We start from the raw sequence: 71,543 nt of genomic DNA on the forward strand, positions 1-71,543 counted from the left end.
TAGTCTTTTCTTATTCCTTCCTAGCAAAAGCTGCCAAAAATTAGGACGGAGGAACTTGCAATGCCCCTTACAAGAGCAATGCAGTGCAGCATATTACAAACATTATTCAAATTATTGGGGAGTGGGTCTTCCACAGTATTTGCTTATGCCTTCCAAGCAAAAACTGCCAAGAATTAGGAGGAAATGCAATGCCTGTTCGAAGATGCGTGGAGATTACAGTTAATTAAAAACCACATTTCAATGCCCCTTGGAAGAGCTGTGGAGTTCAGAGTGCATTAACAAGACGCTTTTAATGCCCCTCAGAAGAGACGTGGAGGTCCCAGTAGCTTAACAGCAGGGTTTTAATGCCCCTTGGATAAGTGGTGGAGGTCGCAGTAGCTTAACAAGATGATTTGAATGCCCCTTGGAAGAGACGTGGAGGTCCCAGTACCTTAACAAGACGGTTTTAATGCCCCTCGGAAAAGTGGAGGAGGTCCCAGGAGCTTAAAAAGACGGTTTTAATGCCCCTTTGAAAAGTGGTGGAGGTCGCAGTAGCTTAACAAGGTGGTTTGAATGCCCCTTGGAAGAGACGTGGAGGTCCCAGTAGCTTAAGAAGATGGTTTTAATGCCCCTCAGAAAAGTGGTGGAGGTACCAGTAGCTTAACAAGACGGTTTTAATGCCCTTTGAAAAAGTGGTTGAGGTTGCAGTAGCTTAACAACACGGTTTGAATGCCCCTTGGAAGAGACGTGGAGGTCCCAGTAGCTTAACAAGACGGTTTTAATGCCCCTCAGAAAAGTGGTGGAGGTCGCAGAAGCTTAACAAGACGCTTTTAATGCCCCTCTGAACAGACGTGGACGTCCCAGTAGCTTAACAAGACGCTTTTAATGCCCCTGCAAAAAGTGGTGGAGGTCACAGTAGCTTAACAAGATGCTTTTAATGCCCCACAGAAGAGACGTGGAGGTCCCAGTAGCTTAACAAGATGGTTTTAATGCCCCTTGGAAAAGTGGTGGAGGTCACAGTAGCTTAACAAGACGCTTTTAATGACCCTCAGAAGAGACGTGGAGGTCCCAGTAGCTTAAAAAGACGGTTTTAATGCCCCTTGGAAAAGAGGTGGAGGTCGCAGTAGGTTAACAAGACGGATTGAATGCCCCTTGGAAAAGACGGGGAGGTCCCAGTAGCTTAACAAGACGGTTTAATGCCCCTCGGAAAAGTGGTGAAGGTCACAGTAGCATAACAAGACGCTTTTAATGACCCTCAGAAGAGACGTGTAGGTCACAGTAGCATAAAAAGACGGTTTTTCTACCCCTTGGAAAAGTGGGGGAGGTAACAGTAACTTAACAAGATGATTTTAATGTCCCTCAGAAGAGACGTGGAGGTCCCAGTAGCTTAAAAAGACGGTTTTAATGCCCCTTGGAAAAGAGGTGGAGGTCGCAGTAGGTTAACAAGACGGATTGAATGCCCCTTGGAAAAGACGGGGAGGTCCCAGTATCTTAACAAGACGGTTTTAATGCCCCTCGGAAAAGTGGTGAAGGTCACAGTAGCTTAACAAGACGCCTTTAATGCCCCTCAGAAGAGACGTGGAGGTCCCAGTAGCTTAACAAGACGGTTTTAACGCCCCTCGGAAAAGTGGTGGAGGTCGCAGAAGCTTAACAAGACGGTTTTAATGGCCCTTACAAGAGCCATGCAGTACAACAATTTAAAAGCATTATTCCATTTTTGGAGGTCCCAGTAGCTTAAAAAGACGGTTTTAATGCCCCTTGGAAAAGAGGTGGATGTCGCAGTAGGTTAACAAGACGGATTGAATGCCACTTGGAAAAGACGGGGACGTCCCAGTATCTTAACAAGACGGTTTTAATGCCCCTCGGAAAAGTGGTGAAGGTCACAGTAGCTTAAGAAGACGCTTTTAATGCCCCTCAGAAGAGACGTGGAGGTCCCAGTAGCTTAACAAGACGGTTTTAATGCCCCTCGGAAAAGTGGTGGAGGTCGCAGTAGCTTAACAAGACGGTTTTAATGGCCCTTACAAGAGCCTTGCAGTACAACAATTTAAAAGCATTATTCCATTTTTGGGAATGTGTCTCCCATAGTCTTTGCTTATGCCTTCCAAGCAAAAGCTGTCAAAAATTAGAACGGAGGAACTTGCAATGCCCCTTACAAGAGCAATGCAGTGCAGCATATTACAAACATTATTCCCATTATTGGGGAGTGTGTCTCCCATAGTCTCTGCTCATGCCTTCCAAGAAAAAGCTGCCAAAAATTAGAACGTAGGAACTTGCAATGCCCCTTACAAGAGCCATGCAGTACAGCATATTACAAACATTATTCCCATTATTGGGGAGTGTGTCTCCCACAGTCTTTGCTTATACCTTCCAAGCAAAAGCTGCCAAAAATTAGGACAGAGGAAGATGCAATGCCCCTTACAAGAGCCATGCAGTACAGCATATTACAAACATTATTCCCATTATTAGGGAGTGGGTCTCCCATAGCCTTTGCTTATGCCTTCCAAGCAAAAGCTGCCAAAAATTAGGAGGAAATGCAATGCCTGTTCGAAGAGTCGTGGAGATTAGAGTTAATTAAAAACAACATTTCAATGCCCCTTGGAAGAGCTGTGGAGTTCAGAGTGGATTAACAAGACGCTTTTAATGCCGCTCAGAAGAGACGTGGAGGTCCCAGTAGCTTAACAACATGGTTTTAATGCCCCTTGGAAATGTGGTGGAGGTCGCAGTAGCTTAACAAGAGGGTTCAAATGCCCCTTGGGAGAGACATGGAGGTCCCAGTACCTTAACAAGACGGTTTTAATGCCCCTCGGAAAAGTGGAGGAGGTCCCAGGAGCTTAACAAGACGGTTTTAATGCCCCTTTTAAAAGAGGTGGAGGTCGCAGTAGCTTAACAAGGTGGTTTGAATGCCCCATGGAAGAGACGAGGAGGTCCCAGTAGCTTAACAAGATGGTTTTAATGCCCCTCGGAAAAGTGGTTGAAGTCCCAGTAGCTTAACAAGACGGTTTTAATGCCCCTCAGAAGAGACGTGGAGGTCCCAGTAGCTTAACAAGACGGTTTTAATGCCCCTGCAAAAAATGGTGGAGGTCACAGTAGCTTAACAAGATGCTTTTAATGCCGCACAGAAGAGACGTGGAGGTCCCAGTAACTTAACAAGACGGTTTTAATGCCCCTTGGAAAAGTGGTGGAGGTCACAGTAGCTTAACAAGACGCTTTTAATGTCCCTCAGAAGAGACGTGTAGGTCCCAGTAGCTTAAAAAGACGGATTTAATACCCCTTGGAAAAGTGGGGGAGCTCACAGTAGCTTAACAAGATGCTTTTAATGCCCCTCTGAAGACACGTGGAGGTCCCAGTAGCTTAACAAGACGGTTTTAATGCCCCTTGGAAAAGTGGTGGAGGTCGCAGTCGGTTAACAAGACGGTTTGAATTCCCCTTGGAAAACACGTGGAGGACCCAGTAGCTTAACAAAACTGTTTTAATGCCCCTCAGAAAAGAGGTGTAGGTCCCAGTAGCATAACAAGACTCTTTATATGCCCCTCAGAAGAGACGTGGAGGTCCCAGTAGCTTAACAAGACGGTTTTAATGCCCCTTGGAAAAGTGGGGGAGGTCGCAGTAGCTTAACAAGATGGTTTGAATGCCCCTTGGAAGAGACGTGGAGGACCCAGTACCTTAACAAGACGGTTTTTATGCCCCTCGGAAAAGTGGAGGAGGTTCCAGGAGCTTAACAAGATGGTTTTAATGCCCTTTGGAAAAGTGGTTGAGGTCGCAGTAGCTTAATAAGACGGTTTGAATGCCCCTTGGAAGAGACGTGGAGGTCCCAGTAACTTAACAATACGGTTTTAATGCCCCCCGGAAAAGTGGTGGAGGTCGCAATAGCTTAACAAGGCGCTTTTAATGCCCCTCAGAAGAGATGTGGAGGTCCCAGTAGCTTAGCAAGACGGTTTTAATGCCCCTACGAAAAGTGGTGGAGGTCACAGTAGCTTAACAAGACGTTTTTAATGCCCCACAGTAGAGACGTGGAGGTCCCAGTAGCTTAACAAGACGGTTTTAATGCCCCTTGGAAAATTGGTGGAGGTCACATTAGCTTAACAAGACGCTTTTAATGCCCCTCAGAAGAGACATGGAGGTCCCAGTAGCTTAACAAGATGGTTTTAGTGCACCTGCGAAGAGTGGTGGAGGTCACAGCAGCTTAACAAGACGTTTTTAATGCCCCACAGAAGAGACGTGGAGGTCCCAGTAGCTTAACAAGACGGTTTTAATGTCCCTTGGAAAAGTGGTGGAGGTCACAGTAGCTTAACAAGACGCTTTTAATGCAACTCAGAAGAGACGTGTAGGTCCCAGTAGCTAAACAAGACGGTTTTAATGCCCCTTGGAAAAGTGGTGGAGGACGCAGTAGGTTAACAAGACGGTTTGAATGCCCCTTGGAAAAGACGTGGAGGTCCCAGTAGCTTAACCACACGGTTTTAATGCCCCTCGGAAAAGTGGTGGAGGTCACAGTAGCTTAACAAGATGCTTTTACTGCCCCTCAGAAGAGACGTGGAGGTCCCAGGAGCTTAACAAGACGGTTTTAATGCCCCTTGGAAAAGTGGGGGAGGTCGCAGTAGCTTAACAAGATGCTTTTAATGCCCCTCAGAAGAGATGTGGAAGTACCAGTAGCTTAACAAGACGGTTTTAATGCCCCTTGGAAAAGTGGGGGTGGTCGCAGTAGCTTAACAAGACGGTTTGAATGTCCCTTGGAAGAGACGTGGAGGTCCCAGTAGCTTAACAAGATGGTTTTAATGCCCCTCGGAAAAGTGGTGGAGGTCGCAGTAGCTTAACAAGACGCTTTTAATGCCAATCAGAAGAGACGTGGAGGTCCCAGTAGCTTATCAAGATGCTTTTAATGCCCCTGCGAAAAATGGTGGAGGTCACAGTAGCTTAACAAGACGTTTTTAATGCCCCACAGAATAGACGTGGAGGTCCCAGTAGCTTAACAAGACGATTTTAATGCCCCTTGGAAATGTGGTGGAGGTCACATTAGCTTAACAAGACGCTTTTAATGCCCCTCAAAAGAGACGTAGAGGTCCCAGTAGCTTTACAAGATGGATTTAATGCACCTGCGAAAAGTGGTGGAGGTCCCAGAAGCTTAACAAGACGGTTTTAATGCCCTTTGGAAAAGTGGTTAAGGTCGCAGTAGCTTAACAAGACGGTTTGAATGCCCCTTGGAAGAGGCGTGGAGGTCCCAGTAGCTTAACAAGACGGTTTTAATGCCCCTCGGAAAAGTGGTGGAGGTCGCAGTAGCTTAACAAGCCGCTTTTAATGCCCTTCAGAAGAGACATGGAGATCCCAGTAGCATAACAAGACGATTTTAATGCCCCTGCAAAAAATGGTGGAGGTCACAGTAGCTTAACAAGATGCTTTTAATGCCCCACAGAAGAGACGTGGAGGTCCCAGTAGCTTAACAAGACGGTTTTAATGCCCCTTGGAAAAGTGGTGGAGGTCACAGTAGCTTAACAAGATGCTTTTAAAGTCCCTCAGAAGAGACGTGTAGGTCCCAGTAGCTTAAAAAGACGGTTTTAATGCCTCTTGGAAAAGTGGTGGAGATCGCAGTAGGTTAACAAGACGGTTTGAATGCCCCTTGGAAAAGACGTGGAGGTCCCAGTAGCTTAACAAGACGGTTTTAATGCCCCTCGGAAAAGAGGTGGAGGTCACAGTAGCTTAACAAGACGCTTTTAATGCCCCTCAGAAGAGACGTGGAGGTCCCAGTAGCTAAAAAAGACGGTTTTAATGCCCCTTGGAAAAGTGGGGGAAGTCGCAGTAGCTTTACAGGCCGGTTTGAATGCCCCTTGGAAGAGAAGTGGAGGTCCCAGTACCTTAACAAGACGGTTTTAATGCCCCTTGGAAAAGAGGAGGAGGTCCCAGGAGCTTAACAAGATGGTTTTAATGCCCATTGGAAAAGTGGTGGAAGTCTCAGTAGCTTAACAAGGTGGTTTGAATGTCCCTTGGAAGAGACGTGGAGGTCTCAGTAGCTTAACAAGATGGTTTTAATGCCCCTCGGAAAAGTGGTTGAGGTCGCAGTAGCTTAACAAGACGGTTTGAATGCCCCTTGGAAGAGATGTGGAGGTCCCAGTAGCTTAACAAGACAGTTTTAATGCCCCTCGGAAAAGTGGTGGAGGTCGCAGCAGCTTAACAAGACTCTTTTAATGCCCCTCAGAAGAGACGTGGAGGTCCCAGTAGCTTAACAAGACGGTTTTAATGCCCTTGCGAAAAGTGGTGGAGGTCACAGTAGCTTAACAAGACGTTTTTAATGCCCCACAGAAGAGATGTGGAGGTCCCAGTAACTTAACAAGACGGTTTTAATGCCCCTTGGAAAATTGGTGGAGGTCACATTAGCTTAACAAGACGCTTTTAATGCCCCTCAGAAGAGACGTGGAGGTCACAGTAGCTTAACAAGATGGTTTTAATGCACCTGCGAAGAGTGGTCTAGGTCACAGTAGCTTAGCAAGACTTTTTTAATGCCCCACAGAAGAGACGTGAAGGTCCCAGTAGCTTAATAAGACGGTTTAAATGCCCCATGGAAAAGTGGTGGAGGTCACAGTAGCTTAACAAGATGCTTTTAAGGCTCCTCAGAAGAGACGTGTAGGTCCCAGTAGCTTAACAAGACAGTTTTAATGCCCCTTGGAAAAGTGGTGGAGGTCGCAGTAGCTTAACAAACGCTTTTAAAGCCCCTCGGCAAAATTGGTGGAGGTCACAGTAGCTTAACAAGACGCTTTTAATGCCCCTCAGAAGAGACGTGGAGGTCCCAGTAGCTTAAAAAGATGGTTTTAATGCCGCTTGGAAAAGTGGTGGAGGTCGCAGTAGCTTAGCAAGACGGTTTGAATGCCCCTTGGAAGAGACGTGGAGGTCCCAGTACCTTAACAAGACAGTTTTAATGCCCCTCGGAAAAGTGGTGGAGGTCACAGTAGCTTAACAAGACGCTTTTAATGCCCCTCAGAAGAGACGTGGAGGTCCCAGTAGCTTATCAAGACTGTTTTGATGCCGCTTGGAAAAGTGGTGGAGGTCGCAGTAGCTTAACAAGACGGTTTGAATGCCCCTTGGAAGAGACTTGAAGGTCCCAGTACCTTAACAAGACAGTTTTAATGCCCCTCGGAAAAGTGGAGGAGGTCCCAGGAGCTTAGCAAGACGGTTTTAATGCCCCTTGGAAAAGTGGTGGAGGTCGCAGTGGCTTAAAAAGGTGGTTTGAATGCCCCTTGGATGAGACGTGGATGTCCCAGTAGCTTAACAAGACCGTTTTAATGCCCCTCGGAAAAGTGGTGGAGGTCGCAGTAGCTTAACAAAACGGTTTTAATGCCCCTTACAAGAGCCATGCAGTACAGCAATTTAAAAACGTTATTCTATTTTTGGGAATGTGTCTCCCATAGTCTTTGATAATGCATTCCAAGCAAAAGCTGTCAAAAATTAGGACAGAGGAACTTGCAATGCCCTTTACAAGAGCCATGCAGTACAGCATATTACAAACATTATTCCCATTATTAGGGAGTGTGTCTCCCATAGTCTTTGCTCATGCCTTTCAAGCAAAAGCTGCCAAAAATTAGGACTGAGGAACTTGCAATGCCCCTTACAAGAGCCATGCAGTACAGCATATTACAAACATTATTCCCATTATTGGGGAGTGTGTCTCCCATAGTCTTTGCTTAAACCTTCCAAGCAAAAGTTGTCAAAAAATTAGGACGGAGGCCCTTGCAATGCCCCATACAAGAGCCATGCAGTACAGCAATTTACAAACATTATTCCCATTAGTGGGGAGTGGGTCTTACATAGTATTTGCTTATGCCTTCCAAGCAAAAGCTGCCAAAAATTAGGAGGAAATGCAATGCCTGTTTGAAGAGTTGTGGAGATTACAGTTAATTAAAAACAACATTTCAATGCCCCTTGGAAGAGTTGTGGAGTTCAGAGTGTATTAACAAGACGCTTTTAATGCCCCTCAGAAGAGACGTGGAGGTCCCAGTAGCTTAACAACACGGTTTTAATGCCCCTTGGAAAAGTGGTGGAGGTCTCAGTAGCTTAACAAGGTGGTTTGAATGCCCCTTGGAAGAGACGTGGAGGTCCCAGTAGCTTAACAAGACGGTTTTAATGACCCTCGGAAAAGTGGTGGAGGTCCCAGTAGCTTAACAAGACGGTTTTAATGCCCTTTGGAAAAGTGGTGGAAGTCGCAGTAGCTTAACAAGACGCTTTTAATGCCCCTCAAAAGAGACGTGGAGGTCCCAGTAGCTAACAAGACGGTTTTAATGCCCCTGCGAAAAGTGGTGAAGGTCGCAGTAGCTTATCAAGACATTTTTAATGCCCCACAGAAGAGACGTGGAGGTCCCAGTAGCTTAAAAAGACGGTTTTAATACCCCTTGGAAAAGTGGGGGTGGTCACAGTAGCTTAACAAGATGCTTTTAATGCCCCTCAGAAGAGACGTTGAGGTCCCAGTAGTTAAACAAGACAGTTTTAATGCCCCTTGGAAAAGTGGTGGAGGTCGCAGTAGGTTAACAAGACGGTTTGAATGCCGCTTGGAAAAGACGTGGAGGTCCCAGTAGCTTAACAAGACGGTTTTAATGCCCCTCGGAAAAGTGGTGGAGGTCACAGTAGCTTAACAAGACGCTTTTAATGCACCTCAGAAGAGACGTGGAGGTCCAAGTACCTTAACAAGACGGTTTTAATGCCCCTCAGAAAAGTGGAGGAGGTCCCAGGAGCTTAACAAGATGGTTTTAATGCCCCTTGGAAAAGTGGTGGAGGTCGCAGTTGCTTAACAAGGTTGCTTGAATGCCCCTTGGAAGAGACGTGGAGGTCCCAGTAGCTTAACAGGATGGTTTTAATGTCCCTCGGAAAAGTGGTGGAGGTCGCAGTAGGTTAACAAGACTGTTTGAATGCCCCTTGGAAAAGACGTGGAGGTCCCAGTAGCTTAACAAGACGGTTTTAATGCCCCTTGGAAAAGAGGTGGAGGTCGCAGTAGGTTAACAAGACGGTTTGAATGCCCCTTGGAAAAGAGTTGGAGGTCCCAGTAGCATAACAAGACGGTTTTAATGCCCCTCTGAAAAGTGGTGAAGGTCACAGTAGCTTAACCAGACGCTTTAAATGCCCCTCAGAAGAGACGTGGAGGTCCCAGTAGCTTAACAAGACGGTTTGAATGCCCCTTGGAAGAGACGTGGAGGTCCCAGTACCTTAACAAGACGGTTTTAATGCCCCTAGGAAGAGTGGAGGAGGTCCCAGGAGATTAATAAGACGGTTTTAATGCCCCTTGGAAAAGTGGTGGAGGTCGCAGTAGCTTAACAAGTTGGTTTGATTGCCCCTTGAAAGAGACGTAGAGGTCCCTGTAGCTTAACAAGACGGTTTTAATGCCCCTCGGAAAAGTGGTGGAGGTCGCAGTAGCTTAGCAAGACGGTTTTAATGCCCCTTACAAGAGCCATGCAGTACAGCAATTTAAAAACAATATTCCATTTTTGGGAATGTGTCTCCCATAGTCTTTGCTTATGCCTTCCAAGCAAAAGCTGTCAAAAATTAGGACGGAGGAACTTGCAATGCCCCTTACAAGAGCCATGCAGTACAGCATATTACAAACATTATTTCCATTATTGGGGAGTGTGTCTCCCACAGTCTTTGCTTATGACTTCCAAGCAAAATCTGCCAAAAATTAAGAGGAAATGCAATGCCTGTTCGAAGAGTTGTGGAGATTAGAGTTAATTAAAAACAACATTTCAATGCCCCTTGGAAGAGCTCTGGAGTTCAGAGTGGATGAACAAGACGCTTTTAATGCCCCTCAGAAGAGACGTGGTGGTCCCAGTAGCTTAACAACAAGGTTTTAATGCCCCTTGAAAAAAAAGGTGGAGGTCGCAGTTGCTTAACAAGACGGTTTTAATGCCCCTCGGAAAAGTGGAGGAGGTCCCAGGAGCTTAACAAGACGGTTTTAATGCCCCTTGGAAATGTGGTGGAGGTCGCAGTAGCTTAACAAGGTGGTTTTAATGCCCCTTGGATGAGACGTGGAGGTACCAGTAGCTTAACAAGACGGTTTTAATGCCCCTCGGAAAAGTGGTGGAGGTCCCAGTAGCTTAACAAGACCGGTTTAATGCCCTTTGGAAAAGTGGTTGAGGTCGCAGTGGCTTAACAAGACAGTTTGAATGCCCCTTGGAAGAGACGTGGAGGTCCCAGTAGCTTAACAAGACGGTTTTAATGCCCCTCGGAAAAGTGGTGGAGGTCGCAGTAGCTTAACAAGACGCTTTTAATGCCCCTCAGAAGAGACGTGGAGGTCCCAGTAGCTTAACAAAACGGTTTTAATGCACCTGCGAAAAATGGTGGAGGTCACAGTAGCTTAACAAGATGCTTTTAATGCCCCTCAGAAGAGACTTGTAGGTCCCAGTAGCTTAAAGAGACGGTTTTAATACCCCTTGGAAAAGTGGGGGAGGTCACAGTAGCTTAACAAGATGCTTTTAATGCCCCTCTGAAGAGACGTGAAGGTCCCAGTAGCTTAACAAGACGGTTTTAATGCCCCTTGGAAAAGTGGTGGAGGTCGCATTAGGTTAACAAGACGGTATGAATGCCCCTCGGAAAAGTGGTGGAGGTCACAGTAGCTTAACATGACGCTTTTAATGCCCCTCAGAAGAGACGTGTAGGTCCCAGTAGCTTAACAAGACGGTTTTAATGCCCCTTGGAAAAGTGGTGGAGGTCGCAGTAGCTTAACAATGTGGTTTGAATGCCCCGTGGAATAGATGTGGAGTTCCCAGCAGCTTAACAAGATGGTTTTAATGCCCCTCGGAAAAGTGGTGGAGGTCCCAGTAGCTTAACAAGATGGTTATAATGCCCTTTGGAAAAGTGGTTGAGGTCGCAGTAGCTTAACGGTTTGAATGCCCATTGGAAGAGACGTGGAGGTCCCAGTAGCTTAACAAGACGGTTTTAATGCCCCTCGGAAAAGTGGTGGAGGTCGCAGTAGCTTAACAAGATGCTTTTAATGCCCCTCAGAAGAGAGGTGGAGGTCTCAGTAGCTTAACAAGACCGTTTGAATGCCCCTCAGAAGAGACGTGGAGGTCCCAGTAGCTTAACAAGATGCTTTTAATGCCCCACAGAAGAGACGTGGAGGTCCCAGTAGCTTAACAAGACGGTTTTAATGCCCCTCGGAAAAGTGGTGGAGGTCGCAGTAGCTTAACAAGACGCTTTTAATGCCCCTCAGAAGAGACGTGGAGGTCCCAGTAGCTTAACAAGACGGTTTTAATGCCCCTCTGAAAATTGGTGGAGGTCGCAGTAGCTTAACAAGACGCTTTTAATGCCCCTGCGAAAAATGGTGGCGGTCACAGTAGCTTAACAAGATGCTTTTAATGCCCCACAGAAGAGACGTGGAGGTCCCAGTAGCTTAACAAGACGGTTTTAATGCCCCTTGGAAAAGTGGTGGAGGTCACAGTAGCTTAACAAGACGCTTTTAATGTCCCTCAGAGGAGACTTGTAGGTACCAGTAGCTTAAAGAGACGGTTTTAATACCCCTTGGAAAAGTGGGGGAGGTCACAGTAGCTTAACAAGATGCTTTTAATGCCCCTCTGAAGAGACGTGAAGGTCCCAGTAGCTTAACAAGACGGTTTTAATGCCCCTTGGAAAGGTGGTGGAGGTCGCAGTAGGTTAACAAGACGGTATGAATGCCCCTTGGAAAAGACGTGGAGGTCCCAGTAGCTTAACAAGACGGTTTTAATGCCCCTCGGAAAAGTGGTGGAGGTCACAGTAGCTTAACAAGACGCTTTTAATGCCCCTCAGAAGAGACGTGTAGGTCCCAGTAGCTTAACAAGACGGTTGTAATGCCCCTTGGAAAAGTGGTGGAGGTCGCAGTAGGTTAACAAGACGGTTTGAATGTCCCTTGGAAAAGAAGTGGAGGTCCCAGTAGCTTAACAAGACGGTTTTAATGCCCCTCGGAAAAGTGGAGGAGGTCCCAGGAACTTAACAAGACGGTTTTAATGCCCCTTGGAAAAGTGGTGGAGGTCGCAGTATCTTAACAATGTGGTTTGAATGCCCCGTGGAAGAGACGTGGAGGTCCCAGTAGCTTAACAAGACGGTTTTAATGCCCCTCGGAAAAGTGGTGGAGGTCCCAGTAGCTTAACAAGTAGAGATGAGCGTTGTTCTACTCGAACTGTTCGCCAATCTCAAATTCGAGCTGTTTTGGGCGGTGTTCGAGCCGGTCGGCGAACACGAACAATTTGAGAAAAATTCGGCTGTTCGAGGTTATGTTCGATAACTGTTCGTGCACCAAAATCATAACTGGATTTTTTCTCAGTAATGATGAAAATGAATGTTAATACGCAGTTTGAGTGTACAGCGGGGCGGGGGGAGGGGCAGGGGATGGATCTCTGCAGGAACAATGAAGATCTCCATTTTTTTTTCTCTTTCCCGCATTTGCAGTGGGGAGGTGCAATCTGTCAGCCTATCAGCAGCGCACACACGGAGCGAAGTGCTTTTTTTCACACAAGCAAGGGCATGTGTGATTGGCAGTGTATGTCACATGTCCTTGCCCTATAAGACCAAGCCATTTTCCCCGTCGCCACCATTTTCTCACTGCTGCAGCTGCGTGTTAGACGGCACCGCTGTTGCTGTGTGCGCTATACCTTGTTAATTTCAAGCCAATTTTCGCACAAATATACAGATAGCTTGGGAGTAGGGAATAGTTGTGATTGCAGTCCTTTTAAGGACTAGGTTACAGCATTTCTTACGACTTTTATCAGGCAGGTCTGTGCTCTTAAATAGATAGATTGTGGGAGTAAAGACTAATTGTAATTGGAGTCCTTTTCAGGACTAGGTTACATCAGTTCCTATCAGTTTTTGCCAGGCAGGTCTGTGCCAGTGCTGTGCAAGTTTTTTTCACAGCATTTGGCTGAATCTAGCAAAGCTAATCCTTTTTGGCCTATTGCAGAGTGTGTTAGTCAGTGGAGTAGCCTATCTGTGTTGCAAGATATACCACCTGTGTATAGAATACCAATTTTTTTACTGCACCTAGTGAAGTAAAATCTTTTGGGCATAGCATCATTCTATTAGTCCATCTATACTTACCTCCATCAGGTTGCAAACTGAATATAATTTTTTTCTGCATCTAGCTCTGAAAAAATATTTGGGCTTCTAGCAGTGTGTGGGACTTGGTCTATTAGTCCATCTATACTGACCTCCATCAGGTTGCAAATTAAAAATAATTTTTTTCTTCATTTAGCTCTGAAAAAATATTTGGGCTTCTAGCAGTGTGTGGGACTTGTTCTATTAGTCCTTCTATACTGACCTCCAGCAGGTTGCAAATTGAATATAATTTTTTTCTGCATCTAGCTCTGAAAAAATATTTGGGCTTCTAGCGGTGTGTGGGACTTGGTCTATTAGTCCATCTATACTGACCTCCATCAGGTTGCAAATTAAAAATAATTTTTTTCTGCGTCTAGCTCTGAAAAAATATTTGGGCTTCTAGCAGTGTGTGGGACTTGGTCTATTAGTCCATCTATACTGACCTCCATCAGGTTGCAAATTAAAAATAATTTTTTTCTTCATTTAGCTCTGAAAAAATATTTGGGCTTCTAGCAGTGTGTGGGACTTGTTCTATTAGTCCTTCTATACTGACCTCCAGCAGGTTGCAAATTGAATATAATTTTTTTCTGCATCTAGCTCTGAAAAAATATTTGGGCTTCTAGCGGTGTGTGGGACTTGGTCTATTAGTCCATCTATACTGACCTCCATCAGGTTGCAAATTAAAAATAATTTTTTTCTGCATCTAGCTCTGAAAAAATATTTGGGCTTCTAGCAGTGTGTGGGACTTGGTCTATTAGTCCATCTATACTGACCTCCATCAGGTTGCAAATTAAAAATAATTTTTTTCTTCATTTATCTCTGAAAAAATATTTGGGCTTCTAGCAGCGTGTGGGACTTCTTCTATTAGTCCATCTATACTGACCTCCATCAGGTTGCAAATTGAATATAATTTTTTTCTGCATCTAGCTCTGAAAAAATATTTGGGCTTCTAGCGGTGTGTGGGACTTGGTCTATTAGTCCATCTATACTGGCCTCCATCAGGTTGCAAATTAAAAATAATTTTTTTCTGCATCTAGCTCTGAAAAAATATTTGGGCTTCTAGCAGTGTGTGGGACTTGGTCTATTAGTCCATCTATACTGACCTCCATCAGGTTGCAAATTAAAAATATTTTTTTTCTGCATCTAGCTCTGAAAAAATATTTGGGCTTCTAGCAGTGTGTGGGACTTGGTCTATTAGTCTATCTATACTGACCTCCATCAGGTTGCAAATTAAAAATAATTTTTTTCTTCATTTAGCTCTGAAAAAATATTTGGGCTTCTAGCAGTGTGTGGGACTTGTTCTATTAGTCCTTCTATACTGACCTCCAGCAGGTTGCAAATTGAATATAATTTTTTTCCTGCATCTAGCTCTGAAAAAATATTTGGGCTTCTAGCGGTGTGTGGGACTTGGTCTATTAGTCCATCTATACTGACCTCCATCAGGTTGCAAATTAAAAATAATTTTTTTCTGCATCTAGCTCTGAAAAAATATTTGGGCTTCTAGCGGTGTGTGGGACTTGGTCTATTAGTCCATCTATACTGACCTCCATCAGGTTGCAAATTAAAAATAATTTTTTTCTGCGTCTAGCTCTGAAAAAATATTTGGGCTTCTAGCAGTGTGTGGGACTTGGTCTATTAGTCCATCTATACTGACCTCCATCAGGTTGCAAATTGAATAAAATAAATTTCTGCATCTAGCTCTGAAAAAATATTTGGGCTTCTAGCGGTGTGTGGGACTTGGTCTATTAGTCCATCTATACTGACCTCCATCAGGTTGCAAATTAAAAATAATTTTTTTCTGCATCTAACCCAGCCAATAGTTTTGGCCTAATACCACAGTTTGGCCACTCAGCTCTGCTCGGTTACCATCCATTGTTTTTTTGTGCAAACAACTCCAGAGTTGTGAATTAGTTAACCACCAAAATGAGTGGAAAAAGGCCTGCTGCTGGTGGAAAGGGGAATAGGCGTGTTGGGAAGGGGAAAAAAGGTTGTGTCCGTGGGGTAGGTGCAGAAGAAAGACCATCTTCCAGCCAAACTAAAATGTCTACTTCTTTTAGCGGACAATGTGATAAGATCCCTTTCTTACGGCCACGCCAATCGCTACAAATTCCAGATGAGGCACAAAAACAGCAGGTGCTTCAACGGATATCAAGTGCTCCTTTAAGTGGGCTCTCCTCCACATCAACTTCAACATCACAAATACTCCAGTCCTCAAAGGTGTCACCCAAATCGCACTTGCTTCCTCACAGCTCCCAAATCTCCAGCTGCCCGTCTGAGTATGAGGTAGAACAGATGGTTGAGTCTGCAGAGCTGTTTACTCATACTATAGCCTGGGAATCAGAGGTCGACTCCAGCGCTTCTGTGAATCCAGACGAGGAAATGATCTGCACTGATGCCCAGAATCTTTATGAGTCGGATCCAGGACCAGACGCAGAAGGTTCTGACCATAATGTAGACCCTCATTCCCAAACTGTAACTCCTGTTGGTGGAGACAATGAGGAAGACGATGATAAGACTCAAATACCTGATTGGAGCGACAACTTTAGTTTTTTGTCAGGGCAGGAACAGGTTGGCTCTGAGGACGACGGGTGTGATAACGCACAGGGTGATGATGATGAGGTCGGAGATCCCACTTACTATCAACCCACAGTCAGCCAAGAGATGAGGTCAGCAGAGGAGGTGGAGGAAGATGCTAGTGACGACGAGGTCAGGTTGCGCCTTCCTGGACAGAGACGTAGTACTGGAAGCACGTCAACAACTGCATCCTCAAACACAACTCTGCCTCTCACCACAAGTCGTGGTGGCTCTTCAGGTCGCATGGGTGCTAAGCCTTGCATAGCCTGGGCATTTTTTCAGATCGATAAAGATGACCCAACTCGTGTTATCTGTAACATTTGTCAGCAAAAGCTAAGTAGAGGCCAAAAAATACATAGTTTGAGTACTTCATGCATGAACCGGCACATGGACATGAAGCATAAGTTGCAGTGGGAAGCTCAGTGTGCTACAATGCGGTCTAGCCGGCCGGGCCAACCACCGTCTGCCATATCTTGTGCATCCGCGGCCTCTTCATCCTCTGTGACTGGGGGGACAGCAGTCACACCTGTTTTGGGGCGCAGACCTGCCACCTCTTTACCCGCAACAGCCAGCGTGATTGGCAGGTCATCATTTTCTTTGGAGGTGGTAACACCAGCTGGTCTTGAGCGCTGTCCGACATCGATAGCACCACCTTTGGATCAAGGCAACCTAACATGTCCGCCTGCATCTTCCTCACAGACCGGCAGTTTGCCGGGGACACCCTTATCAACCCCGTCTAAGCACAATAGCCAGCCCTCGGTCCCTCAGATGTGGACAAGTAAAAGACCATTTCCTCCTAGCCATGAGAAAGCTAAGAGGTTGAATTTCACCATCTGCAAGCTCTTGGCTACAGAAATGCTGCCTTTCCGCCTGGTGGACACAGAGGATTTTCGAGACCTTATGTCCGTCGCAGTGCCCCAGTACCAGATGCCCAGTCGGCACTACTTCTCAAAGAAAGGTGTGCCTGCGCTCCACCAGCATGTCGCACACAACATCACCGCTTCTTTGAGAAACTCTGTGTGTGACAGGGTGCATTTCACCACAGACACTTGGACGAGTAGGCATGGACAGGGGCGTTACATGTCGCTGACTGGGCACTGGGTAACTATGGTGACAGCAGGACAAGGGGCTGCTGTCCAAGTCTTGCCGTCCCCACGAGTTGTGCGTCAATCCTCTTTATGTCATTTTTCCTCCACTGCTTCTGCCTCCTCAACCTCCTCTCGGTCTTCCACCTGCACCCAAAGCCTGTCTGGTCATGCCACAAGCTTTCTAACTGCGCAGAAGGGATCCTGCACACCTCCTTACTATGCTGGCTGTAGGGCTCAACGTCATCAGGCGGTTTTTACATTGAAATGTCTGGGAAATGTGAGTCACACAGCTGAGGAGTTGTGGTCAGCTCTGGAGAACCAATTTCATGAATGGTTGTCTCCACTGGACCTGAAACCAGGGAAGGCCGTGTGCGACAATGCTGCAAACCTGGGTGCGGCCCTTCGCCGGGGCAATGTCACACACGTGCCTTGTATGGCTCACGTGTTGAACCTGGTTGTCCAGCAATTTTTAGCCCACTATCCCAGACTAGATGGCCTTCTGCAGAGGGCACGGTCGCTGTGTGCTCACTTCCGCCGTTCGCATCCCGCAGCTCAGCGACTTACATCTCTACAGAAGTCGTTGGGCCTGCCACTTCACCGGCTAAAATGCGATGTGCCTACCCGGTGGAATTCAACTCTGCACATGTTGCAGCGACTGTGGCAGCACCGACAAGCCCTGGTGCAATACGTTCTGACGTATAGCCTGGGCCAACGAGATTCAGAGGTGGGGCAAATCACGCTGGAGGAGTGGTCTCAGATCAGGGACCTATGCACCCTTCTGCACAGTTTTGAAATGGCGACGAAGATGTTTAGTGCTGACGATGCCATTATCAGCATGACTATTCCGGTGATTTACATGCTGGAGCACATGTTAAACAGAATTCGGAGTCAGGTGGTGGCACAAGAGGAGGTGGAGGAAGTAGAGGAGGAGGAGTTGTATGCGGAAGGGCTAACATCTGCAAGGTCCAGACGGTCGGCAGCACCAGGGCGGCAGGCATGTGAGGGTGGGGGAGATGATTTTACCAGGGCGCATGGTAGCAGCCAAACTAGTGAGGAAGGTGCAGGAGCCCAGGAAGAAGTGGAGGACGAACTGATGGAAGACTCATCAGATGAGGGAGACCTTGATCACATTTCTGTTGTGCGAGGTTGGGGGGAGAGGACAGAGGAAGGAAGCATGATTGTTACCTCGCCACCAACACAACAGGGACTTGGTGCTCCTGGATGCGCAACACACATGAGTGCCTTCTTGCTGCACTACCTGCAGCATGACCCTCATATTGTCAGAATTCGAAGTAATCATGACTACTGGGTTGCCACACTCTTAGATCCCCCAAACTTTTCGATCAACCTTTTCATTTTAATAAAGACCAAAAAAATGGTCATTTTTGAAATTATAAGCATTAGCAGGTTGTTAGAAACTGAAATCAAACAGTTTTCAACTCAAAACTTTATTCTAGGTGATGTTACATTTTCACATAGGACCCCTTGTTCGAAAGGAGCTTCTGAACTCTCTCGTCCATTGAATTTGTCAGGTTTTGGATGGTTTCTGCTTCAATTGTTTTGCATGAGGACAGAATACCCTCCCAGAGCTGTTGCTTAGATGTGAACTGCCTCCCGCCATCATAGACACTCCTTTTAATGATGCTCCAAAGGTTCTGAATGGGGTAGAGGTCAGGGGAGCATGGGGGTCACACCATAAGTTTGTCCCCTTTTATGCCCATATCAGCCAGAGATGCAGATGTTTTATGTGCAGCATGAGATGGTGCATTATCATGCAGAAAAATGATCTTGCTGTGAAATACACGGTTCTTCTTCTTGAACCATGGCAGGAAGTGCTGTTTGAGAAAATCCACATACATTATGGAGTTCATCTTTAGCGCCTTCAGGGATCCTAAAGGGGCCGACAATCTCTCTCCCCATGATTCCAGCCCAAAACATTACTCCACCTCCTCCTTGTTGGCGCTGTAGCCGTGTTTGCGTGGGGTGTCCATCAACCAGCCATCCTCCACTCCATTCATCTGGACCATCGAGCGCTGCACGGCACTCATCCGTGAACAAAACAGTTTTGAAATCAGTCTTCATGTAATGTTTGGCCCACTGGAGCCGTTTCTGCTTGTGTGAAGTGGATAGAGGAGGTCGACAGGATGGCGTATGCACAGCTGCAAACCTCTGAAGGACCCTGCATCTTGTTGTTCGGGGGACGTTGGAAGCACAAGCAGCTTCAAAAACTTGTCTGCTGCTATGACAAGGCTTTTTTGCCGCTGCTCTTTCAACCTGACGTAATTGCCTGTAGGAAAGAGTCCTCAATTTGCCCTTATCAGCACGCACACGTGTGTACTGTGAATCAGCTACATACTTCTTGATTGCCAAGACACTTCATCCTGATCATCGCACAATGTTGATTGTAGTCATGCCTTGACCTAAACACTCCACAATTTGTTGCTTCTCAGCAGCCGACACATCCTTTTTCTTTCCCATTTTGGCAGAAAATGTAGGCTGCTTAATAATGTGAGAGAGCCTTCTTAAGTAGTCTTGCCTTTCATTGGACACACCTGCCAAACTAATTAGCACAGGTGTCTGCAATTGCTTACAGTGATATAAAGAGCCCTGACACACATCACCATCAATGAGTTTAACTGACAAACAAACAAATTCTTCCCTTATCACTCCTAAACACTTTTTTCATAATAATTTGGAACGCGGTGTACATGTGCTTTTCCACAAAACACCAGTGGTTCACGTAGTGAATCTTACAGTTCTAACTTGCCAACCGTGGTCTGTATGGAATTGTTCAATAAAGGGCCCAAAATTAAGATAACATAGATGGGAGAGGTCTCTATGAATAGGAATTCCTAAGTATTTGATACCCTGTGAGGGCCAGGCAAAGGGAAAGTTGGACTGGATGGAATCCTATATGGATTTAGGGAGGGAGACATCGAGGGCCTCAGACTTCGCTGCATTGATTTTAAAATTTTACCATGTAACAAAGTGATCTATTTCAGCCATAACAGCAGGGATGGATATATGTGATTGAGTGATATATACTAGGACATCATCAGCAAATAGAGAGCACTTGTACTCGGTGCCTCCCACCTCAATCCACCTAATATTGGGGTTATGGCGAATTGATGAGAGCAGGTGCTCCGTCACTAGGATGTATAAGAGAGGGGACAGAGGACATCCCTGCCTTGTCCCATTGGTGATTGTGAAAGGTGATGAAAATGTTCTGACGCACCCCCTGGGCCTTGGGACACCCGGAGCCGGGTGGATGCTGGTGGTTGTAGTCTTCGTGGCGGCGATCCGGTTCCGTGGCTCAGGGCGGTCAAACCAGTGGCGGAACTATTGATGTGGTTTTGATGTTTAAATGTCCGACTACGCCACCCGTGGATTGCGGTCAGAGTGAACCGCCGCTACAGGGCAGACCGCTAAGGCTGGTGTTGTGGGTGCAGCAGAGCGTAGCATAACTCCCCACGGGAGGAGTATAGCCTCAGGGCAGTGTATGCGGAGGATGGGGGTGATGGTGCAGGGCAGCAGCAGTAACGACACGGAGTCAGTGATGCAGTTCAGGGCCTTTACTCACAGTTCTTATTATCCAGACCACGTCTGCAGGTAACGGCTGCCCACGTCGTACTGTGCTCACCAGGTGAGGGGCTCAGACAACTCCCAGATAACTTTGGAGCGCTTCAAAGGACCCCCTTTGTGTGTCCTTTGTCTGGCCTTTCTTACCAACACTTCTGTCCGGCTGCCTCGGGCCTCCTCTTGGTAAACTTGGCGCCAGTTTCCCTGACCCTATGTGGTGCCTTCCTAGCGGGTGGAGCAAGTGGCTGCGCCACATAAAATGTCAGAGCCTCCGGTTTCTAGCTGAGGGTCGTTTCCTGCCTCCACTAGTTCGGGGACCGGTCTCCCCCTTTGGCCTGACCCCTCCACGCAGGTGGATTCGGGCGTGCGGTGGCGACTCGCCCGTCCGCACCCCTGGGATCCCTTCATTCCTCGTTCCTGGAGCCTTCTCCGCTCCTCTTCCTTCCTTCTCCCTCTTGCAGGCCTGGGCCTCTGTTACTAGGCCCGCCTCCGGAGCAGAGCTCATGCAGAGCCCCTGCTCCCTGCCACTTCTGCTCAGACTTCTCTGCACTGAACTAAGATGGTGCCCACCTTTTATACTCCCTTCTCAATGCACCCAGGAACTGCTTCCTCCCTGCTCCTGCACTGCAGGGTTCCCCTTCCTCAGTGTTCCCTCCCCCCACTCCAGCCAGGGACAGGGATTGTCGTGCCCATCTCAGGGGCATATTGGTCGCCCTGCCCCACGGCAATGTGGTGTAATGCATGCAGGTGTCGGGTCCTGATCCACACTCCATCCTTATCTGAGAGTGAGATATCACACCTCTGGGTGAGGTGCAATACGTCTGTAGCAACCGAGCCCTCGGTGCTACAGTTCCATTTATCTTCAGCCTAGGTGACGTATTGTGATACAGGGCCGTGATTTTGGCTATAAAAGGGTCCCCTAGACCCCTACCCCAAGCTTTTTAAGAGAATCATATATGGCGTGCCAGGAGACTCTATGGAATGCTTTCTCAGCATCCAACGAGAGTATCTACTTACAAATTTTTAACTGCATCTAGCCCAGGAAATACTTTGTGCCTAGTAGCAGTGTCTGCTAGTCAGCGGATTATCCCGGCTGTTAAGCAAGCTACACCACCTGTAGTTTGGACACTTAATTTTTTCAAAGGAAATGCTTCGGGACCACGGGATACTTAGTGAAGAGCATCAGGAGGCACCCCAAGGCATAGGGGCTGGGACTGGCACTAGGATGCCTTGCGGTGGACAGCCGAGCTCGATCCTTATAAGAGCTTTTTAACTGCAGCAGCTTTAGTGGACGCTACTGGAGCTGGAATTACGCGGCTGCTGGCATGAGACTTGCCCTCCAATAGATCATTGTAAATGGATTTAAAGTGTATTCATTCAAATTAGAGGGACAATTTAAATTAAAAAGCTTAGAGCTGCCTCCACCACAGGGGGGCTCTCTCGACCCACCAGCGGACAGGCACCAGTATTGGGAGAGGGGGGCTGGCCGTCAGGGTTCACCGCGGCTCTGGCACAAACCCGGCGACACGGAGGTGGCACGGGCAGGAGCGGACTGGCCGTCTCGGCTTCTCACTTTTTGGATTTTAGAAGGGCATGACATGCCTATATCTGTGTCTCCCCCTCCTTTTACTCCTCCACCTCTTTTCTTTTCGCATGACTATATGTACTTGTCACTTTTCCATGTGTTAGTTGTGTCTTCTGAGCAGTTTGTCAGCTTTTGGACACCTTTGAAGGTGTTTTCTATGTGTTTCTATGTGTTTTTGTTTGCCTGCCATTGGTTTTAACGGTGTTCGAAGGTGTTCGACGAACAGTTCGACGAACAGTTCGGCGAACACACGGGTGTTCGACGAACCGAACCGAACTCGAACACTACGGGGGTGGCTCAACACTATTAACAAGACGGTTTTAATGCCCTTTGGAAAAGTGGTTGAGGTCGCAGTAGCTTAACGGTTTGAATGCCCCTTGGAAGAGACGTGGAGGTCCCAGTAGCTTAACAAGATGCTTTTAATGCCCCTCAGAAGAGAGGTGGAGGTCTCAGTAGCTTAACAAGACCGTTTGAATGCCCCTCAGAAGAGACGTGGAGGTCCCAGTAGCTTAACAAGATGCTTTTAATGCCCCACAGAAGAGACGTGGAGGTCCCAGTAGCTTAACAAGACGGTTTTAATGCCCCTCGGAAAAGTGGTGGAGGTCGCAGTAGCTTAACAAGACGCTTTTAATGCCCCTCAGAAGAGACGTGGAGGTCCCAGTAGCTTAACAAGACGGTTTTAATGCCCCTCGGAAAAGTGGTGGAGGTCGCAGTAGCTTAACAAGACGCTTTTAATGCCCCTCAGAAGAGACGTGGAGGTCCCAGTAGCTTAACAAGACGGTTTTAATGCCCCTGCGAGAAATGGTGGAGGTCACAGTAGCTTAACAAGATGCTTTTAATGCCCCACAGAAGAGACGTGGAGGTCCCAGTAGCTTAACAAGACGGTTTTAATGCCCCTCGGAAAAGTGGTGGAGGTCGCAGTAGCTTAACAAGAGCTTTTAATGCCCCTCAGAAGAGACGTGGCGGTCCCAGTAGCTTAACAAGTCGGTTTTAATGCCCCTGCGAAAAATGGTGGAGGTCACAGTAGCTTAACAAGACGCTTTTAATGTCCCTCAGAAGAGACGTGTAGGTCCCAGTAGCTTAAAAAGAAGGTTTTAATACCCCTTGGAAAAGTGGCGGAGGTCACAGTAGCTTAACAAGATGGTTTTAATGAACCTCTGAAGAGACGTGGAGGTCCCAGTGGCTTAATAAGACGGTTTTAATGCCACTTGGAAAAGTGGTGGAGGTCGCAGTAGGTTAACAAGACGGTTTGAATGCCCCTTGGAAAAGACGTGGAGGTCCCAGTAGCTTAACAAGATGGTTTTAATGCCCGTCGGAAAAGTGGTGGAGATCACAGTAGCTTAACAAGACGCTTTTAATGCCCCTCAGAAGAGACGTGGAGGTCCCAGTAGCTTAACAAGACGGTTTTAATGCCCCTTGGAAAAGTAGGGAAGGTCGAAGTAGCTTAACAAGACGGTTTGAATGCCCCTTGGAAGAGACGTGGAGGTCCCATTACCTTAACAAGACGGTTTTAATGCCCCTCGGAAAAGTGGAGGAGGTCCCAGAAGCTTAACAAGACGGTTTTAGTGCCCTTTGGAAAAGTGGTTGAGGTCGCAGTAGCTTAACACGACGGTTTGAATGCCTCTTGGAAGAGACGTGGAGGTCCCAGTAGCTTTACAAGACGGTTTTAATGCCCCTCGGAAAAGTGGTGGGGGTTGCAGTAGCTTAACAAGACGCTTTTAATGCCCCTCAGAAGAGACGTGGAGGTCCCAGTAGCTTAACCAGATGGTTTAATGCCCCTGCGAAAAGTGGTGGTGGTCACAGTAGGTAAGCAAGACGTTTTTAATGCCCCACAGAAGAGACGTGGAGGTCCCAGTAGCTTAACAAGACGGTTTTAATGCACCTGGGAAATGTGGTGGAGGTCACGGTAGCTTAACAAGATGCTTTTTATGCCTCTCAGAAGAGACGTGTAGGTCCCAGTAGCTTAACAAGATGGTTTTAATGCCCCTGCGAAGAGTGGTGGAGGTCACAGTAGCTTAACAAGACGTTTTTAATGCCCCACAGAAGAGACGTGGAGGTCCCAGTAGCTTAACAAGACGGTTTTAATGCCCCTTGGAAAAGTGGTGGAGGTCACAGTAGCTTAACAAGACGCTTTAAATGCCCCTCAGCAGAGACGTGTAGGTCCCAGTAGCTTAACAAGACGGTTTTAATGCCCCTTGGAAAAATGGTGGAGGTCGCAGTAGGTTAACAAGACGGTTTGAATACCCCTTGGAAAAGATGTGGAGGTCCCAGTAGCTAAACAAGACAGTTTTAATGCCCCTCGGAAAAGTGGTGGAGGTCACAGTAGCTTAATAAGACGCTTTTAATGCCCCTCAGAAGAGACGTGGAGGTCCCAGTACCTTAACAAGACAGTTTTAATGCCCCTCGGAAAAGTGGAGGAGGTCCCAGGAGCTTAACAAGGAGGTTTTAATGCCCCTTGGAAAAGTGGTGGAGGTCGCAGTAGCTTAACAAGGTGGTTTGAATGCCCCTTGGAAGAGACGTGGATGTCCCAGTAGCTTAACAAGACGGTTTTAATGCCCCTCGGAAAAGTGCTGGAGGTCGCAGTAGCTTAACAAGATGGTTTAATGCCCCTTGGAAGAGACGTGGAGGTCCCAGTACCTTAACAAGACGGTTTTAATGCCCCTCGGAGAAGTGGAGGAGGTCCCAGGAGCTTAACAAGACGGTTTTAATGCCCTTTGAAAAAGTGATTGAGGTCGCAGTAGCTTAACACGACGGTTTGAATGCCCCTTGGAAGAGACGTGGAGGTCCCAGTAGCTTAACAAGACGGTTTTAATGCCCCTCGGAAAAGTCGTGGAGGTCGCAGTAGCTTAACAAGACGCTTTTAATGCCCCTCAGAAGAGACGTGGAGGTCCCAGTACTTAACAAGACGGTTTTAATGCCCCTGCGAAAAGTGGTGGAGGTCACAGTAGCTTAACAAGACGCTTTTAATGCCCCACAGATGAGACGTGTATGTCCCAGTAGCTTAACAAGACGGTTTTAATGCCCTTTGGAAAAGTGGTGGAGGTCACAGTAGCTTAACAAGACGCATTTAATGCCCCTTAGAAGAGACGTGGAGGTCCCAGTAGCTTAACAAGATGGTTTTAATGCCCCTGCGAAGAGTTGTGAAGGTCACAGTAGCTTAACAAGACGTTTTTAATGCCCCACAGAAGAGACGTGGAGGTCCCAGTAGCTTAAAAAGACGGTTTTAATACCCCTTGGAAAAGTGGGGGTGGTCACAGTAGCTTAACAAGATGCTTTTAATGCCCCTCAGAAGAGACGTGGAGGTCCCAATAGCTAAACAAGACAGTTTTAATGCCCCTTGGAAAAGTGGTGGAGGTCGCAGTAGATTAACAAGACGGTTTGAATGCCCCTTGGAAAAGACGTGGAGGTCCCAGTACCTTAACAAGACGGTTTTAATGCCCCTCGGAAAAGTGGTGGAGGTCACAGTAGCTTAACAAGACGCTTTTAATGCACATCAGAAGAGACGTGGAGGTTCAAGTACCTTAAGAAGACGGTTTTAATGCCCCTCAGAAAAGTGGAGGAGGTCCCAGGAGCTTAACAAGATGTTTACAATCCCCTTGGAAAAGTGGTGGAGGTCGCAGTTGCTTAACAAGGTGGTTTGAATGCCCCTTGGAAGAGAAGTGGAGGTCCCAGTAGCTTAACAGGATGGTTTTAATGCCCCTCGGAAAAGTGGTGGAGGTCCCAGTAGCTTAACAAGACGGTTTTAATGCCCCTTACAAGAGCCATGCAGTACAGCAATTTAAAAACATTATTCCATTTTTGGGAATGTGTCTCCCATAGTCTTTGCTTATGCCTTCCAAGCAAAAGCTGTCAAAAATTAGGATGGAGGAACTTGCAATGCCCTTTACAAGAGCCATGCAGTACAGCATATTACAAACATTATTCCCATTATTGGGGAGTGTGTCTCCCTTAGTCTTTGCTCATGCCTTCCAAGCAAAAGCTGGCAAAAATTAGGACGGAGGAACTTGCAATGCCCCTTACAAGAGCCATGCAGTACAGCACATTACAAACATTATTCCCATTATTGGGGAGAGTGTCTCCCTTAGTCTTTGCTTATACCTTCCAAGCAAATGCTGCCAAAAATTAGGACGGAGGAACTTGCAATGCCCCTTACAAGAGCCATGCAGTACAGCAATTTACAAACATTATTCCCATTATTGGGGAGTGTGTCTCCCATAGTCTTTGCTTATGCCTTCCTAACAAAAGCTGGAAAAAATTAGGACGGAGGAACTTGCAATGCCCCTTACAAGAGCCGTGCAGTACAGCATATTACAAACATTATTCCCAATATTGGGGAGTGGGTCTTCCATAGTATTTGCTTATGCCTTCCAAGCAAAAGCTGCCAAAAATTAGGAGGAAATGCAATGCCTGTTCGAAGAGTCGTGGAGATTACAGTTAATTAAAAACAACATTTCAATGCCCCTTGGAAGAGCTGTGGAGTTCAGAGTAGATTAACAAGATGCTTTTAATGCCCCTCAGAAGAGACGTGGAGGTCCCAGTAGCTTAACAACAGGGTTTTAATGCCCCTTGGAAAAGTGGTGGAGGTCGCAGTAGCTTAACAAGACGGTTTGAATGCCCCTTGGAAGAGACATGGAGGTCCCAGTACCTTAACAAGACGGTTTTAATACCCCTCGGAAAAGTGGAGGAGGTCCCAGAAGCTTAACAAGATAGTTTTAATGCCCCTTGGAAAAGTGGTGGAGGTCGCAGTAGCTTAACAAGGTGGTTTGAATGAACCCTTGGAAGAGACGTGGAGGTCCCAGTAGCTTAACAAGACGGTTTTAATGACCCTCGGAAAAGTGGTGGAGGTCCCAGTAGCTTAACAAGACGGTTTTAATGCCCTTTGGAAAAGTGGTTGAGGTCGCAGTAGCTTAACAAGGCCTTTTGAATGCCCCTTGGAAGAGACGTGGAGGTCCCAGTAGCTTAACAAGACGGTTTTAATGCCCCTCGGAAAAGTGTTGGAGGCCGCAGTAGCTTAACAAGACGCTTTTAATGCCCCTCAGAAGAGACGTGGAGGTCCCAGTAGCTTAACAAGACGGTTTTCATGCCCCTGCGAAAAGTGGTGGAGGTCACAGTAGCTTAACAAGACGTTTTTAATGCCCCACAGATGAGACGTGGAGGTCCCAGTAGCTTAACAAGACGGTTTTAATGCCCCTTGGAAAAGTGGTGGAGGTCACAGTAGCTTAACAAGACGCATCTAATGCACCTCAGAAGAGACGTGGAGGTCCCAGTAGCTTAACAAGATGTTTTTAATGCCCCTGCGAAGAGTGGTGGAGGTCACAGTAGCTTAACAAGACGTTTTTAATGCCCCACAGAAGAGACATGGAGGTCCCAGTAGCTTAAAAAGACGGTTTTATTACCCCTTGGAAAAGTGGGGGTGGTCACAGTAGCTTAACAAGATGCTTTTAATACCCCTCAGAAGAGAAGTGTAGGTCACAGTAGCTTATCAAGACAGTTTTAATGCCCCTTGGAAAAGTGGTGGAGGTTGCAGTAGGTTAACAAGACGGTTTGAATGCCCCTTGGAAAAGACGTGGAGGTCCCAGTAGCTTAACAAGACTGTTTTAATGCCCCTCGGAAAAGTGGTGGAAGTCACAGTAGCTTAACTAGACGCTTTTAATGCATCTCAGAAGAGACATGGAGGTCCAAGTACCTTAACAAGACGGTTTTAATGCCCCTCAGAAAAGTGGAGGATGTCCCAGGAGCTTAACAAGATGGTTTTAATGCCCCTTGGAAAAGTGGTGGAGGTCGCAGTTGCTTAATAAGGTGGTTTGAATGCCCCTTGGAAGAGACGTGGAGGTCCCAGTAGCTTAATAGGACGGTTTTAATGCCCCTCGGAAAAGTGGTGGAGGTCCCAGTAGCTTAACAAAATGGTTTTAATGCCCCTTGCAAGAGCCATGCAGTACAGCAATTTAAAAACATTATTCCATTTTTTGGGAATGTGTCTCCCATAGTCTTTGCTTATGCCTTCCAAGCAAAAGCTGTCAAAAATTAGGACGGAGGAACTTGCAATGCCCTTTACAAGAGCCATGCAGTACAGCATATTACAAACATTATTCCCATTATTGGGGAGTGTGTCTCCCTTAGTCTTTGCTCATGCCTTCCAAGCAAAAGCTGCCAAAATTTAGGACGGAGGAACTTGCAATGCCCCTTACAAGAGCCATGCAGTACAGCACATTACAAACATTATTCCCATTATTGGAGAGTGTGTCTCCCATAGTCTTTGCTTATACCTTCCAAGCAAAAGCTGTCAAAAATTAGGACGGAGGAACTTGCAATGCCCTTTACAAGAGCCATGCAGTACAGCAATTTACAAACATTATTCCCATTATTGGGGAGTGTGTCTCCCATAGTCTTTGGTTATGCCTTCCTAGCAAAAGCTGCCAAAAATTAGGACGGAGGAACTTGCATTGCCCCTTACAAGAGCCATGCAGTACAGCATATTACAAACATTATTCCCAATATTGGGGAGTGGGTCTTCCATAGTATTTGCTTATGCCTTCCAAGCAAAAGCTGCCAAAAATTAGGAGAAAATGCAATGCCTGTTCGAAGAGTCGTGGAGATTACAGTTAATTAAAAACAACATTTCAATGCCCCTTGGAAGAGCTGTGGAGTTCAGAGTGGATTAACAAGATGCTTTTAATGCGCCTCAGAAGAGACGTGGAGGTCCCAGTAGCTTAACAACAGGGTTTTAATGCCCCTTGGAAAAGTGATGGAGGTCGCAGTAGCTTAACAAGACGGTTTGAATGCCCCTTGGAAGAGACATGGAGGTCCCAGTACCTTAACAAGGCGGTTTTAATGCCCCTGTGAAAAGTGGTGGAGGTCACAGTAGCTTAACAAGACGCTTTTAATGAACTTCAGAAGAGACGTGTAGGTCCCAGTCAGTAGCATAAAAAGACGGTTTTAATACCCCTTGGAAAAGTGGGGGAGGTCACAGTAACTTAACAAGATGCTTTTAATGCCCCTCAGAAGAGACTTGGAGGTCCCAGTAGCTTAACAAGACGGTTTTAATGCCCCTTGGAAAAGAGGTGGAGGTCGCAGTAGGTTAACAAGACGGTTTGAATGCCCCTTGGAAAAGACGTGGAGGTCCCAGTAGTTTAACAAGATGGTTTTAATGCCCCTCTGAAAAGCGGTGAAGGTCCCAGTAGCTTAACAAGACGCTTTAAATGCCCCTCAGAAGAGACGTGGAGGTCCCAGTAGCTTAACAAGACGGTTTTAATGCCCCTTGGAAAAGTGGTGGAGGTCGCAGTAGCTTAACAATATGGTTTGAATGCCCCTTGGAAGAGACGTGGAGGTCCCAGTACCTTAACAAGACGGTTTTAATGCCCCACAGAAGAGACGTGGAGGTCCCAGTAGCTTAACAAGACGGTTTTAATGCCCCTCGGAAAAGTGGTGGAGTTCGCAGTAGCTTAACAAGATGGTTTTAATGTCCCTTACAAGAGCCATGCAGTACAGCAATTTAAAAACATTATTCCATTTTTGGGAATGTGTCTCCCATAGTCTTTGCTTATGCCTTCCAAGCAAAAGCTGTCAAAAATTAGGACGGAGGAAATTGCAATGCCCCTTACAAGAGCCATGCAGTACAGCATATTACAAACATTATTCCCATTATTGGGGAGTATGTCTCCCATAGTCTTTGCTTATGCCTTCCAAGCAAAAGCTGCCAAAAATTAGGAGGAAAAGCAATGCCTGTTCAAAGAGTCGTGGAGATTAGAGTTAATTAAAAACAACATTTCAATGCCCCTTGGAAGAGCTGTGGAGTTCAGAGTGGATGAACAAGATGCTTTTAATGCCCTTCAGAAGAGACGTGGAGGTCCCAGTACCTTAACAACAAGGTTTTAATGCCCCTTGGAAAAGTGGTGGAGGTCGCAGTAGCTTAACAAGATGGTTCGAATGCCCCTTGGAAGAGACGTGGAGGTCCCAGTACCTTAACAAGACGGTTTTAATGCCCCTCGGAAAAGTGGAGGAGGTCCCAGGAGCTTAACAAAACGGTTTTAATGCCCCTTGGAAATGTGGTGGAGGTCGCAGTAGCTTAACAAGGTGGTTTTAATGCCCCTTGGATGAGACGTGGAGGTCCCAGTAGCTTAACAAGACGGTTTTAATGCCCCTCGGAAAAGTGGTGGAGGTCCCAGTAGCTTAACAAGATGGTTTTAATGCCCTTTGGAAAAGTGGTTGAGGTCGCAGTAGCTTAACAAGACGGTTTGAATGCCCCTTGGAAGAGACGTGGAGGTCTCAGTAGCTTAACAAGACGGTTTTAATGCCCTTCGGAAAAGTGGTGGAGGTCGCAGTAGCTTAACAAGACGCTTTTAATGCCCCTCAGAAGAGACGTGGAGGTCCCAGTAGCTTAAAGAGACGGTTTTAATGCCCCTGCGAAATATGGTGGAAGTCTCAGTAGCTTAACAAGATGCTTTTAATGTCCCTCAGAAGAGACTTGTAGGTCCAAGTAGCTTAAAGAGACGGTTTTAATACCCCTTGGAAAAGTGGGGGAGGTCACAGTAGCTTAACAAGATGCTTTTAATGTCCCTCTGAAGAGACATGAAGGTCCCAGTAGCTTAACAAGACGGTTTTAATGCCCCTCGGAAAAGTGGAGGAGGTCCCAGGAGCTTAACAAGACGGTTTTAATGCCCCTTGGAAATGTGGTGGAGGTCGCAGTAGCTTAACAAGGTGGTTTTAATGCCCCTTGGATGAGACGTGGAGGTCCCAGTAGCTTAACAAGACGGTTTTAATGACCCTCGGAAAAGTGGTGGAGGTCCCAGTAGCTTAACAAGATGGTTTTAATGCCCTTTGGAAAAGTGGTTGAGGTCGCAGTAGCTTAACAAGACGGTTTGAATGCCCCTTGGAAGAGACGTGGAGGTCTCAGTAGCTTAACAAGACGGTTTTAATGCCCCTCGGAAAAGTGGTGGAGGTCGCAGTAGCTTAACAAGACGCTTTTAATGCCCCTCAGAAGAGACGTGGAGGTCCCAGTAGCTTAACAAGACGCTTTTAATGCCCCTGCGAAATATGGTGGAGGTCACAGTAGCTTAACAAGATGCTTTTAATGCCCCACAGAAGAGACATGGAGGTCCCAGTAGCTTAACAAGACGGTTTTAATGCCCCTTGGAAAAGTGGTGGAGGTCACAGTAGCTTAACAAGACGCTTTTAATGTCCCTCAGAAGAGACTTGTAGGTCCCAGTAGCTTAAAGAGATGGTTTTAATACCCCTTGGAAAAGTGGGGGAGGTCACAGTAGCTTAACAAGATGCTTTTAATGCCCCTCTGAAGAGACATGAAGGTCCCAGTAGCTTAACAAGACGGTTTTAATGCCCCTCGGAAAAGTGGAGGAGGTCCCAGGAGATTAACAAAACGGTTTTAATGCCCCATGGAAAAGTGGTGGAGGTCGCAGTAGCTTAACAAGTTGGATTGAATGCCCCTTGGAAGAGACGTGGAGGTCCCAGTAGCTTAACAAGATGGTTTTAATGCCCCTTACAAGAGCCATGCAGTGCAGCAATTTAAAAACATTTTCCATTTTTGGGAATGTGTCTCCCATAGTCTTTGCTTATGCCTTCCAAGCAAAAGCTGTCAAAAATTAGGACGGAGGAAATTGCAATGCCCCTTACAAGAGCCATGCAGTACAGCATATTACAAACATTATTCCCATTATTGGGGAGTGTGTCTCCCATAGTCTTTGCTTATGCCTTCCAAGCAAAATCTGCCAAAAATTAGGAGGAAATGCGATGCCTGTTCGAAGAGTCGTGGAGATTAGAGTTAATTAAAAACAAGATTTCAATGCCCCTTGTAAGAGCTGTGGAGTTCAGAGTGGATGAACAAGACGCTTTTAATGCCCCTCAGAAGAGACGTGGAGGTCCCCGTAGCTTAACAACAAGATTTTAATGCCCCTTGGAAAAGTGGTGGAGGTCGCAGTAGCTTAACCACACGGTTCGAATGCCCCTTGGAAGAGACGTGGAGGTCCCAGTACCTTAACAAGACGGTTTAATGCCCCTCGGAAAAGTGGAGGAGGTCCCAGGAGCTTAACAAGACGGTTTTAATGCCCCTTGGAAATGTGGTGGAGGTCGCAGTAGCTTAACAAGGTGGTTTTAATGCCCCTTGGATGAGACGTGGAGGTCCCAGTAGCTTAACAAGACGGTTTTAATGCCCCTCGGAAAAGTGGTGGAGGTCCCAGTAGCTTAACAAGATGGTTTTAATGCCCTTTGGAAAAGTGGTTGAGGTCGCAGTAGCTTAACAAGACGGTTTGAATGCCCCTTGGAAGAGACGTGGAGGTCTCAGTAGCTTAACAAGACGGTTTTAATGCCCCTCGGAAAAGTGGTGGAGGTCGCAGTAGCTTAACAAGACGCTTTTAATGCCCCTCAGAAGAGACGTGGAGGTCCCAGTAGCTTAACAAGACGGTTTTAATGCCCCTGCGAAAAATGGTGGAGGTCACAGTAGCTTAACAAGATGCTTTTAATGCCCCACAGAAGAGACGTGGAGGTCCCAGTAGCTTAACAAGACGGTTTTAATGCCCCTTGGAAAAGTGGTGGAGGTCACAGTAGCTTAACAAGACGCTTTTAATGTCCCTCAGAAGAGACTTGTAGGTCCCAGTAGCTTAAAGAGACGGTTTTAATACCCTTTGGAAAAGTGGGGGAGGTCACAGTAGCTTAACAAGATGCTTTTAATGCCCCTCTGAAGAGACATGAAGGTCCCAGTAGCTTAACAAGACGGTTTTAATGCCCCTCGGAAAAGTGGAGGAGGTCCCAGGAGATTAACAAAACGGTTTTAATGTCCCATGGAAAAGTGGTGGAGGTCGCAGTAGCTTAACAAGTTGGATTGAATGCCCCTTGGAAGAGACGTGGAGGTCCCAGTAGCTTAACAAGATGGTTTTAATGCCCCTTACAAGAGCCATGCAGTGCAGCAATTTAAAAACATTATTCCATTTTTGGGAATGTGTCTCCCATAGTCTTTGCTTATGCCTTCCAAGCAAAAGCTGTCAAAAATTAGGACGGAGGAAATTGCAATGCCCCTTACAAGAGCCATGCAGTACAACATATTATAAACATTATTCCCATTATTGGGGAGTGTGTCTCCCATAGTCTTTGCTTATGCCTTCCAAGCAAAATCTGCCAAAAATTAGGAGGAAATGCTATGCCTGTTCGAAGAGTCGTGGAGATTAGAGTTAATTAAAAACAAGATTTCAATGCCCCTTGTAAGAGATGTGGAGTTCAGAGTGGATGAACAAGACGCTTTTAATGCCCCTCAGAAGAGACGTGGAGGTCCCAGTAGCTTAACAACAAGGTTTTAATGCCCCTTGGAAAAGTGGTGGAGGTCGCAGTAGCTTAACAAGACAGTTCGAATGCCCCTTGGAAGAGACGTGGAGGTCCCAGTACCTTAACAAGACGGTTTTAATGCCCCTCGGAAAAGTGGAGTAGGTCCCAGGAGCTTAACAAGACGCTTTTAATGCCCCTTGGAAATGTGGTGGAGGTCGCAGTAGCTTAAAAAGGTGGTTTTAATGCCCCTTGGATGAGACGTGGAGGTTCCAGTAGCTTAACAAGACAGTTTTAATGCCCCTCGGAAAAGTGGTGGAGGTCCCAGTAGCTTAACAAGACGGTTTTAATGCCCTTTGGAAAAGTGGTTGAGGTCGCAGTAGCTTAACAAGACGGTTTGAATGCCGCTTGGAAGAGACGTGGAGGTCCCAGTAGCTTAAAAAGATGGTTTTAATGCCCCTCGGAAAAGTGGTGGATGTCGCAGTAGCTTAACAAGACGCTTTTAATGCCCCTCAGAAGAGACGTGGAGGTCCCAGTAGCTTAACAAGACGTTTTAATGCCCCTGCGTAAAATGGTGGAGGTCACAGTAGCTTAACAAGATGCATTTAATGCCCCACAGAAGAGATGTGGAGGTCCCAGTAGCTTAACAAGACGGTTTTAATGCCCCTTGGAAAAGTTGTGGAGGTCACAGTAGCTTAGCAAGACGCTTTTAATGTCCCTCAGAAGAGACTTGTAGGTCCCAGTAGCTTAAAGAGACGGTTTTAATACCCCTTGGAAAAGTGGGGGAGGTCACAGTAGCTTAACAAGATGCTTTTAATGCCCCTCTGAAGAGACATGAAGGTCCCAGTAGCTTAACAAGACGGTTTTAATGCCCCTCGGAAAAGTGGAGGAGGTCCCAGGAGATTAACAAAGCGGTTTTAATGTCCCATGGAAAAGTGGTGGAGGTCGCAGTAGCTTAACAAGTTGGATTGAATGCCCCTTGGAAGAGACGTGGAGGTCCCAGTAGCTTAACAAGATGGTTTTAATGCCCCTTACAAGAGCCATGCAGTGCAGCAATTTAAAAACATTATTCCATTTTTGGGAATGTGTCTCCCATAGCCTTTGCTTATGCCTTCCAAGCAAAAGCTGTCAAAAATTAGGACGGAGGAAATTGCAATGCCCCTTACAAGAGCCATGCAGTACAGCATATTATAAACATTATTCCCATTATTGGGGAGTGTGTCTCCCATAGTCTTTGCTTTTGCCTTCCAAGCAAAATCTGCCAAAAATTAGGAGGAAATGCTATGCCTGTTCGAAGAGTCGCGGAGATTAGAGTTAATAAAAACAAGATTTCAATGCCCCTTTTAAGAGCTGTGGAGTTCAGAGTGGATGAACAAAACGCTTTTAATGCCCCTCAGAAGAGACGTGGAGGTCCCAGTAGCTTAACAACAAGGTTTTAATGCCCCTTGGAAAAGTGGTGGAGGTCGCAGTAGCTTAACAAGACCGTTCGAATGCCCCTTGGAAGAGACGTGGAGGTCCCAGTACCTTAACAAGACGGTTTTAATGCCCCTCGGAAAAGTGGAGTAGGTCCCAGGAGCTTAACAAGACGCTTTTAATGCCCCTTGGAAATGTGGTGGAGGTCGCAGTAGCTTAAAAAGGTGGTTTTAATGCCCCTTGGATGAGACGTGGAGGTTCCAGTAGCTTAACAAGACAGTTTTAATGCCCCTCGGAAAAGTGGTGGAGGTCCCAGTAGCTTAACAAGACGGTTTTAATGCCCTTTGGAAAAGTGGTTGAGGTCGCAGTAGCTTAACAAGACGGTTTGAATGCCCCTTGAAAGAGACGTGGAGGTCCCAGTAGCTTAAAAAGATGGTTTTAATGCCCCTCGGAAAAGTGGTGGAGGTCGCAGTAGCTTAACAAGACGCTTTTAATGCCCCTCAGAAGAGACGTGGAGGTCCCAGTAGCTTAACAAGACGTTTTAATGCCCCTGCGTAAAATGGTGGAGGTCACAGTAGCTTAACAAGATGCATTTATTGCCCCACAGAAGAGATGTGGAGGTCCCAGTAGCTTAACAAGACGGTTTTAATGCCCCTTGGAAAAGTTGTGGAGGTCACAGTAGCTTAGCAAGACGCTTTTAATGTCCCTCAGAAGAGACTTGTAGGTCCCAGTAGCTTAAAGAGACGGTTTTAATACCCCTTGGAAAAGTGGGGGAGGTCACAGTAGCTTAACAAGATGCTTTTAATGCCCCTCTGAAGAGACGTGAAGGTCGCAGTAGCTTAACAAGACGGTTTTAAAGCCCCTTGGGAAAGTGGTGGAGGTCGCAGTAGTTTTACAAGACGGTATGAATGCCCCTTGGAAAAGACGTGGAGGTCCCAGTAGCTTAACAAGATGGTTTTAATGCCCCTCGGAAAAGTGGTGGAGGTCACAGTAGCTTAACAAGACGCTTTTAATGCCCCTCAGAAGAGACGTGTAGGTCCCAGTAGCTTAACAAGACGGTTTTAATGCCCCTTGGAAAAGTGGTGGAGGTCCCAGTAGCTTAACAAGACGGTTTTAATGCCCCTCGGAAAAGTGGAGGAGGTCCCAGGAACTTAACAAGACGGTTTTAATGCCCCTTGGAAAAGTGGTGGAGGTTGCAGTAGGTTAACAAGACGGTTTGAATGCCCCATGGAAAAGACGTGGAGGTCCCAGTAGCTTAACAAGACTGTTTTAATGCCCCTCGGAAAAGTGGTGGAGGTCACAGTAGCTTAACTAGACGCTTTTAATGCATCTCAGAAGAGACGTGGAGGTCCAAGTACGTTAACAAGACGGTTTTAATGCCCCTCAGAAAAGTGGAGGAGGTCCCAGGAGCTTAACAAGATGGTTTTAATGCCCCTTGGAAAAGTGGTGGAGGTCGACGTTGCTTAACAAGGTGGTTTGAATGCCCCTTGGAAGAGACGTGGAGGTCCCAGTAGCTTAACAGGACGGTTTTAATGCCCCTCGGAAAATTGGTGGAGGTCCCAGTAGCTTAACAAGATGGTTTTAATGCCCCTTGCAAGAGCCATGCAGTACAGCAATTTAAAAACATTATTCCATTTTTGGGAATGTGTCTCCCATAGTCTTTGCTTATGACTTCCAAGCAAAAGCTGTCAAAAATTAGGACGGAGGAACTTGCAATGCCCTTTTCAAGAGCCATGCAGTACAGCATATTACAAACATTATTCCCATTATTGGGGAGTGTGTCTCCCTTAGTCTTTGCTCATGCCTTCCAAGCAAAAGCTGCCAAAAATTAGGACGGAGGAACTTGCAATGCCCCTTACAAGAGCCATGCAGTACAGCACATTACAAACATTATTCCCATTATTGGAGAGTGTGTCTCCCATAGTCTTTGCTTATGCCTTCCTAGCAAAAGCTGGCAAAAATTAGGACGGATGAAATTGCAATGCCCCTTACAAGAGCCATGCAGTACAGCATATTACAAACATTATTCCCATTATTGGAGAGTATGTCTCCCATAGTCTTTGCTTATGCCTTCCAAGCAAAAGCTGCCAAAGATTAGGAGGAAAAGCAATGCCTGTTCAAAGAGTCGTGGAGATTAGAGTTAATTAAAAACAACATTTCAATGCCCCTTGGAAGAGCTGTGGAGTTCAGAGTGGATGAACAAGATGCTTTTAATGCCCCTCAGAAGAGACGAGGAGGTCCCAGTAGCTTAAAGAGACGGTTTTAATACCCCTTGGAAAAGTGGAGGAGGTCCCAGGAGATTAACAAAACGGTTTTAATGCCCCATGGAAAAGTGGTGGAGGTCGCAGTAGCTTAACAAGTTGGATTGAATGCCCCTTGGAAGAGACGTGGAGGTCCCAGTAGCTTAACAAGATGGTTTTAATGCCCCTTACAAGAGCCATGCAGTACAGCAATTTAAAAACATTATTCCATTTTTGGGAATGTGTCTCCCATAGTCTTTGCTTATGCCTTCCAACCAAAAGCTGTTAAAAATTAGGACGGAGGAAATTGCAATGCCCCTTACAAGAGCCATGCAGTACAGCATATTACAAACATTATTCCCATTATTGGGGAGTGTGTCTCCCATAGTCTTTGCTTATGCCTTCGAAGCAAAATCTGCCAAAAATTAGGAGGAAATGCGATGCCTGTTCAAAGAGTCGTGGAGATTAGAGTTAATTAAAAACAACATTTCAATGCCCCTTGTAAGAGCTGTGGAGTTCAGAGTGGATGAACAAGACGCTTTTAATGCCCCTCAGAAGAGACGTGGAGGTCCCAGTAGCTTAACAACAAGGTTTTAATGCCCCTTGGAAAAGTGGTGGAGGTCGCAGTAGCTTAACAAGACCGTTCGAATGCCCCTTGGAAGAGACGTGGAGGTCCCAGTACCTTAACAAGACGGTTTTAATGCCCCTCGGAAAAGTGGAGTAGGTCCCAGGAGCTTAACAAGACGCTTTTAATGCCCCTTGGAAATGTGGTGGAGGTCGCAGTAGCTTAAAAAGGTGGTTTTAATGCCCCTTGGATGAGACGTGGAGGTTCCAGTAGCTTAACAAGACAGTTTTAATGCCCCTCGGAAAAGTGGTGGAGGTCCCAGTAGCTTAACAAGACGGTTTTAATGCCCTTTGGAAAAGTGGTTGAGGTCGCAGTAGCTTAACAAGACGGTTTGAATGCCCCTTGAAAGAGACGTGGAGGTCCCAGTAGCTTAAAAAGATGGTTTTAATGCCCCTCGGAAAAGTGGTGGAGGTCGCAGTAGCTTAACAAGACGCTTTTAATGCCCCTCAGAAGAGACGTGGAGGTCCCAGTAGCTTAACAAGACGTTTTAATGCCCCTGCGTAAAATGGTGGAGGTCACAGTAGCTTAACAAGATGCATTTATTGCCCCACAGAAGAGATGTGGAGGTCCCAGTAGCTTAACAAGACGGTTTTAATGCCCCTTGGAAAAGTTGTGGAGGTCACAGTAGCTTAGCAAGACGCTTTTAATGTCCCTCAGAAGAGACTTGTAGGTCCCAGTAGCTTAAAGAGACGGTTTTAATACCCCTTGGAAAAGTGGGGGAGGTCACAGTAGCTTAACAAGATGCTTTTAATGCCCCTCTGAAGAGACGTGAAGGTCGCAGTAGCTTAACAAGACGGTTTTAAAGCCCCTTGGGAAAGTGGTGGAGGTCGCAGTAGTTTTACAAGACGGTATGAATGCCCCTTGGAAAAGACGTGGAGGTCCCAGTAGCTTAACAAGATGGTTTTAATGCCCCTCGGAAAAGTGGTGGAGGTCACAGTAGCTTAACAAGACGCTTTTAATGCCCCTCAGAAGAGACGTGTAGGTCCCAGTAGCTTAACAAGACGGTTTTAATGCCCCTTGGAAAAGTGGTGGAGGTCCCAGTAGCTTAACAAGACGGTTTTAATGCCCCTCGGAAAAGTGGAGGAGGTCCCAGGAACTTAACAAGACGGTTTTAATGCCCCTTGGAAAAGTGGTGGAGGTTGCAGTAGGTTAACAAGACGGTTTGAATGCCCCATGGAAAAGACGTGGAGGTCCCAGTAGCTTAACAAGACTGTTTTAATGCCCCTCGGAAAAGTGGTGGAGGTCACAGTAGCTTAACTAGACGCTTTTAATGCATCTCAGAAGAGACGTGGAGGTCCAAGTACGTTAACAAGACGGTTTTAATGCCCCTCAGAAAAGTGGAGGAGGTCCCAGGAGCTTAACAAGATGGTTTTAATGCCCCTTGGAAAAGTGGTGGAGGTCGACGTTGCTTAACAAGGTGGTTTGAATGCCCCTTGGAAGAGACGTGGAGGTCCCAGTAGCTTAACAGGACGGTTTTAATGCCCCTCGGAAAATTGGTGGAGGTCCCAGTAGCTTAACAAGATGGTTTTAATGCCCCTTGCAAGAGCCATGCAGTACAGCAATTTAAAAACATTATTCCATTTTTGGGAATGTGTCTCCCATAGTCTTTGCTTATGACTTCCAAGCAAAAGCTGTCAAAAATTAGGACGGAGGAACTTGCAATGCCCTTTTCAAGAGCCATGCAGTACAGCATATTACAAACATTATTCCCATTATTGGGGAGTGTGTCTCCCTTAGTCTTTGCTCATGCCTTCCAAGCAAAAGCTGCCAAAAATTAGGACGGAGGAACTTGCAATGCCCCTTACAAGAGCCATGCAGTACAGCACATTACAAACATTATTCCCATTATTGGAGAGTGTGTCTCCCATAGTCTTTGCTTATGCCTTCCTAGCAAAAGCTGGCAAAAATTAGGACGGATGAAATTGCAATGCCCCTTACAAGAGCCATGCAGTACAGCATATTACAAACATTATTCCCATTATTGGAGAGTATGTCTCCCATAGTCTTTGCTTATGCCTTCCAAGCAAAAGCTGCCAAAGATTAGGAGGAAAAGCAATGCCTGTTCAAAGAGTCGTGGAGATTAGAGTTAATTAAAAACAACATTTCAATGCCCCTTGGAAGAGCTGTGGAGTTCAGAGTGGATGAACAAGATGCTTTTAATGCCCCTCAGAAGAGACGTGGAGGTCCCAGTAGCTTAAAGAGACGGTTTTAATACCCCTTGGAAAAGTGGAGGAGGTCCCAGGAGATTAACAAAACGGTTTTAATGCCCCATGGAAAAGTGGTGGATGTCGCAGTAGCTTAACAAGTTGGATTGAATGCCCCTTGGAAGAGACGTGGAGGTCCCAGTAGCTTAACAAGATGGTTTTAATGCCCCTTACAAGAGCCATGCAGTACAGCAATTTAAAAACATTATTCCATTTTTGGGAATGTGTCTCCCATAGTCTTTGCTTATGCCTTCCAACCAAAAGCTGTTAAAAATTAGGACGGAGGAAATTGCAATGCCCCTTACAAGAGCCATGCAGTACAGCATATTACAAACATTATTCCCATTATTGGGGAGTGTGTCTCCCATAGTCTTTGCTTATGCCTTCGAAGCAAAATCTGCCAAAAATTAGGAGGAAATGCGATGCCTGTTCAAAGAGTCGTGGAGATTAGAGTTAATTAAAAACAACATTTCAATGCCCCTTGTAAGAGCTGTGGAGTTCAGAGTGGATGAACAAGACGCTTTTAATGCCCCTCAGAAGAGACGTGGAGGTCCCAGTAGCTTAACAACAAGGTTTTAATGCCCCTTGGAAAAGTGGTGGAGGTCGCAGTAGCTTAACAAGACCGTTCGAATGCCCCTTGGAAGAGACGTGGAGGTCCCAGTACCTTAACAAGACGGTTTTAATGCCCCTCGGAAAAGTGGAGTAGGTCCCAGGAGCTTAACAAGACGCTTTTAATGCCCCTTGGAAATGTGGTGGAGGTCGCAGTAGCTTAAAAAGGTTGTTTTATTGCCCCTTGGATGAGACGTGGAGGTTCCAGTAGCTTAACAAGACAGTTTTAATGCCCCTCGGAAAAGTGGTGGAGGTCCCAGTAGCTTAACAAGACGGTTTTAATGCCCTTTGGAAAAGTGGTTGAGGTCGCAGTAGCTTAACAAGACGGTTTGAATGCCCCTTGGAAGAGACGTGGAGGTCCCAGTAGCTTAAAAAGATGGTTTTAATGCCCCTCGGAAAAGTGGTGGAGGTCGCAGTAGCTTAACAAGACGCTTTTAATGCCCCTCAGAAGAGACGTGGAGGTCCCAGTAGCTTAACAAGACGGTTTTAATGTCCCTGCGAAAAATGGTGGAGGTCACAGTAGCTTAACAAGATGCTTTTAATGCCCCACAGAAGAGATGTGGAGGTCCCAGTAGCTTAACAAGACGGTTTTAATGCCCCTTGGAAAAGTTGTGGAGGTCACAGTAGCTTAGCAAGACGCTTTTAATGTCCCTCAGAAGAGACTTGTAGGTCCCAGTAGCTTAAAGAGACGGTTTTAATACCCCTTGGAAAAGTGGGGGAGGTCACAGTAGCTTAACAAGATGCTTTTAATGCCCCTCTGAAGAGACGTGAAGGTCCCAGTAGCTTAACAAGACGGTTTTAAAGCCCCTTGGGAAAGTGGTGAAGGTCGCAGTAGTTTAACAAGACGGTATGAATGCCCCTTGGAAAAGACGTGGAGGTCCCAGTAGCTTAACAAGATGGTTTTAATGCCCCTCGGAAAAGTGGTGGAGGTCACAGTAGCTTAACAAGACGCTTTTAATGCCCCTCAGAAGAGACGTGTAGGTCCCAGTAGCTTAACAAGACGGTTTTAATGCCCCTTGGAAAAGTGGTGGAGGTCCCAGTAGCTTAACAAGACGGTTTTAATGCCCCTCGGAAAAGTGGAGGAGGTCCCAGGAACTTAACAAGACGGTTTTAATGCCCCTTGGAAAAGTGGTGGAGGTTGCAGTAGGTTAACAAGACGGTTTGAATGCCCCATGGAAAAGACGTGGAGGTCCCAGTAGCTTAACAAGACTGTTTTAATGCCCCTCGGAAAAGTGGTGGAGGTCACAGTAGCTTAACTAGACGCTTTTAATGCATCTCAGAAGAGACGTGGAGGTCCAAGTACCTTAACAAGATGGTTTTAATGCCCCTCAGAAAAGTGGAGGAGGTCCCAGGAGCTTAACAAGATGGATTTAATGCCCCTTGGAAAAGTGGTGGAGGTCGCAGTTGCTTAACAAGGTGGTTTGAATGCCCCTTGGAAGAGACGTGGAGGTCCCAGTAGCTTAACAGGACGGTTTTAATGCCCCTCGGAAAATTGGTGGAGGTCCCAGTAGCTTAACAAGATGGTTTTAATGCCCCTTGCAAGAGCCATGCAGTACAGCAATTTAAAAACATTATTCCATTTTTGGGAATGTGTCTCCCATAGTCTTTGCTTATGCCTTCCAAGCAAAAGCTGTCAAAAATTAGGACGGAGGAACTTGCAATGCCCTTTTCAAGAGCCATGCAGTACAGCATATTACAAACATTATTCCCATTATTGGGGAGTGTGTCTCCCTTAGTCTTTGCTCATGCCTTCCAAGCAAAAGCTGCCAAAAATTAGGACGGAGGAACTTGCAATGCCCCTTACAAGAGCCATGCAGTACAGCACATTACAAACATTATTCCCATTATTGGAGAGTGTGTCTCCCATAGTCTTTGCTTATGCCTTACTAGCAAAAGCTGGCAAAAATTAGGACGGATGAAATTGCAATGCCCCTTACAAGAGCCATGCAGTACAGCATATTACAAACATTATTCCCATTATTGGGGAGTATGTCTCCCATAGTCTTTGCTTATGCCTTCCAAGCAAAAGCTGCCAAAGATTAGGAGGAAAAGCAATGCCTGTTCAAAGAGTCGTGGAGATTAGAGTTAATTAAAAACAACATTTCAATGCCCCTTGGAAGAGCTGTGGAGTTCAGAGTGGATGAACAAGATGCTTTTAATGCCCCTCAGAAGAGACGTGGAGGTCCCAGTAGCTTAAAGAGACGGTTTTAATACCCCTTGGAAAAGTGGAGGAGGTCCCAGGAGATTAACAAAACGGTTTTAATGCCCCATGGAAAAGTGGTGGAGGTCGCAGTAGCTTAACAAGTTGGATTGAATGCCCCTTGGAAGAGACGTGGAGGTCCCAGTAGCTTAACAAGATGGTTTTAATGCCCCTTACAAGAGCCATGCAGTACAGCAATTTAAAAACATTATTCCATTTTTGGGAATGTGTCTCCCATAGTCTTTGCTTATGCCTTCCAACCAAAAGCTGTTAAAAATTAGGACGGAGGAAATTGCAATGCCCCTTACAAGAGCCATGCAGTACAGCATATTACAAACATTATTCCCATTATTGGGGAGTGTGTCTCCCATAGTCTTTGCTTATGCCTTCGAAGCAAAATCTGCCAAAAATTAGGAGGAAATGCGATGCCTGTTCAAAGAGTCGTGGAGATTAGAGTTAATTAAAAACAACATTTCAATGCCCCTTGTAAGAGCTGTGGAGTTCAGAGTGGATGAACAAGACGCTTTTAATGCCCCTCAGAAGAGACGTGGAGGTCCCAGTAGCTTAACAACAAGGTTTTAATGCCCCTTGGAAAAGTGGTGGAGGTCGCAGTAGCTTAACAAGACCGTTCGAATGCCCCTTGGAAGAGACGTGGAGGTCCCAGTACCTTAACAAGACGGTTTTAATGCCCCTCGGAAAAGTGGAGTAGGTCCCAGGAGCTTAACAAGACGCTTTTAATGCCCCTTGGAAATGTGGTGGAGGTCGCAGTAGCTTAAAAAGGTTGTTTTATTGCCCCTTGGATGAGACGTGGAGGTTCCAGTAGCTTAACAAGACAGTTTTAATGCCCCTCGGAAAAGTGGTGGAGGTCCCAGTAGCTTAACAAGACGGTTTTAATGCCCTTTGGAAAAGTGGTTGAGGTCGCAGTAGCTTAACAAGACGGTTTGAATGCCCCTTGGAAGAGACGTGGAGGTCCCAGTAGCTTAAAAAGATGGTTTTAATGCCCCTCGGAAAAGTGGTGGAGGTCGCAGTAGCTTAACAAGACGCTTTTAATGCCCCTCAGAAGAGACGTGGAGGTCCCAGTAGCTTAACAAGACGGTTTTAATGTCCCTGCGAAAAATGGTGGAGGTCACAGTAGCTTAACAAGATGCTTTTAATGCCCCACAGAAGAGATGTGGAGGTCCCAGTAGCTTAACAAGACGGTTTTAATGCCCCTTGGAAAAGTTGTGGAGGTCACAGTAGCTTAGCAAGACGCTTTTAATGTCCCTCAGAAGAGACTTGTAGGTCCCAGTAGCTTAAAGAGACGGTTTTAATACCCCTTGGAAAAGTGGGGGAGGTCACAGTAGCTTAACAAGATGCTTTTAATGCCCCTCTGAAGAGACGTGAAGGTCCCAGTAGCTTAACAAGACGGTTTTAAAGCCCCTTGGGAAAGTGGTGAAGGTCGCAGTAGTTTAACAAGACGGTATGAATGCCCCTTGGAAAAGACGTGGAGGTCCCAGTAGCTTAACAAGATGGTTTTAATGCCCCTCGGAAAAGTGGTGGAGGTCACAGTAGCTTAACAAGACGCTTTTAATGCCCCTCAGAAGAGACGTGTAGGTCCCAGTAGCTTAACAAGACGGTTTTAATGCCCCTTGGAAAAGTGGTGGAGGTCCCAGTAGCTTAACAAGACGGTTTTAATGCCCCTCGGAAAAGTGGAGGAGGTCCCAGGAACTTAACAAGACGGTTTTAATGCCCCTTGGAAAAGTGGTGGAGGTTGCAGTAGGTTAACAAGACGGTTTGAATGCCCCATGGAAAAGACGTGGAGGTCCCAGTAGCTTAACAAGACTGTTTTAATGCCCCTCGGAAAAGTGGTGGAGGTCACAGTAGCTTAACTAGACGCTTTTAATGCATCTCAGAAGAGACGTGGAGGTCCAAGTACCTTAACAAGATGGTTTTAATGCCCCTCAGAAAAGTGGAGGAGGTCCCAGGAGCTTAACAAGATGGATTTAATGCCCCTTGGAAAAGTGGTGGAGGTCGCAGTTGCTTAACAAGGTGGTTTGAATGCCCCTTGGAAGAGACGTGGAGGTCCCAGTAGCTTAACAGGACGGTTTTAATGCCCCTCGGAAAATTGGTGGAGGTCCCAGTAGCTTAACAAGATGGTTTTAATGCCCCTTGCAAGAGCCATGCAGTACAGCAATTTAAAAACATTATTCCATTTTTGGGAATGTGTCTCCCATAGTCTTTGCTTATGCCTTCCAAGCAAAAGCTGTCAAAAATTAGGACGGAGGAACTTGCAATGCCCTTTTCAAGAGCCATGCAGTACAGCATATTACAAACATTATTCCCATTATTGGGGAGTGTGTCTCCCTTAGTCTTTGCTCATGCCTTCCAAGCAAAAGCTGCCAAAAATTAGGACGGAGGAACTTGCAATGCCCCTTACAAGAGCCATGCAGTACAGCACATTACAAACATTATTCCCATTATTGGAGAGTGTGTCTCCCATAGTCTTTGCTTATGCCTTACTAGCAAAAGCTGGCAAAAATTAGGACGGATGAAATTGCAATGCCCCTTACAAGAGCCATGCAGTACAGCATATTACAAACATTATTCCCATTATTGGGGAGTATGTCTCCCATAGTCTTTGCTTATGCCTTCCAAGCAAAAGCTGCCAAAGATTAGGAGGAAAAGCAATGCCTGTTCAAAGAGTCGTGGAGATTAGAGTTAATTAAAAACAACATTTCAATGCCCCTTGGAAGAGCTGTGGAGTTCAGAGTGGATGAACAAGATGCTTTTAATGCCCCTCAGAAGAGACGTGGAGGTCCCAGTAGCTTAAAGAGACGGTTTTAATACCCCTTGGAAAAGTGGAGGAGGTCCCAGGAGATTAACAAAACGGTTTTAATGCCCCATGGAAAAGTGGTGGAGGTCGCAGTAGCTTAACAAGTTGGATTGAATGCCCCTTGGAAGAGACGTGGAGGTCCCAGTAGCTTAACAAGATGGTTTTAATGCCCCTTACAAGAGCCATGCAGTACAGCAATTTAAAAACATTATTCCATTTTTGGGAATGTGTCTCCCATAGTCTTTGCTTATGCCTTCCAAGCAAAAGCTGTTAAAAATTAGGACGGAGGAAATTGCAATGCCCCTTACAAGAGCCATGCAGTACAGCATATTACAAACATTATTCCCATTATTGGGGAGTGTGTCTCCCATAGTCTTTGCTTATGCCTTCCAAGCAAAATCTGCCAAAAATTAGGAGGAAATGCGATGCCTGTTCGAAGAGTCGTGGAGATTAGAGTTAATTAAAAACAACATTTCAATGCCCCTTGTAAGAGCTGTGGAGTTCAGAGTGGATGAACAAGACGCTTTTAATGCCCCTCAGAAGAGACGTGGAGGTCCCAGTAGCTTAACAACAAGGTTTTAATGCCCCTTGGAAAAGTGGTGGAGGTCGCAGTAGCTTAACAAGACCGTTCGAATGCCCCTTGGAAGAGACGTGGAGGTCCCAGTACCTTAACAAGACGGTTTTAATGCCCCTCGGAAAAGTGGAGTAGGTCCCAGGAGCTTAACAAGACGCTTTTAATGCCCCTTGGAAATGTGGTGGAGGTCGCAGTAGCTTAAAAAGGTTGTTTTATTGCCCCTTGGATGAGACGTGGAGGTTCCAGTAGCTTAACAAGACAGTTTTAATGCCCCTCGGAAAAGTGGTGGAGGTCCCAGTAGCTTAACAAGACGGTTTTAATGCCCTTTGGAAAAGTGGTTGAGGTCGCAGTAGCTTAACAAGACGGTTTGAATGCCCCTTGGAAGAGACGTGGAGGTCCCAGTAGCTTAAAAAGATGGTTTTAATGCCCCTCGGAAAAGTGGTGGAGGTCGCAGTAGCTTAACAAGACGCTTTTAATGCCCCTCAGAAGAGACGTGGAGGTCCCAGTAGCTTAACAAGACGGTTTTAATGTCCCTGCGAAAAATGGTGGAGGTCACAGTAGCTTAACAAGATGCTTTTAATGCCCCACAGAAGAGATGTGGAGGTCCCAGTAGCTTAACAAGACGGTTTTAATGCCCCTTGGAAAAGTTGTGGAGGTCACAGTAGCTTAGCAAGACGCTTTTAATGTCCCTCAGAAGAGACATGTAGGTCCCAGTAGCTTAAAGAGACGGTTTTAATACCCCTTGGAAAAGTGGGGGAGGTCACAGTAGCTTAACAAGATGCTTTTAATGCCCCTCTGAAGAGACGTGAAGGTCCCAGTAGCTTAACAAGACGGTTTTAAAGCCCCTTGGGTAAGTGGTGGAGGTCGCAGTAGTTTAACAAGACGGTATGAATGCCCCTTGGAAAAGACGTGGAGGTCCCAGTAGCTTAACAAGATGGTTTTAATGCCCCTCGGAAAAGTGGTGGAGGTCACAGTAGCTTAACAAGACGCTTTTAATGCCCCTCAGAAGAGACGTGTAGGTCCCAGTAGCTTAACAAGACGGTTTTAATGCCCCTTGGAAAAGTGGTGGAGGTCCCAGTAGCTTAACAAGATGGTTTTAATGCCCCTCGGAAAAGTGGAGGAGGTCCCAGGAACTTAACAAGACGGTTTTAATGCCCCTTGGAAAAGTGGTGGAGGTTGCAGTAGGTTAACAAGACGGTTTGAATGCCCCATGGAAAAGACGTGGAGGTCCCAGTAGCTTAACAAGACTGTTTTAATGCCCCTCGGAAAAGTGGTGGAGGTCACAGTAGCTTAACTAGACGCTTTTAATGCATCTCAGAAGAGACGTGGAGGTCCAAGTACCTTAATAAGACTGTTTTAATGCCCCTCAGAAAAGTGGAGGAGGTCCCAGGAGCTTAACAAGATGGTTTTAATGCCCCTTGGAAAAGTGGTGGAGGTCGCAGTTGCTTAACAAGGTGGTTTGAATGCCCCTTGGAAGAGACGTGGAGGTCCCAGTAGCTTAACAGGACGGTTTTAATGCCCCTCGGAAAAGTGGTGGAGGTCCCAGTAGCTTAACAAGATGGTTTTAATGCCCCTTGCAAGAGCCATGCAGTACAGCAATTTAAAAACATTATTCCATTTTTGGGAATGTGTCTCCCATAGTCTTTGCTTATGCCTTCCAAGCAAAAGCTGTCAAAAATTAGGACGGAGGAACTTGCAATGCCCTTTTCAAGAGCCATGCAGTACAGCATATTACAAACATTATTCCCATTATTGGGGAGTGTGTCTCCCTTAGTCTTTGCTCATGCCTTCCAATCAAAAGCTGCCAAAAATTAGGACGGAGGAACTTGCAATGCCCCTTACAAGAGCCATGCAGTACAGCACATTACAAACATTATTCCCATTATTGGAGAGTGTGTCTCCCATAGTCTTTGCTTATGCCTTCCTAGCAAAAGCTGGCAAAAATTAGAACGGATGAAATTGCAATGCCCCTTACAAGAGCCATGTAGTACAGCATATTACAAACATTATTCCCATTATTGGGGAGTATGTCTCCCATAGTCTTTGCTTATGCCTTCCAAGCAAAAGCTGCCAAAAATTAGGAGGAAAAGCAATGCCTGTTCAAAGAGTCGTGGAGATTAGAGTTAATTAAAAACAACATTTCAATGCCCCTTGGAAGAGCTGTGGAGTTCAGAGTGGATGAACAAGATGCTTTTATTGCCCCTCAGAAGAGACGTGGAGGTCCCAGTAGCTTAACAACAAGGTTTTAATGCCCCTTGGAAAAGTGGTGGAGGTCGCAGTAGCTTAACAAGATGGTTCGAATGCCCCTTGGAAGAGACGTGGAGGTCCCAGTACCTTAACAAGACGGTTTTTATGCCCCTCGGAAAAGTGGAGGAGGTCCCAGGAGCTTAACAAGACAGTTTTAATGCCCCTTGGAAATGTGGTGGAGGTCGCAGTAGCTTAACAAGGTGGTTTTAATGCCCCTTGGATGAGACGTGGAGGTCCCAGTAGCTTAACAAGACGGTTTTAATGCCCCTCGAAAAAGTGGTGGAGGTCCCAATAGCTTAACAAGGTGGTTTTAATGCCCTTAGGAAAAGTGGTTGAGGTCGCAGTAGCTTAAAAAGACGGTTTGAATGCCCCTTGGAAGAGACGTGGAGGTCTCAGTAGCTTAACAAGACGGTTTTAATGCCGCTCGGAAAAGTGGTGGAGGTCGCAGTAGCTTAACAAGACGCTTTTAATGCCCCTCAGAAGAAACGTGGGGTCCCAGTAGCTTAACAAGACGGTTTTAATGCCCCTGCGAAAAATGGTGGAGGTCACAGTAGCTTAACAAGATGCTTTTAATGCCCCACAGAAGAGACGTGGAGGTCCCAGTAGCTTAACAAGACGGTTTTAATGCCCCTTGGAAAAGTGGTGGAGGTCACAGTAGCTTAACAAGACTCTTTTAATGTCCCTCAGAAGAGACTTGTAGGTCCCAGTAGCTTAAAGAGACGGTTTTAATACCCCTTGGAAAAGTGGGGGAGGTCACAGTAGCTTAACAAGATGCTTTTAATGCCCCTCTGAAGAGACATGAAGGTCCCAGTAGCTTAACAAGACGGTTTTAATGCCCCTCGGAAAAGTGGAGGAGGTCTCAGGAGATTAACAAGACGGTTTTAATGCCCCATGGAAAAGTGGTGGAGGTCACAGTAGCTTAACAAGTTGGATTGAATGCCCCTTGGAAGAGACGTGGAGGTCCCAGTAGCTTAACAAGACGGTTTTAATGCCCCTTACAAGAGCCATGCAGTACAGCAATTTAAAAACATTATTCCATTTTTGGGAATGTGTCTCCCATAGTCTTTGCTTATGCCTTCCAAGCAAAAGCTGTCAAAAATTAGGACGGAGGAAATTGCAATGCCCCTTACAAGAGCCATGCAGTACAGCATATTACAAACATTATTCCCATTATTGGGGAGTGTGTCTCCCATAGTCTTTGCTTATGCCTTCCAAGCAAAAGCTGCCAAAAATTAGGAGGAAATGCAATGCCTGTTCGAAGAGTCGTGGAGATTAGAGTTAATTAAAAACAACATTTCAATGCCCCTTGGAAGAGCTGTGGAGTTCAGAGTGGATGAACAAGACGCTTTAATGCCCCTCAGAAGAGACGTGGAGGTCCCAGTAGCTTAACAACAAGGTTTTAATGCCCCTTGGAAAAGTGGTGGAGGTCGCAGTAGCTTAACAAGACGGTTTGAATGCCCCTTGGAAGAGACGTGGAGGTCCCAGAAGCTTAAAAAGATGGTTTTAATGCCCCTCGGAAAAGTGGTGGAGGTCGCAGTAGCTTAACAAGACGCTTTTAATGCCCCACAGAAGAGACGTGGAGGTCCCAGTAGCTTAACAAGACGGTTTTAATGCCCCTTGGAAAAGTTGTGGAGGTCACAGTAGCTTAACAAGACGCTTTTAATGTCCCTCAGAAGAGACTTGTAGGTCCCAGAAGCTTAAAGAGACGGTTTTAATACCCCTTGGAAAAGTGGTGGAGGTCACAGTAGCTTAACTAGACGCTTTTAATGCATCTCAGAAGAGACGTGGAGGTCCAAGTACCTTAACAAGACGGTTTTAATGCCCCTCAGAAAAGTGGAGGAGGTCCCAGGAGCTTAACAAGATGGTTTTAATGCCCCTTGGAAAAGTGGTGGAGGTTGCAGTTGCTTAACAAGGTGGTTTGAATGCCCCTTGGAAGAGACGTGGAGGTCCCAGTAGCTTAACAGGACGGTTTTAATGCCCCTCGGAAAAGTGGTGGAGGTCCCAGTAGCTTAACAAGATGGTTTTAATGCCCCTTGCAAGAGCCATGCAGTACAGCAATTTAAAAACATTATTCCATTTTTGGGAATGTGTCTCCCATAGTCTTTGCTTATGCCTTCCAAGCAAAAGCTGTCAAAAATTAGGACGGAGGAACTTGCAATGCCCTTTTCAAGAGCCATGCAGTACAGCATATTACAAACATTATTCCCATTATTGGGGAGTGTGTCTCCCTTAGTCTTTGCTCATGCCTTCCAAGCAAAAGCTGCCAAAAATTAGGACGGAGGAACTTGCAATGCCCCTTACAAGAGCCATGCAGTACAGCACATTACAAACATTATTCCCATTATTGGAGAGTGTGTCTCCCATAGTCTTTGCTTATACCTTCCAAGCAAATGCTGCCAAAAATTAGGATGGAGGAACTTGCAATGCCCCTTACAAGAGCCATGCAGTACAGCAATTTACAAACATTATTCCCATTATTGGGGAGTGTGTCTCCCATAGTCTTTGGTTATGCCTTCCTAGCAAAAGCTGCCAAAAATTAGGACGGAGGAACTTGCAATGCCCCTTACAAGAGCCATGCAGTACAGCATATTACAAACATTATTCCCATTATTGGGGAGTGTGTCTCCCATAGTATTTGCTTATGCCTTCCAAGCAAAAACTGCCAAAAATTAGGAGAAAATGCAATGCCTGTTCGAAGAGTCGTGGAGATTACAGTTAATTAAAAACAACATTTCAATGCCCCTTGGAAGAGCTGTGGAGTTCAGAGTGGATTAACAAGATGCTTTTAATGCCCCTCAGAAGAGACATGGATGTCCCAGTAGCTTAACAACAGGGTTTTAATACCCCTTGGAAAAGTGGTGGAGGTCGCAGTAGCTTAACAAGATGGTTTGAATGCCCCTTGGAAGAGACATGGAGGTCCCAGTACCTTAACAAGGCGGTTTTAATGCCCCTGTGAAAAGTGGTGGAGGTCACAGTAGCTTAACAAGACGCTTTTAATGACCCTCAGAAGAGACGTATAGGTCCCAGTAAGTAGCATAAAAAGACGGTTTTAATACCCCTTGGAAAAGTGGTGGAGGTCGCAGTAGCTTAACAATATGGTTTGAATGCCCCTTGGAAGAGACGTGGAGGTCCCAGTACCTTAACAAGACGAATTTAATGCCCCTCGGAAAAGTGGAGGAGGTCCCAGGAGATTAACAAGACGGTTTTAATGCCCCTTGGAAAAGTGGTGGAGGTCGCAGTAGCTTAACAAGTTGGATTGAATGCCCCTTGGAAGAGACGTGGAGGTCCCAGTAGCTTAACAAGACGGTTTTAATGCCCCTCGGAAAAGTGGTGGAGGTCGCAGTAGCTTAACAAGATGGTTTTAATGTCCCTTACAAGAGCCATGCAGTACAGCAATTTAAAAACATTATTCCATTTTTGGGAATGTGTCTCCCATAGTCTTTGCTTATGCCTTCCAAGCAAAAGCTGTCAAAAATTAGGACGGAGGAAATTGCAATGCCCCTTACAAGAGCCATGCAGTACAGCATATTACAAACATTATTCCCATTATTGGGGAGTATGTCTCCCATAGTCTTTGCTTATGCCTTCCAAGCAAAAGCTGCCAAAAATTAGGAGGAAAAGCAATGCCTGTTCAAAGAGTCGTGGAGATTAGAGTTAATTAAAAACAACATTTCAATGCCCCTTGGAAGAGCTGTGGAGTTCAGAGTGGATGAACAAGATGCTTTTAATGCCCCTCAGAAGAGACGTGGAGGTCCCAGGAGCTTAACAAGACGGTTTAAATGCCCCTCGGAAAAGTGGTGGAGGTCCCAGTAGCTTAACAAGATGGTTTTAATGCCCTTTGGAAAAGTGGTTGAGGTCGCAGTAGCTTAACAAGACGGTTTGAATGCCCCTTGGAAGAGACGTGGAGGTCTCAGTAGCTTAACAAGACGGTTTTAATGCCCCTCGGAAAAGTGGAGGAGGTCCCAGGAGCTTAACAAGACGCTTTTAAAGCCCCTTGGAAATGTGGTGGAGGTCGCAGTAGCTTAAAAAAGTGGTTTGAATGCCCCTTGGATGAGACGTGGAGGTCCCAGTAGCTTAACAAGACAGTTTTAATGCCCCTCGGAAAAGTGGTGGAGGTCCCAGTAGCTTACAAGACAGTTTTAATGCCCTTTGGAAAAGTGGTTGAGGTCGCAGTAGCTTAACAAGACGGTTTGAATGCCCCTTGGAAGAGACGTGGAGGTCCCAGTAGCTTAAAAAGATGGTTTAAATGCCCCTCGGAAAAGTGGTGGAGGTCGCAGTAGCTTAACAAGACGCATTTAATGCCCCTCAGAAGAGACGTGGAGGTCCCAGTAGCTTAACAAGACGGTTTTAATGCCCCTGCGAAAAATGGTGGAGGTCACAGTAGCTTAACAAGATGCTTTTAATGCCCCACAGAAGAGACTTGTAGGTCCCAGTAGCTTAAAGAGACGGTTTTAATACCCCTTGGAAAAGTGGGGGAGGTCACAGTAGCTTAACAAGATGCTTTTAATGCCCCTCTGAAGAGACGTGAAGGTCCCATTAGCTTAACAAGACGGTTTTAAAGCCCCTCGGAAAAATGGTGGAGGTCGCAGTAGCTTAACAAGATGCTTTTAATGCCCCTCAGAAGAGACGTGGAGGTCCCAGTAGCTTAACAAGACAGTTTTAATGCCCCTGCGAAAAATGGTGGAGGTCACAGTAGCTTAACAAGACGCTTTTAATGTCCCTCAGAAGTGACGTGTAGGTCCCAGTAGCTTAAAAAGAAGGTTTTAATACCCCTTCGAAAAGTGGGGGAGGTCACAGTAGCTTAACAAGATGCTTTTAAAGCCCCTCTGAAGAGACGTGGAGGTCCCAGTGGCTTAACAAGACGGTTTTAATGCCCCTTGGAAAGGTGGTGGAGGTCGCAGTAGGTTAACAAGACTGTTTGAATGCCCCTTGGAAAAGACGTGGACGTCCCAGTAGCTCAACAAGACGGTTTTAATGCCCCTCGCAAAAGTGGTGGAGGTCACAGAAGCTTAACAAGACGCTTTTAATGCCCCTCAGAAGAGACGTGGAGGTCCCAATAGTTTAACAAGACGGTTTTAATGCCCCTTGGAAAAGTGGGGGAGGTCGCAGTAGCTTAACAAGACGGTTTGAATGCCCCTTGGAAGAGACGTGGAGGTCCCAGTACCTTAACAAGACGGTTTTAATGCCCCTCGGAAAAGTGGAGGAGGTCCCAGGAGCTTAACAAGACGGTTTTAATGCCCTTTGGAAAAGTGGTTGAGGTCGCAGTAGATTAACAAGACGGTTTTAATGCCCCTCAGAAGAGACGTGGAGGTCCCAGTAGATTAACAAGATGGTTTTAATGCCCCTGCGAAGAGTGGTGGAGGTCACAGTGGCTTAACAAGATGTTTTTAATGCCCCACAGAAGAGACGTGGAGGTCCCAGTAGCTTAACAAGACGGTTTTAATGCCCCTTGGAAAAGTGGTGGAGGTCACAGTAGCTTAACAAGACGATTTGAATACCCCTTGGAAAAGATGTGGAGGTCCCAGTAGCTTAACAAGACGGTTTTAATGCCCCTCGGAAAAGTGGTGGAGGTCACAGTAGCTTAACAAGACGCTTTTAATGCCCCTCAGAAGAGACGTGGAGGTCCCAGTAGCTTAACAAGACGGTTTTAGTGCCGCTTGGATAAGTGGTGGAGGTCGCAGTAGCTTAACAAAACGGTTTGAATGCCCCTTGGAAGAGATGTGGAGGTCCCAATACCTTAACAAGACAGTTTTAATGCCCCTCGGAAAAGTGGAGGAGGTCCCAGGAGCTTAACAAGGAGGTTTTAATGCCCCTTGGAAAAGTGGTGGAGGTCGCAGTAGCTTAACAAGGTGGTTTGAATGCCCCTTGGAAGAGACGTGGATGTCCCAGTAGCTTAACAAGACGGTTTTAATGCCCCTAGGAAAAGTGCTGGAGGTCGCAGTAGCTTAACAAGACGGTTTTGATGCCCTTTGGAAAAGTGGTTGACGTCGCAGTAGCTTAACAAGACGGTTTGAATGCCCCTTGGAAGAGACGTGGAGGTCCCAGTACCTTAACAAGATGGTTTTAATGCCCCTCGGAAAAGTGGTGGAGGTCGCAGTAGCTTAACAAGACGCTTTTAATGCCCCTCAGAAGAGATGTGGAGGTCCCAGTAGCTTAAAAAGACGGTTTTAATGCCCCTGCGAAAAGTGGTGGAGGTCACAGTTGCTTAACAAGACATTTTTAATGCCCCACAGAAGAGACGTGGAGGTCCCAGTAGCATAACAAGACGGTTTTAATGCACCTGGGAAATGTGGTGGAGGTCACAGTAGCTTAACAAGACGGTTTTTATGCCCCTCAGAAGAGACGTGTAGGTCGCAGTAGCTTAAAAAGATGATTTTAATGCCCCATGCGAAGAGTGGTGGAGGTCACAGTAGCTTAACAAGACGTTTTTAATGCCCCACAGAAGAGACGTGGAGGTCCCAGTAGCTTAACAAGATGGTTTTAATGCCCCTTGGAAAAGTGGTGGAGGTCACAGTAGCTAAACAAGACTCTCTTAATGCCCCTTAGAAGAGACGTGTAGGTCCCAGTAGCTTAACAAGACGGTTTTAATGCCCCTTGGAAAAGTGGTGGAGGTCGCAGTAGGTTAACAAGACGGTTTGAATGCCCCTTGGAAAAGATGTGGAGGTCCCAGTAGCTTAACAAGACGGATTTAATGCCCCTCGGAAAAGTGGTGGAGGTCACAGTAGCTTAACAAGACGCTTTTAATGCCCCTCAGAAGAGACGTGGAGGTCCCAGTAGCTTAACAACACGGTTTTAATGCCCCTCGGAAAAGTGGAGGAGGTCCCAGGAGCTTAACAAGGAGGTTTTAATGCCCCTTGGAAGAGACGTGGAGGTCCCAGTAGCTTAACAAGACGGTTTTAATGCCTCTCGGAAAAGTGGTGGAAGTCGCAGTAGCTTAACAAGACACTTTTAATGCCCCTCAGAAGAGACGTGGAGGTCCCAGTAGCTTAACAGGACCGTTTGAATGCCCCTCAAAAGAGACGTGGAGGTCCCAGTAGCTTAACAAGACGGTTTTAATGCCCCTCGGAAAAGTGGTGGAGGTCGCAGTAGCTTAACAAGACGCTTTCAATGCCCCTCAGAAGACACGTGGAGGTCCCAGTAGCTTAACAAGACGGTTTTAATTCCCCTGCGAAAAATGGTGGAGGTCACAGTAGCTTAACAAGATGCTTTTAATGCCCCACAGAAGAGACGTAGAGGTCCCAGTAGCTTAACAAGACGGTTTTAATGCCCCTCGGAAAAGTGGTGGAGGTCGCAGTACTTAACAAGATGCTTTTAATGCCCCTCAGAAGAGACGTGGAGGTCCCAGTAGCTTAACAAGACGGTTTTAATGCCCCTGTGAAAAATGGTGGAGGTCACAGTAGCTAAACTAGACGCTTTTAATGTCCCTCAGAAGAGACGTGTAGGTCCCAGTAGCTTAAAAAGAAGGTTTTAATACCCCTTGGAAAAGTGGGGGAGGTCACAGTAGCTTAACAAGATGCTTTTAAAGCCCCTCTGAAGAGACGTGGAGGTCCCAGTGGCTTAACAAGACGGTTTTAATGCCCCTTGGAAAAGTGGTGGAGGTCGCAGTAGGTTAACAAGACTGTTTGAATGCCCCTTGTAAAAGACGTGGAGGTCCCAGTAGCTCAACAAGACGGTTTTAATGCCCCTCGGAAAAGTGGTGGAGGTCACAGTAGCTTAACAAGATGCTTTTAATGCCCCTCAAAATAGACGTGGACGTCCCAGTAGTTTAACAAGACGGTTTTAATGCCCCTTGGAAAAGTGGGGGAGGTCGCAGTAGCTTAACAAGACGGTTTGAATGCCCCTTGGAAGAGACGTGGAGGTCCCAGTACCTTAACAAGACGGTTTTAATGCCCCTCGGAAAAGTGGAGGAGGTCCCAGGATCTTAACAAGACGGTTTTAATGCCCTTTGGAAAAGTGGTTGAGGTCGCAGTAGATTAACAAGACGGTTTTAATGCCCCTCAAAAGAGACGTGGAGGTCCCAGTAGCTTAACAAAACGGTTTTAATGCCCCTGCGAAAAGTGGTGGAGGTCACAGTAGCTTAACAAGACGTTTTTAATGCCCCACAGAAGAGATATGGAGGTCCCAGTAGCTTAACAAAACGGTTTTAATGCACCTGGGAAATGTGGTGGAGGTCACAGTAGCTTAACAAGACGCTTTTTATGCCCCTCAGAAGAGACGTGTAGGTCCCAGTAGCTTAACAAGATGGTTTTAATGCCCCTGCGAAGAGTGGTGGAGGTCACAGTAGCTTAACAAGACGTTTTTAATGCCCCACAGAAGAGATGTTCAGGTCCCAGTAGCTTAACAAGACGGTTTTAATGCCCCTTGGAAAAGTGGTGGAGGTCACAGTAGCTTAACAAGACGCTTTTAATGCCCCTCAGAAGAGACGTGTAGGTTCCAGTAGCTTAACAAGACGGTTTTAATGCTCCTTGGAAAAGTGGTGGAGGTCGCAGTAGGTTAACAAGACGGTTTGAATACCCCTTGGAAAAGATGTGGAGGTCCCAGTAGCTTAACAAGACGGTTTTAATGCCCCTCGGAAAAGTGGTGGAGGTCACAGTAGCTTAACAAGACGCTTTTAATGCCCCTCAGAAGAGACTTGGAGGTCCCAGTAGCTTAACAAGACGGTTTTAGTGCCGCTTGGAAAAGTGGTGGAGGTCGCAGTAGCTTAACAAGACGGTTTGAATGCCCCTTGGAAGAGATGTGGAGGTCCCAGTACCTTAACAAGACAGTTTTAATGCCCCTCGGAAAAGTGGAGGAGGTCCCAGGAGCTTAACAAGGAGGTTTTAATGCCCCTTGGAAAAGTGGTGGAGGTCGCAGTAGCTTAACAAGGTGGTTTGAATGCCCCTTGGAAGAGACGTGGATGTCCCAGTAGCTTAACAAGACGGTTTTAATGCCCCTTGGAAAAGTGCTGGAGGTCGCAGTAGCTTAACAAGACGGTTTTGATGCCCCTTGGAAGAGACGTGGAGGTCCCAGTACCTTAACAAGACGGTTTTAATGCACCTCGGAAAAGTGGAGGAGGTCCCAGGAGCTTAACAAGACGGTTTTAATGCCCTTTGGAAAAGTGGTTGAGGTCTCAGTAGCTTAGCAAGACGGTTTGAATGCCCCTTGGAAGAGACGTGGAGGTCCCAGTACCTTAACAAGATGGTTTTAATGCCCCTCGGAAAAGTGGTGGAGGTCGCAGTAGCTTAACAAGACGCTTTTAATGCCCCTCAGAAGAGATGTGGAGGTCCCAGTAGCTTAAAAAGACGGTTTTAATGCCCCTGCGAAAAGTGGTGGAGGTCACAGTTGCTTAACAAGACATTTTTAATGCCCCACAGAAGAGACGTGGAGGTCCCAGTAGCATAACAAGATGGTTTTAATGCACCTGGGAAATGTGGTGGAGGTCACAGTAACTTAACAAGACGGTTTTTATGCCCCTCAGAAGAGACGTGTAGGTCGCAGTAGCTTAACAAGATGGTTTTAATGCCCCTGCGAAGAGTTGGTGGAGGTCACAGTAGCTTAACAAGACGTTTTTAATGCCCCACAGAAGAGACGTGGAGGTCCCAGTAGCTTAACAAGATGGTTTTAATGCCCCTTGGAAAAGTGGTGGAGGTCACAGTAGCTAAACAAGACTCTCTTAATGTCCCTTAGAAGAGACGTGTAGGTCCCAGTAGCTTAAGAAGACGGTTTTATTGCCCCTTGGAAAAGTGGTGGAGGTCGCAGTAGGTTAACAAGACGGTTTGAATGCCCCTTGGAAAAGATGTGGAGGTCCCAGTAGCTTAACAAGATGGTTTTAATGCCCCTCGGAAAAGTGGTGGAGGTCACAGTAGCTTAACAAGACGCTTTTAATGCCCCTCAGAAGAGACGTGGAGGTCCCAGTAGCTTAACAAGACGGTTTTAGTGCCCCTCGGAAAAGTGGAGGAGGTCCCAGGAGCTTAACAAGGAGGTTTTAATGCCCCTTGGAAAAGTGGTGGAGGTTGCAGTAGCTTAACAAGGTGGTTTGAATTCCCCTTGGAAGAGACGTGGATGTCCCAGTAGCTTAACAAGACGTTTTTAATGCCCCTCGGAAAAGTGCTGGAGGTCGCAGTAGCTTAACAAGACGGTTTTAGTGCCCCTTAAAAGAGCCATGCAGTACAGCAATTTAAAAACATTATTGCATTTTTGGGAATGTGTCTCCCATAGTCTTTGATAATGCCTTCCAAGCAAAAGCTGTCAAAAATTAGGACGGAGGAACTTGCAATGCCCTTTACAAGAGCATTGCAGTACAGCATATTACAAACATTATTCCCATTATTGGGGAGTGTGTCTCCCATAGTGTTTGCTTATGCCTTCCAAGCCAAAGCTGCCAAAAATTAGGACAGAGGAACTTGCAATGCCCCTTACAAGAGCCATGCAGTACAGCATAATACAAACATTATTCCCATTATTGGGGAATGTGTCTCCTATAGTCTTTGCTCATGCCTTCCAAGCAAAAGCTGCCAAAAATTAATACGGAGGAACTTGCAATGCCCCTTACAAGAGCCATGCAGTACAGCATATTACAAACATTATTCCCATTATTGGGGAGTGTGTCTCCCATAGTCTTTGCTTATACCTTCCAAGCAAAAGCTGCCAAAAATTAGGACGGAGGAACTTGCAAGGCCCCCTACAATAGCCATGCAGTGCAGCATATTACAAACATTATTCCCATTATTGGGGAGTGGGTCTCCCATAGTCCTTGCTTATGCTTTCCAAGCAAAAGCTGCCAAAAATTAGGACGCAGGAACTTGCAATGCCCCTTACAAGAGCCATGCAGTACAGCATATTAAAAACATTATTCCCATTATTGGGGAATTGGTCTTCCATAGTATTTTCTTATGCCTTCCAAGCAAAAGCTGCCAAAAATTAGGAGGAAATGCAATGCCTGTTCGAAGAGTCGTGGAGATTAGAGTTAATTAAAAACAACATTTCAATGCCCCTTGGAAGAGCTGTGGAGTTCAGAGTATATTAACAAGACGCTTTTAATTCCCCTCAGAAGAGACGTGGATGTCCCAGTAGCTTAACAAGACGTTTTTAATGCCCCTCGGAAAAGTGCTGGAGGTCGCAGTAGCTTAACAAGACGGTTTTAGTGCCCCTTAAAAGAGCCATGCAGTACAGCAATTTAAAAACATTATTGCATTTTTGGGAATGTGTCTCCCATAGTCTTTGATAATGCCTTCCAAGCAAAAGCTGTCAAAAATTAGGACGGAGGAACTTGCAATGCCCTTTACAAGAGCCATGCAGTACAGCATATTACAAACATTATTCTCATTATTGGGGAGTGTGTCTCCCATAGTGTTTGCTTATGCCTTCCAAGCCAAAGCTGCCAAAAATTAGGACAGAGGAACTTGCAATGCCCCTTACAAGAGCCATGCAGTACAGCATAATACAAACATTATTCCCATTATTGGGGAATGTGTCTCCTATAGTCTTTGCTCATGCCTTCCAAGCAAAAGCTGCAAAAAATTAATACGGAGGAACTTGCAATGCCCCTTACAAGAGCCATGCAGTACAGCATATTACAAACATTATTCCCATTATTGGGGAGTGTGTCTCCCATAGTCTTTGCTTATACCTTCCAAGCAAAAGCTGCCAAAAATTAGGACGGAGGAACTTGCAAGGCCCCCTACAATAGCCATGCAGTGCAGCATATTACAAACATTATTCCCATTATTGGGAGTGGGTCTCCCATAGTCTTTGCTTATGCTTTCCAAGCAAAAGCTGCCAAAAATTAGGACGCAGGAACTTGCAATGCCCCTTACAAGAGCCATGCAGTACAGCATATTAAAAACATTATTCCCATTATTGGGGAATTGGTCTTCCATAGTATTTTCTTATGCCTTCCAAGCAAAAGCTGCCAAAAATTAGGAGGAAATGCAATGCCTGTTCGAAGAGTCGTGGAGATTAGAGTTAATTAAAAACAACATTTCAATGCCCCTTGGAAGAGCTGTGGAGTTCAGAGTATATTAACAAGACGCTTTTAATTCCCCTCAGAAGAGACGTGGAGGTCCCAGCAGCTTAACAACACAGTTTTAATGCCCCTTGGAAAAGGGGTGGAGGTCGCAGTAGCTTAACAAGGTGGTTTGAATGCCCCTTGGAAGAGACATTGTGGTCCCAGTAGCTTAACAAGACGGTTTTAATGCACCTTGGAAAAGTGGTGGTGGTCCCAGTAGCTTAACAAGACGGTTTTAATGCCCTTTGGAAAAGTGGTTGAGGTGGCAGTAGCTTAACAAGACGGTTTGAATGTCCCTTGGAAGAGACGTTGAGGTCCCAGTAGCTTAACAAGATGGTTTTAATGCTCCTTGCAAAAGTGGTGGAGGTCGCAGTAGCTTAACAAGACGCTTTTAATGCCCCTCAGAAGAGACGTGGAGGTCCCAGTAGCTTAACAAGACGGTTTTAATGCCCCTGCGAAAAATGATGGAGGTCACAGTAGCTTAACAAGATGCTTTTAATGCCCCACAGAAGAGATGTGGAGGTCCCAGTAGCTTAACAAGATGGTATTAATGCCCCTTGGAAAAGTTGTGGAGGTCGCAGTAGGTTAACAAGACGGTTTGAATGCCCCTTGGAAAAGACGTGGAGGTCCCAGTAGCTTAACAAGACGGTTTTAATGCCCCTCGGAAAAGTGGTGGTGGTCACAGTAGCTTAACAAGACGCTTTTAATGCCCTCAGAAGAGACGAGGAGGTCCCAGTAGCTTAACAAGATGGTTTTAATGCCCCTTGGAAAAGTGGTGGAGGTCGCAGTAGCTTAGCAAGACGGTTTGAATGCCCCTTGGAAGAGACGTGGAGGTCCCAGTACCTTAACAAGACAGTTTTAATGCGCCTCGGAAAAATGGAGGAGGTACCAGGAGCTTAACAAGACGATTTTAATGCCCATTGGAAAAGTGGTGGAGGTCGCAGTAGCTTAACAAGGTGGTTTGAATGCCCCTTGGAAGAGACGTGGAGGTCCCAGTAGCTTAACAAGACGGTTTTAATGCCCCTCGAAAAGTGGTGGAGGTCCCAGTAACTTAACAAGATGGTTTTAATGCCCTTTGGAAAAGTGGTTGAGGTCGCAGTAGCTTAACAAGACGGTTTGAATGCCCCTTGGAAGAGACGTGGAGGTCGCAGGAGCTTAACAAGACGGTTTTAATGCCCCTCGGAAAAGTGGTGGACGTCGCAGTAGCTTAACAAGACGCTTTTAATGCCGCTCAGAAGAGACGTGGAGGTCCCAGTAGCTTAACAAGACTGTTTTAATGCCCCTGCGAAAAGTGGTGGAGGTCACACTAGCTTAACAAGATGCTTTTAATGCCCCACAGAAGAGACGTGGAGGTCCCAGTAGCTAAACAAAACGGTTTTAATGCCCCTTGGAAAAGTGATGGAGGTCACAGTAGCTTAACAAGACGCTTTTAATGGCCCGCAGAAGAGACGTGTAGGTCCCACTAGCTTAAAAAGATGGTTTTAATACCGCTTGGAAAAGTGGGGGAGGTCACATTAGCTTAACAAGATGCTTTTAATGCCCCACAGAAGAGATGTGGAGGTCCCAGTAGCTTAACAAGATTATTTTAATGCCCCTTGGAAAAGTGGTGGAGGTCGCAGTAGGTTAACAAGACGGTTTGAATGCCCCTTGGAAAAGACGTGGAGGTCCCAGTAGCTTAACAAGACGGTTTTAATGCTCCTCGGAAAAGTGGTGGAGGTCACAGTAGCTTAACAAGAGACTTTTAATGCCCCTCAGAAGAGACGTGGAGGTCCCAGTAGCTTAACAAGACGGTTTTAATGCCCCTTGGAAAAGTGATGGAGGTCGCAGTAGCTTAACAAGACGGTTTGAATGCCGCTTGGAAGAGGCGTGGAGGTCCCAGTACCTTAACAAGACGGTTTTAATGCCCCTCGGAAAAGTGGAGGAGGTCCAAGGAGCTTAACAAGACGGTTTTAATGCATCTTGGAAAAGTGGTGGAGGTCGCAGTAGCTTAACAAGGTGGTTTGAATGCCCCTTGGAAGAGACGTGGAGGTCACAGTAGCTTAACAGGACGGTTTTAATGCCCCTCGGAAAAGTGGTGGAGGTCGCAGTAGCTTAACAAGATGCTTTTAATGCCCCTCAGAAGAGACGCGGAGGTCCCAGTAGCTTAACAAGACGGTTTTAATGCCCCTGCGAAAAGTGGTCGAGGACACAGTAGCTTAACAAGACGCTTTTAATGCCCCACAGAAGAGACGTGAAGGTCCCATTACCTTAACAAGACGGTTTTAATGCCCCTTGAAAAGTGGTGTAGGTCACAGCAGCTTAACAAGACGCTTTTAATGCCCCTCAGTAGAGACGTGTAGGTCCCAGTAGCTTAAACAGACGGTTTTAATACCCCTTGGAAAAGTGGGGGAGGTCACAGTAGCTTAACACGATGCTTTTAATGCCCCTCAGAAGAGACGTGGAGGTCCCAGTAGCTTAACAAGTCGGTTTTAATACCCCTTGGAAAAGTGGTGGAGGTCGCAGTAGCTTAACAAGACGGTTTGAATGCCCCTCGGAAAAGTGGTGGAGGTCGCAGTAGCTTAACAAGACGGTTTGAATGCCCTTTGAAAGAGACGTGGAGGTCCCAGTAGCTTAACAAGATGGTTTTAATGCCCCTTGGAAAAGTGCTGGAGGTCTCAGTAGCTTAACAAGACAGTTTTAATGCCTCTTGGAAAAGTGGTGGAGGTCGCAGTAGGTTAACAAGATGGTTTGAATGCCCCTTGGAAAAGACGTGGAGGTCACAGTAGCTTTGCAAGACGCTTTTAATGCCCCTCAGAAGAGATGTGGAGGTCCCAGTAGCTTAACAGGATGGTTTTAATGCCCCTTGGAAAAGTGGTGGAGGTCGCAGTAGCTTAACAAGACGCTTTTAATGCCCCTTACAAGAGCCATGCAGTACAGCATCTTAAAAATATTTTTCCCAATATTGGGGAGTGGGTCTCCCACAGTCTTTGCTTATGCCTTCCAAGCAAAAGCTGACAAAAATAAGCATGGAGAAACTTTCAATAATGACAACATAGACCACGGTCACCCTGGTGGTATTGTGGTGGTGGAGGCCAAGGACAAGGAGAAGAACATACAACAGCCGAAATGAGGAAGCGTATACCCTTGTGTGGGTGTGAAGCGGTGCATGTGAATACACCTCCCGAAATAACACAGTGGATTTTACTTTATGTTTCTCTGCTGTCGTTTGGTGGTGATGAGAAGTCTGAGCCAATCCAGCCCTTGTTCATTTTGATAAGTGTCAGCTTGTCAGCATTGTCAGTTGACAGCCGAGTGCGCTTATCAGTTATAATTCCCCCAGCGGCACTAAAAACACGCTCCGATAACACGCTAGCGGCAGGGCGGGCCAGGACCTCCAAGGCGCACAGAGCGAGTTCATTCCAAGTGTCCAGCTTGGGTACCCAATAATTTAAAGGCACTGAGGAATCACGGAGGATGCTGGTACGGTCGGCAAGGTACTCCCTCACCATCTTTTGAAACTTTCCACTCCTTGTGAGAGTACCGCCTCAGGGCCTATAAGCTGGGCGGGTCTCAGAAATCTGTCCCAGAACATTGACAGTGTTCCCCTGCCTCTGCTGGATTGGAGTTGCCTCTCTCTCGCTTGTACGCCTTGGTTGGTCAACGAACTGTGACCTCTGTCACTAGCGTGTTCAGATGGGAATTTTTTTAACAGTTCTGCAGCAAGGGCCTTCTGGTACTGCCCCATTTTTGTAGACCTCTCCACCTCAGGAATAAGAGAGTGAAAGTTTTCCTTATAGCGGGGGTCTAAAAGTGTCACCAACCAGTATTGACTGTCACCCAACCTTTTGACAACGCGAGGGTCACGGTTAAGGCAGCGTAACATAAAGTCAGCCATGCGTGCCAGACTGGTAATGGACAAGATTTCCGTGTCCTCACCAAGATGATGACTGACTATACTCTCCTCTTCATCCTCCTCCTCCTCCTCCTCCCCCCTGTCCTCAGGCCACCCACGCTGAACCGACGGTATGACAGTTGTACAGGTACTACCGTCTACAGCGCATGATAGAAGCTTCTCTTCTTCCTCCTCCTCCTTCTCCTACTCCTCCTCTCCCTCATTGTCCCCCAATGCATGTTGGGATAAGATGAGGCTGGGCTGTGTGTAATCGACCGCTATGGCTTCTTGATCCATCTCATCATACTCTGGCTGCAATGCCTCCTCTTTAATTCTCTGCAGAGAGCATTGCAAAAGACAGACAAGTGGAATGCTGACGCTAATGATGGCGTCATCGCCACTCACCATCTTGGTGGACTCAGCAAAGTTTGTCAAGATGGTACATATGTCAGACATCCAGGTCCACTCCTGAGGTCTTATGTGTGGAGTCGGACCTGAATATCGACTGCCTTGTTGCAGCTGGTACTCCACAACTGCTCTGTTCTGCTCACAAATCCTTTGCAACATGTGGAGGGTAAAGTTCCAACGTGTGGGGACATCACACACCAGTCGGTGTGACGGAAGCTGCAAACGCTGCTGCAACACAACAAGGGCGGCGGAAGCTGCAGCCGAATAGCGAAAATGAGCTGACAGGCGGCGTACTTTGACGAGCAGATCTGGCAACTCGGGGTACGATTTAAGAAACCGTTGAACCACGAGGTTAAGCACATGAGCCAGGCATGGTACGTGTCTGATCTCGCCTCGCCTCAGAGCCGCCACCAAGTTACGACCATTGTCACACACGACCATGCCAGGATGTAGGTTCAGCGGTCTCAGCCACAGATCTGCCTGCTCTTTCACAGCTGTCCACAACTCACAAGCAGTGTGAGGTTTCTCACCTAAGCTTATGAATTTCAGCACAGCCTGTTGCCGCTTGGCGGAGGCAGTACTGCAGTACTTCCAGCTTGTAACTGATGTGGTGACATCTGATATGTAGGCTGAACATGAGGTGGAGGAGGAGGAAGATGATGCGCAGGAGCTGTACACTGTGGGGGCAACTCTGACTGACATAGGGCCCGCAATCCTCGGTGTGGGGAGGATGTGTTCCATCCCAAGGTCCGACTGGGTCCCGGCTTCCACTATGTTTATCCAGTGTGCCGTCAGGGAGATGTACCGTCCCTGGCCACAAGCACTTGTCCACGTGTCCATTGTCAGGTGGACTCACCCAGTAACTGCGTTGTTGAGGGCACGGCAGATGTTTTGGGACACATGCTTGTGTAGTGCGGAGATGGCACAGCGGGCAAAATAATGTCGGCTGGGGACCGAGTAACGAGGGACGGCCACCGCCATAAGGTTGCGGAAGGATTTTATCTCCACCAGTCAAAAAGGCAGCATTTCCAACGCAAGCAGTCGTGAAATGTGTGAAATTAGGACTGTGGCCTGTGTGGCGTTAGCTGCGAATTTTTGCTTTCGTTCAAAGGTCTGGGATATGGACAATTGAACGCTGCGGAGGGACGTGGATGTGGACGTTGATGCTGTTTCTTGATAAACTGCCATAACAAGTGAAGACTGAGAGGAGGGGGCATCTTTGCATGCAGTTTTGGACAGGGGATTGACTTGCACACACAACAGGAGGTTCTATTGCACGTACAACAGCGGAAGAAGCAGTGGTGACACCCGCTGACACTGGTCGTGGACCCTGGGGTTCGTCCCACAAAGTCGGGTGCATTGCTGCCATGTGCCTGATCATGCTGGTGGTGGTCAGGCTGGTAGTTTTGTCACCCCTGCTGATGCTGGCATGGCAGGTGGTACAAATGGCCCTTTTGGGGTTATCAGCAGAGTCTTCAAAAAAATTCCAGACTCTGGAAGACCTACAGGTTGTACTGGCAACGTCGCTCGTGTTGATGTTAAGGGGAACTGTTGTCCGCCTTCTGTGTGCGGCCACCACACTGCTTCTTCCTGCCTATGGGGTACTCTGAATCCCTCACCCTGTGTGCTGCTGGCCTCACTCTGCATGTCCTCCTGCCTCGTTGGGTCATTTACTAGATAATCCACCACCTCCTCCTCTTCCACTTGCGCACCACGATCCTCCTCCTCACTTCCTGGCAATTGTGTCTCGTCATCGTCCACCTCTTGTGACAAATTGCCAGCGTCGACTTCCTGTGGCCGTGGCTGTACAAATATTTTGGCATCGCTACATGTGATCTCTTCTTCCACAACTTCAAACGGATAAGGCGAGGGGCACTAAGATGGAAATGTACCAGTGAACAGCTCTACAGAGTGTCCAAGTGTGGGATCAGTTGCTGTCTGACGACACTCGGCATGGTGGGAGGAAGGAGCATCAGGGTGAGGAGGAGTATGCGGTCGAGACTCACGGCTACTAAGAGTTGACAGTGTGGAAGACAGACCGGAGGTGGTGGTGCCCAGGTAACAGGAAGTATTATCTGCTATCCAATTAATAACCTGTTCACACTGATCAGTTCGCAATACTGGTGTTGTTCTGTGCTTCCCTAGTAATTCGGTCAAGAAGTGGGAGCGAGAAGATGTGGCTTTTGGTTGTGGCATATTTTCACCTTGGTCACAGCCCTGTCCTCTGCATGCACCATCACCAGAACGTCCACTTCCACGTCCCTTGCCACACGCCTTGCCCATTGTAAAGGAAGTAAAATAGCTTACACTTGCACTATCAATGGAAAAAGGGTAATAAAAAGTAGAGGAAGAGAAAAACCACAGTTCTATTTCTCTGGCCTACACCCGACTCTTTTAAACAATCAGAACAATCAGGGAGAAACTATTACTGTTTTTCTTTACGGAAAAAATACCAAAAGCTGAATAATAGAGATTTTTTACCATGGATTGGCAAAACCACAGTTTTTGTTTACTGGGGTATACCAGACAATTTTATATAGATATATTTGTGGCTGAACAGTGAGTGACACACTCAAACTGGTTTTTTTTAGGTAAAAATGGCCAAAAAGAGGATAATACAGAGGTTTGAACCATGGAACTGCAAAACCACACTTGTATTTCTTGGGCCTACACCAGATATATTTGTGTCTGAACTATCAGGAGACACTACTGTTTTTCTTTACGGCAAAAAATGCCAAAAGAAAGATACTACAGAAATTTGACCTGTGGAACTGCAAAACCACAGTTCTAGTAATCTGGCCTACACCAGACTATTTTCAACAGATATATTTGTGTCTTAACAATCAGGAGACACTACTGTTTTTCTTTACGGCAAAAAATGCAAAAAAGCAGGATAATACAGAGATTTGACCCGTGGTACTGCAAAACTACACTTGTATTTCTCGGGCCTACACCAGGCTATTTTCAACAGATATATTTGTGTCTGAACAATCAGGAGACACTACTGTTTTTCTTTACAGCCAAAAATGCAAAAAAGCAGGATAATACAGAGATTTGACCCGTGGAACTGCAAAACCACACTTGTATTTCTCGGGCCTACACCAGACTATTTTCAACAGATATATTTGTGTCTGATCAATCAGGAGACACTACTGTTCTTTACGGCAAAAAATGCAAAAAAGCAGGATAATACAGAGATTTGACCCGTGGTACTGCAAAACCACACTTGTATTTCTCGGGCCTACACCAGACTATTTTCAACAAATATGTTTGTGTCTGAACAATCAGGAGACACTACTGTTTTTCTTTACGGCAAAAAATGCCAAAAGAAGAATAATACAGAGATTTGACCCGTGGAACTTCAAAACCACAGTTCTAGTAATCTGGCCTACACCAGACTATTTTCAACAGATTTGTGTCTGCACAATCAGGAGACACTACTGTTTTTCTTTGCAGCAAAAAATGCAAAAAAGCAGGATAATACAGAGATTTGACCCGTGGAACTGCAAAACAACACTTGTATTTCTCGGGCCTACACCACACTATTTTCAACAGATATATTTGTGTCTGAACAATCAAGAGACACTACTGTTTTTCTTTACAGCAAAAAATGCAAAAAAGCAGGATAATACAGAGATTTGACCCGTGGAACTGCAAAACCACACTTGTATTTCTCAAGCCTACACCAGACTATTTTCAACACATATATTTGTGTCTGAACAATCAGGAGACACTACTGTTTTACTTTACAGCAAAAAATCAAAAAAAGCAGGATCATACAGAGATTTGACCAATGGAACAGCAAAACCACAGTTCTAGTAATCTGACCTACACCATACTATTTTCAACAGATATATTTGTGTCTGAACAATCAAGAGACACTACTGTTTTTCTTTACAGCAAAAAATGCAAAAAAGCAGAATAATACAGAGATTGGACCCGTGGATCTGCAAAACCACACTTGTATTTCTCGGGTCTACACCAGGCTATTTTCAACAGATATATTTGTGTCTGAACAATCAGGAGACACTACTGTTTTTCTTTACAGCAAAAAATGCAAAAAAGCAGGATAATACAGAGATTTGACCCGTGGAACTGCAAAACCACACTTGTATTTCTCAGGCCTACACCAGACTATTTTCAACACATATATTTGTGTCTGAACAATCAGGAGACACTACTGTTTTTCTTTACAGCAAAAAATGAAAAAAAGCAGGATAATACAGAGATTTGACCCATGGAACAGCAAAACCACAGTTCTATTAATCTGACCTACACCATACTATTTTCAACAGATATATTTGTGTCTCAACAATCAGGAGACACTACTGTTTTTCTTTACAGCAAAAAATGCAAAAAAGCAGGATAATACTGAGATTTGACCTGTGTAACTGCAAAACCACACTTGTATTTCTCAGGCCTACACCAGACTATTTTCAACACATATATTTGTGTCTGAACAATCTGGAGACACTACTGTTTTTCTTTACATCAAAAAATGAAAAAAAGCAGGATAATACAGAGATTTGATCCATGGAACAGCAAAACCACAGTTCTAGTAATCTAACCTACACCATACTATTTTCAACAGATATATTTGTGTCTCAACAATCAGGAGAAACTACTGTTTTTCTTTACAGCAAAAAATGCAAAAAAGCAGGATAATACAGAGATTTGACCCGTGGAACTGCAAAACCACACTTTTATTTCTCGGGCCTACACCAGGCTATTTTCAACAGATATATTTGTGTCTGAACAATCAGGAGACACTACTGTTTTTCTTTACGGCAAGAAATGCCAAAAGAAAGATAATACAGAAATTTGACCTGTGGAACTGCAAAACCACAGTTCTAGTAATCTGGCCTACAAGAGGCTATTTTCAACAGATATATTTGTGTCTTAACAATCAGGAGACACTACTGTTTTTCTTTACAGCAAAAAAGGCAAAAAAGCAGGATAATACAGAGATTTGACCCGTGGTACTGCAAAACTACACTTGTATTTCTCGGGCCTACACCAGGCTATTTTCAACACATATATTTGTGTCTGAACAATCAGGAGACACTACTGTTTTTCTTTACAGCCAAAAATGCAAAAAAGCAGGATAATACAGAGATTTGACCCGTGGAACTGCAAAACCACACTTGTATTTCTCGGGCCTACACCAGACTATTTTCAACAGATATATTTGTGTCTGATCAATCAGGAGACACTACTGTTCTTTACGGCAAAAAATGCAAAAAAGCAGGATAATACAGAGATTTGACCCGTGGTACTGCAAAACCACACTTGTATTTCTCGGGCCTACACCAGACTATTTTCAACAAATATGTTTGTATCTGAACAATCAGGAGACACTACTGTTTTTCTTTACGGCAAAAAATGCCAAAAGAAGAATAATACAGAGATTTGACCCGTGGAACTTCAAAACCACAGTTCTAGTAATCTGGCCTACACCAGACTATTTTCAACAGATTTGTGTCTGCACAATCAGGAGACACTACTGTTTTTCTTTGCAGCAAAAAATGCAAAAAAGCAGGATAATACAGAGATTTGACCCGTGGAACTGCAAAACAACACTTGTATTTCTCGGGCCTACACCACACTATTTTCAACAGATATATTTGTGTCTGAACAATCAAGAGACACTACTGTTTTTCTTTACAGCAAAAAATGCAAAAAAGCAGAATAATACAGAGATTTGACCCGTGGATCTGCAAAACCACACTTGTATTTCTCGGGCCTACACCAGGCTATTTTCAACAGATATATTTGTGTCTGAACAATCAGGAGACACTACTGTTTTTCTTTACAGCAAAAAATGCAAAAAAGCAGGATAATACAGAGATTTGACCGGTGGAACTGCAAAACCACAATTGTATTTCTCAAGCCTACACCAGACTATTTTCAACACATATATTTGTGTCTGAACAATCAGGAGACACTACTGTTTTACTTTACAGCAAAAAATTAAAAAAAGCAGGATAATACAGAGATTTGACCCATGGAACAGCAAAACCACAGTTCTAGTAATCTGACCTACACCATACTATTTTCAACAGATATATTTGTGTCTGAACAATCAAGAGACACTACTGTTTTTCTTTACAGCAAAAAATGCAAAAAAGCAGAATAATACAGAGATTGGACCCGTGGATCTGCAAAACCACACTTGTATTTCTCGGGTCTACACCAGGCTATTTTCAACAGATATATTTGTGTCTGAACAATCAGGAGACACTACTGTTTTTCTTTACAGCAAAAAATGCAAAAAAGCAGGATAATACAGAGATTTGACCCGTGGAACTGCAAAACCACACTTGTATTTCTCAGGCCTACACCAGACTATTTTCAACACATATATTTGTGTCTGAACAATCAGGAGACACTACTGTTTTTCTTTACAGCAAAAAATGAAAAAAAGCAGGATAATACAGAGATTTGACCCATGGAACAGCAAAACCACAGTTCTATTAATCTGACCTACACCATACTATTTTCAACAGATATATTTGTGTCTCAACAATCAGGAGACACTACTGTTTTTCTTTACAGCAAAAAATGCAAAAAAGCAGGATAATACTGAGATTTGACCCGTGTAACTGCAAAACCTCACTTGTATTTCTCAGGCCTACACCAGACTATTTTCAACACATATATTTGTGTCTGAACAATCAGGAGACACTACTGTTTTTCTTTCCAGCAAAAAAAGAAAAAAAGCAGGATAATACAGAGATTTGATCCATGGAACAGCAAAACCACAGTTCTAGTAATCTAACCTACACCATTCTATTTTCAACAGATATATTTGTGTCTCAACAATCAGGAGAAACTACTGTTTTTCTTCACAGCAAAAAATGCAAAAAAGCAGGATAATACAGAGATTTGACCCGTGGAACTGCAAAACCACACTTGTATTTCTTGGGCCTACACCACACTATTTTCAACAGATATATTTGTTTCTGAACAATCAAGAGACACTACTGTTTTTCTTTACAGCAAAAAATGCAAAAAAGCAGGATAATACAGAGATTTGACCCGTGGATCTGCAAAACCACACTAGTATTTCTCGGGCCCACACCAGGCTATTTTCAACAGATGTATTTGTGTCTGAACAATCAGGAGACACTACTGTTTTTCTTTACAGCAAAAAATGCAAAAAAGCAGGATAATACAGAGATTTGACCCGTGGAACTGCAAAACCACACTTGTATTTCTCAGTCCTACACCAGATTATTTTCAACACATATAT

Source organism: Phyllobates terribilis, unplaced genomic scaffold (genome assembly GCF_046119375.1).
Source record: "Phyllobates terribilis strain yellow unplaced genomic scaffold, ASM4611937v1 Scaffold_12__6_contigs__length_324123572, whole genome shotgun sequence".
Lineage (NCBI taxonomy): Eukaryota > Metazoa > Chordata > Amphibia > Anura > Dendrobatidae > Phyllobates > Phyllobates terribilis.